We start from the raw sequence: 72,089 nt of genomic DNA on the forward strand, positions 1-72,089 counted from the left end.
TATGACCCAGCAATTTCACTGCTGGGTATATACCCAGCAGAACTGAAAACAAGGACACAAACCGATATATGCACACCAATGTTCATAGCAGCATTGTTCACTATCGCCAAAAGTTGGAATCAACCCAAATGCCCATCAACAGATGAGTGGATCAATAAAAGATGGTATATACATACAATGGAATACTACTCGGCTTTAAGAACCAATACACTACAAACACACGTGATAACATGGATGAATCTTGAGAACCTTATGTTGAGTGAAGCAACCCAGGCATTGACGGACAAATACTACATGACCTCAATGATATGAAATAAGTAAACCAAGCTGCCTCAGAGAGCTAGAGACTGGAAGATAGGCTTACAGGAAATCGGGGGTTAGAGGAAGGATATAAGCTGACATCTACATGGGTGAAATCTATGATAAGCTGGTGGTAAGTATGAACACAAAGAAGAGATAAAATCGGGGCAAGGGGTTGCCTTTGGGTGGGGCTTTGCAGGTTTGAGGGGGGCTGGGGAAGGGCAGATGGGTAATATTGCCCAAAAAATTGGGGGGAGGGAGGGGCAACATACGAACATAGGAGATTGTCAGGTGTTGGTTGAGAGTAAAATGCTGAGAAAACTGTATCAAAATATAATTAGGAGGGTTACCTATTTAGGATGCTCGGAGGGGATGGTCTGACGCGGGACCGACTCCTGGGGAATGTCTGAATGCTCATTTTGCCAGGGTGGGTTGTACCATTGGGTAGAGACCCAAGTAGTGAGAGTGGGGGTGGACCCACATCCTGGGGAGGACTAATGCCATCAAATAGAGGGAACTGTATCTCTCGAGAGAAAGGGTGGCTCCCAGGGCATTAGGGCAGTTGGGCAAGTCAGGCCCTGATCACTGTTGCAAGTATCTCTGGACATGGCTCCTTGGGAAATGGAGATTGGCTGTCGCTGTGGGCCCCAAGGGGAGGGGAAAATGGATGTTGAATGGATGGAACCAAGGTAAATGTGGGGGCAAGAGAGGAATTTCACAAGAGTACACAAGGATGGATATAAAACATGTAATATTACACCAAAAACATATAGGGGATGACAGACTAATATAAACCATAATGTAAAACATAGGATAACTAAAAAATTTAGAAAACTCTATATCCTGAAGTATGAACCACAATGTAAGCACAGATGTCACCTTGTTTGAAAGCTATTGTCTCGGAGTCTGTACATCAGTTTCAGTAAATATGATATGAATAAGTTAAAAGATTATTGCTGTGGAAGGGAAAAGGTTTTATGGTGGATGTGTGGGAGTACTGTATATTGTATATATGAATTAATGTGATCTATGGCTTTGTGAAGAGAAGCTCAATAATTAGGAAAAAAGAGAAGAAAAAGATAGGATGTAGAATTTTTCCACATCAATATGTATTCTATATCTAACCTTTAAACTCATCGCTATATTCCATTTTACTAGTAAGGGAACCTTGTATTATATTGGGCTTCACTTTTCAGGAAGTTTTGGATCACAGAGTGGTTCAACAATGGCAGCAGAAGAATACTGGTATGGGATGTTATTGACAGGTGATATATGGTTGACAGGGAGTTATACAGGGCATGTGTCCAGGGTGCATGGAAATGTTTGGATATACTCATAGTGGAAACAATTAAAAACAACAGCTGGGGGGCTACTGGGTTCCTGGCAGGGGATGGCTCTGTAGTGGTCCCTAGGGGAGCAGTGGCAGTCCCCTGGGTGCTACGGCAAGGACCAGGAAGGAATGAGGGTCCAACAGTGAGCCCTTGATACTAATGACTATGCTTGTGAGCCTATACACCTGAAATAAGTACAAGGCCTAGAGCAGCACTGTGCTTAAGAGTTCTCTCTTGACAGCCTCCGTGTTACTCAAATGTGGCCAGTCTCAAAGCCAAACTCAGCATGTAAATGCAATGCCTTCCCCCAGCATGGGACATGACACCCGGGGATGAGCCTCCCTGGCACCGAGGGATCACTACCAAGTACCAGCTGATGATGTAACTAGAAAATGACCTTGAATTAAAGGTTCAGCATGGATCAGAGAATATCCCTGTCTACATATAATAACAGGAGTTAAAAATGCTGTTTGACCTAAAGTAAGGGGGAAATGGAAAGGACAAATGGGTTTATATGGCTATGAGTCTCTAAAAAAGAGTCTGGAGGTTGTCAGAAGGATTGCCCTTATGCACACCTGAGCAGAGTCTCAGAGACAGATAAAGCAGATACTACCCCAGGTACTGGTTCTTTTGAGGGCTAAAGAGACCCACAGGTTCTATGGTCATGGCAGATGGAGTTCACTGCCATGTCATTTGGCCCTTCTTTGGAGTTGGAGTTTCTGCGTGATGGAACTGGACTCAGATGTGATCTCTTTTCACAAGCCTTTCATGCTACTTTACTGGAATTGTAGTTGGTGCTGGGGTTTAAGATTTATCTAGGGGATTTGAATCTCTGGACTGACAATATGATAGTCAAGCCCTAAGCCTCAACAGACTTCAGCTTCTACACTCTGATTTATTGGACTTACCCCACTCAGCTAACATGGAGTTGAAGAATGTCAACCACCACACCATGGAGCTAGAGTGCCTACAACTGAAAGAAGGAGGATTGCATCCAGTTCCACGTGGTATCTAAGCCCCCTCTTGACATAGATGTGGAATGGACACAACCAAGCCAAGGTCCACAGGAAGGAGGAATACAGTAAGAATTAGAGTGGACTTAATGATATTCTATGCATGAACTATTGTGGTTAATAATCGAGAAAATGTGGCATTGGTGTGGAAAAAGTGGCCATGGTGGCTGCTGGGTGTGAGGAATGGGAGGAAAAGATGAGATGTGGAGACATTTTCAGGACTTGGAGTTGTCCTGGATGGTGCTGCAGGGACAATTGCCAGACATTGTATGTCCTCCCATGACCCACTGGATGGAACGTGGGAGAGTGTGGGCTATGGTGTGGACCACTGATCATGGGGTGCTGCGATGCCCAGAGATGTACTCACTAGATGCAATGGATGTGTCATGATGATGGGGGAGAGTGTTACTGTGGGGGGAGTGGTGGGGTGGGGGCGGTGGGGGTGAATGGGGACTTCATATTTTTTGAATGTAATATTTTTTAAAAAGTGAATAAATAAAATTAAAAAAAAAAAGAAGAACAAGGATAAAAGAAAAAAAGATGCCTTGACATGAGAGGGGAAGGAAGGATCGATTTCTTCCAGCCATGTCTGGAGCTGTGAAGTTGGAGCAGGATCTGGTGCCTGCAGTGGCTCAAGCTTATCAGCTGGATGTGCCTGGGAAAGAGATGCTGGAGCCAGGGCTGGTGTTACATCCAGCTCTGTATCTAGCCCTGGCGTTGATACTTCCTCTGTCTCTGGAGCTGCCTCCAAACCCACAAGTGATGACTGAGCTGGTGCTAGAGCTGAGTTGGGGCTAGGGCTGACGATGAAGCTGACTCTGGCTCCAGAGTTAGTTCAAGAACTGGAGCTGGAGGGGGCTCTAGATCTTCAGGAGTTGCTCTCCACAGCACTTGTGCCAGAGCTGGTGATAGAGCTGGTAATGTGACTGGTGCTAGAACTGTAAGAGGCAGGTTGTTCAGCAACAGGATTGCCTTTCCAGGAGGCTTTCCAAGTCAGAAAATACCCCACTGCCCTGAGGAAGCCCAAGCCCACGAAAGCACACCAGGAAGACTTCAGAGACAGAGGGCCCCTGGAAGAGAGTCAGAGGTTCTTCTTTGCTCTTGGCACAACACCAGCCTCTATGGCTCGTCCCTGTATGCTCCCCCATGTTCTTCCCCTTGGGCTCTTAGGCACCCACCCAGGTCCTCCTCCCCTTCTGGCTTGGACTCAGTTGTCTCCAGATCCTTATCCTGGGCCCATAGAGGATGGGGCTGCTGCTGAGCTCTGAGGCAATCACCTTGACCTTGTGGGTCACTGGCAGCTGATATTCCTGCAAGTACAGGAAATGACGTTGCAACTGGCCACAGCTGGAGATTGTTGGTGAGAAGGGAGTGGGGTGGAGTCCTGGATTCCTCTGGAAGTGGGACCAGGTTCCCCTCAGGGAAGGCCTTGGGAGGGGCCTTAGGTGTGGAGAATGCTCTCTTCCCACTCTCACCTCCAGCCTGCTCTGGCCTTTGGGGTAGGTGTGGTGCACCTGCACCCTGATCAGGGATGTCCTTGACTCTGTGGTCCAGCTCCTGGCTGGTCTCCTGGGTGAAGCTCTACAATGACAGGGCCCAGCAGTCAGGCAGGGACATGGCAGAACCTGCCTGTCTGTCCCACAACTGAGGGGCATGACTCCATGTAATGATCTACTCCCAGACGAGGCACAGAACTTTTTCTGCACAGGCCCCTCACAGGAGGAAAGAGATGAAAGATCTTCGGCTCTGATCTACCTGTGGGCAGATGGGCAACACACCCAGAGTCCCCACTCATGCCTGGGAGTCATCCCCCTACCACCACCTCCTGCCCAGGACCTGTCCCTGCTCACTGCCCTCCCCTCTGAACCCATATACTAGGAGTGGAAGGTGCTCAGGCAGCCCAGGCAGGACCCCAGGTGATGGGCTGGTCTGCATTCCCTGGCCCTGGGCTTCCTGGGTTACTTTGGGTTCTTCCTGGTAAATGGCCAGAGCCTTTGAGGGTGAGGACTCAGCCAACACCTGGAGTGTTGAAAATAGCTCTCCCTGTGGGGTGTCTTGTGGTCTGAGCCTTGGTAAACAGGTAGACATAGAGAAAACATCTTGCTCTCTCGAAGGTCTCTGTCCAAGTGAGTTGTTAGGGCACTGTCGCTAGAACGTAGGTGCCTGGTTATAGGGGTTCCAAGTTCTGTTAGGTTCTATCTCAAAGGAAATGATGTCACTTCCTGGGCTCCTTTTCCCCAAACAGCCCTCTGGGCTTTGGACTGTTCAACTTCCACCATCTCCCTAACTGTACACAGTTTCACCAACACATCCCTCCACACTGCCCCAGCAACGTCATTAGACTTCGGGAACTCATTTGAGGAGATAAATCTGGGCTCACTCCTAAATCTTTTATCTATCAGTTCTCTGACTCTGGATGAGTCATTGCACTTTTCATTGTCCCCCAATTCTCTCCTCCTGCACAAACAGATCACTGTAGCATTTCCTAGGGTGATCATTAGTTGGATGTGGAATAAACCTAGAAAACTCATGGGTTGGAATCCCATGTACCTTATGCAGGCACGTAGAGAAGGACAAATCATAAGAAGGGGAGGCAAGCAGCATGGAATACAAATTAGAAGGACCAAAGACTCAGGGTGGCCTGGTCCACGGACAGGAAGGAACTCACTGAACACTGGCAAGATCCCCAAGTTGAGTGACAGTCTACTAGGGCAGAGGGTCCATTCCTGCCCTCCTCCCTCCCTCCCTCTTACCCCCTCCCCTCCCAAGCTTGCTCCAGCCACACCTTCTCCCGTTTTCACCCTCCCTCTGGCCATACTCCTTGTTCCCTCTGAGTCTCTGCACAATTGTGCCTTCTGCACTCTGTCCCTACTTGCACAGGGCTGGCTCCCTCTGGTCATTCTGCTCACACTGGGGATGTCACTTCAGTGGGGCTTTTTTGGCCCTCACACTGCATAGTCCCCCACTCTTCCTTGAAGCACCCTGCTTTGATTTCACTATAGAACCTTGCTCTTTTCTTTCATAATATTTATTTTCATGCTTTGCCCACCTCCCCTCCAGACTCTGAGCTCCTTACAGCAGGGAGCATGTTGGTAGTTTGGAGGACTTAGGACCTAACCTGGCACTTCACAGTTTGAGTCCTTAGGTCATAGATAATAAATCAGTAAATGGGACACTAATACAGTCTCCATACTCACCTCTGATCGATCAGCTCAGCTTCTGGGATGGATGCTCTTGACAGGAGGTGAAAGTATGAGGCAGGGGGATGCCCACAATGACCCTTGGGTGACTCTTCTCTGGTTCCAGTGGCTCCATGCTGTGCACTGTGGGCATGTGGCTTAGAGGCTCGAGGCCACTGCCCAAGGCAGAGCTGCCTCCAGCCCCTTCCTTTGTTCCTCCTAATTCTTACTGTGACAGATTCTACTAGCCCAGTCTCACCTCTGTTACTTGATGTGTGTGTTTCTGACTCTGTGCTCTTGTGGATGCCAAAAAGAAAACAGCCTCACATGTGCAGGGATTCCCCAGGATTTAAGGGTTCTCATTTTTAAAAAAACAAAAAAAACCATGGTAGGGAGTTGAGCCCAGGCCTAGGAAGCTGGAACCTTCCAGGTCCTCTGGACTCTGCGCATCCCGTGTGCCCTGGGACATGCCTGGCTCTCTGTGCCTCAGTTTCCCAACTGCACGTTGAGAGGTTGCATGAAGAACTGCTTAAGGGCATGCTCAGCTGAGGACAGGGTGCTGGGCTGCGGGAAGGACCGTGGATTAGGGTCCCCCGCGGGCACAATTTTCCCCAAACTAGAGAAAGCAGTGGACACCACACTGGGCAGAGGGCTTGTGCCAGCATCTGCGTGTCTGGGGTCTGCGCGGGACAGAGGACGTTGCCTGGTCGTGACTCCTCATTTCCACGTGCACGCGCACAGCTCCAACGGCTCTGCAAGGGGTCTGAGCTACCCCTCTGCATCCCCAGTCCCCGACACAGGCCCCTGAAATGTATTCTCCACTGCCCCTGGAGCCCTGGCAATAATTCCAAAAGAGCCAGGCGGATCTACCGGGATGTGGGCGTGATTCAAATGGAGAGCCTAGTGAAGCAAGAGACCCAAATGAGAGTACCCTCACCCCCTGTCCCTTCCTGCCACTTTCAGGTTGGCTCTGCAGAACTGCAGGTGGCCAGGAGTTTCAAGAAAACAGCTCAGACCAGCTGCTGTAAGCAGGGGTGGCAGGGAGCCCAGCAAGGCGGCAGATGGGGCTTGGGGGCACAATTCCTATTGTTAGGGAGGCCCTCCTAATGCAGAGAGGTCCCTCATTTTGTAAATGAGCCCCAGGCTCCAGCACACAAGGTCTGCGCCAAAAGGAGTCCCCCAGTAGGTGGACTCTGAGCCCAATCTTGAAGGTGAGAACAATTTGAATTGTGAGGGATGTTTGTGTGTTTGGGGGCAGGGAGAGGAGTGCTGCAGTTAGGAGAAATCTGAGGCGGGCACAGCTTGGGGTGTCCCATGGTGAAGGAAGCTCTAGTGAGACTGGGCCACTGGGCAGGGGATCACGTGGGGTGTGCGTCTGGACCAGATCCCATGGTGCCCTGATGCCAGGTGAAGGAGTTGGAGCAACAGTGGGTTGGAACGAGAAAGGCAACACGACTTGCACGCTGTCTTAGCAAAGAACAGCTTCCCAAAGGTGACGGGAGCTGAGGGGCCACCTTATGCCCCCACCCCCCGATCACTGGTCTCCAAGCATCAGCCAGGATGAGGGGCTATGCCCATGGGGCCACAGCATGCTTCCACCTCCTCCAGGGGTGAGCATGCTGCATAGAGGCCCATATCTGGCTATTGGTCAAAGCCATCGTTTTGCAGGGATTGGTATCCAGAGAGGAGGCACTGAGGGACCAAGGGGATGCCCCAGCCCTCTCTCACCTGGATGCACCTTTAACTGTTGCTCTGGTCCAAGCATAGGCTGAGGAGTTTGGTGCTGCAGTTGCCCTCTGCTGGTTGTAGAGTGTCAGTGAGCCGTTGTCCTTGCAGACCCCTGAGACAGAATGTGCTTGCTTCCACGTGTCAGTTACTTTGTGATGGAGACAGAGAAGCAGGAGGTACTGCTGGAGGTTGAGGTGAGCCTGACGGCTCCAGGAGGACAGGGGTGACGACTCATCAGGTCACGTTGGAACGAAATCATCAGATGTCCTGTGCCTTACTGGTAACCCATGTGTGTGATCAGGTCCAGGGGTTTCTTAAAGCTCACATACGGAGGTGGTTTTCTCAGCCCCTATTGTGAGTGCAGATGACGTACACTGGGACAGTGAAGGGAGAGAATGGGGAAGGCTGTCAGAGAGAAGCAGCAGGGCAGTCTTCTTTTCTGTCTGATCCAGGGACAATAAGCGTGTCCATCTCAATAACACCCCAATTTTCCTACCCGCATATCCTGGTAACCACTAATCTGTTTCTGTCTATATGAAGTTGTCTATTCTAGATATCTCATATAAGTGGATCATTTAATATTAGTCTTTTGCCTGGCTTATTTCACTCAGCTTCACATTTTCATGATTCATCCATGTTGTGGCATGCATGTGAACTTCATTCCTACTTAGAGTTGAGTAACATTCCATTTTATGCATGTACCACACTTTGTTGGTTCATTCATCTGTTAATGGACCACCTGGTTGCTTCCATATTTTGACTTCTGTAATGCTGCTATGAACATTGGTGTGCAAGTGTCTGAGTCTCTGTTTTCCTTACACTGGGGTATATCTAAAAGTATAATTGTTTAATGTTATGGTAATTCTCCAATGCATTTTGAAGAACATCCATCTTTGATGGTGCCTACACCGTTTTACATTCCCCATCAACTATGTACAAGCATTCTAATTTCTGTGAATCTTCACCAACATTGTGTTTTTTCTGCTTTATAATTTTTCTAAAAATATATAGCCATATTCTTGGTTGTGATGTAGTTTTGATTTGCATTTCCCTCATGGCCAATGATATTGAGCATCTTTTCATGTGCTTATTGGCCATTTGTATATCTTCTATGGAGAAATGTCTAGTCAATCATTAGTCCATTTTAAATAGAGTTGTTTATTCTTTTTTTGTTGAGTTGTAGCAGGTTTTATGTATTGTGGATAAATTAAACTCTATAGGAATATAATTTGCAACAATGATCTCCCATAATGTAGGTTGTCTTTTTGCTTTCTTATGTACATTGATATACAAAAGTTTTTAATTTTTTCATGAAGTTCATTTACAGATGAGAAAACAGGCTATAGTCACAGCCAGTTGGCCATGGCAAGAACCCAAAGCTTCTCTGGCCTCTTTTAGCCTTCCCAGAAGCTTCATTGATGAGAACAGTGATAGAATTGTTCTTTTATGAGGAGCAGTAAGCAGGACCCATGGAGGGGAGGGGTGGTAATCAAATTCCTCAATCATTCTAGGAAAATGGCAGGGATCCTCTCTTGTCTTAAATGCTCTTTCTCACCCTGCTCCCCACTAACCCAGCACTTTCCTATTGTCCCTTAAGAGTATCTGGGGATTCCCAGGGCAGTCCTGGTGACCCCTCCCTATTTGAGCAGTCAGCCCAGAGCCCTGCCTGATTCTGCCCACGTCTCCCGCACAGGTGAGCACAGTGGATAGAGAAAGAGGCTTCATGGAGGTATTGACAAGAAGCTCACCATTTTGGCATCCTTGTCATTACCTTTGTCATTCCCCAAAGTCCTGATGAAACGCTAGAGACCCCATGATTGGTAAGGTTCAAGGTGGTGGTGATTAGCAGGGTTCTGGGGCAGACAGTGGGGCGGCAGTGTTCTCACCCCATACCCTTCTATGCTCTGCAGGTACCCTGAAGGTCAAAGACTATGAAAATGTTGCCTTGCGGGATTCCATTGCCAAGGATAATACCAATATGAATGAGGACTGCCTGGACTCCCGTATCTGACTCATCAGGGCAAGAAGCAAAGTCATGCTCACTTCCCCATTTCTTTCCATCACCTTCCTCCCTACAGGCCCCTCCTTCCCTCCAAGAAAAGCCAGACTTCATTCTTAGTTCCTGCCTTGTTGGTTGTGTATGGAGACTCCAAAGCCGGACTTCCCTGAAATCAGCACAGAAACAGTGAATGGGAGCAGAAGGGATGCTCTCACAGTATCCCCCAAGATGTTGCAGGACGGATCCTTGGAGTGCCTCCCTTAGGCCTTATGGACACACCTCTGTCCCCTGAGGTCTAAATCCAGCTGGGTGATTCTCTTCTGTTTCCCTCTTCCCCAAACAACTCATAGCCCAGTCAGGAAGCTGGAGTTGATTGTGGGATACAGGTGCCCTTTGGTAGCTGTAACAAAAGAAAAAACTGTAGAAAGACAGACATACTGAGACTCAGAGAGAGCTAGTGCTAGAGCTGGTCCTGAACTAGTTCTCAGTCAGAAGCTTGTGCCAGAGATGGCTGTAGTTCTGTAGTAGGCTCTGTGGGTGCCTTCTCTATAAATCAGGCTCAAAAGTTGGCTCTGACTCTCAAGTTGGTAGTGTAGCTTCCACTGAGTATAGCTCTAGAAGCAATGTAAGAGCTAACATCTGAGCTGGCTTTATCACTTGAGTTGGTGATGCCTTCAGCTCTGGAGCTGATATCTGAGAGATTCTACCTCTGGAGTATGTGCTCAACTTGGTTCTGGCAATAGCTCTAATTCTGGAGCTGGTGATAGAGCTGTAGTTGGTTCCACATCTGAGCTTAGTGCTGACGCTGGCTCAAGATTCACTGCCTTCAGCATAGGAACTGATGCTGTATTTGGTTCTTCCTCTTAAGCGTGTGCTAGAGGTGTTACTAGACCTAGCACTAAAGTTCACATAGAAGCTTCACAACTGGTTCTACCACTGGATTTGGTGGTAGAGTTAGTATTAGAATGGCACCTATTGCCACTGAAATGTGTAATTTTAAAAGGTTATAATAGTAAATTCATTTTATGGGTATGTTAGGGCAAAAATGTAAACAAAACTACATAATAAAATATATATGTATATATAAAACCTGCCAAAAAAGAATAAAATGCCCTCATAATAAAATGCCCTCAGTGATGGTAGAGAGGCTCTTTTGCTTGAGCTATCCCTGGATGTGATCTAGGAGTTGGACCAATAGTTAGTGCCTGAGCAGGCTCTAGCATTTGAGTTGGCTGTAACTGACAGGTCGATGCTGGAGCTGTTGGTGGCATATTCTATAGATCCGTAAATGGAGGCTTGTTGATTTTGCTTTCTCTAGTTCAGGAGATGTTACTATAGCTGGTAAAGGAGCTGGCTCTAGCTCTGAGCATCACACTGTCTCCAGCTTTAGAGTTGACAGTGGAACTGTGAGAGGAAAGAATTTTGCCCACGTGACTGTCTTTCCAGGTGTCTTTCCAAGGGCAAAAGTATTAATTGCCTAAGGGAAGACCAAGCCCCAAAATCTCACCTCATGGAACTCTCCCATACAGAGGTTTTTCAGATGACTGATGTGACATTCTCTTTGTTCCTATCCCAATATTTGTGTCTTCCCCCTATGCTCCTGTCCCAGGCTCACAGGTACCCACCCTTAGTCCTCATCCTCTGGCTCTGCCTGAATTTTGTCTGCATCTCCTGCTTGGCAATGAGAATATGGGCAAGGGGCTCCAGCTCTGAACCTGGCATGGTAAACTACATGTAATCCACCTGCCTTTGAGGCAGGGAAGGTCAAGGAAGGCCAGAAGTCCTCCAACTAGCAGTCCTGCCTGATGCCCAGCATGAAGGAGATGGCACCAGGGGTAAACAAGTATGAAGCTGAATCTTAGGCCTGGCCTTTCCTCCCACTCTGCCCAATGATGGTCTCTTGCAGAGGCTGAACTCCTGGGCTACCCCTGCCCACCCGGATGCTGGACTCACCCCATGGGCTCTGCCTTGGTGAGCTCTAGGTGTTGTACTCGGGTAGAGAGAAGGCAGTGACGACTCTTTGTTTCAGAGCTGGGCATGTTGATATGCATGTAGGACAGATTCTCTCAATGGCTGCCCCGAGGTCCCCAGTCTCCCTTCTTCTCCTAGGTCACAGCTTCCTTTGACTCCTTTTCTCCTGTGGGGAAAACCCCACATAGTGTTCTGACCAGCCCCTCCCAGTCACAGCCTCCCACACTCACCATTGCTCTGGGTAGAGAGGTTCGGAAACTTATTTTTGACCCAAAGCCCACTTTTTAAGTTGATCCTGGAGGTTGCCTGAGCTGTCAGTTTGGGAGTATACACCCTTATCTAGAGGGGGCCATGAGAGAATAACATCAAATGTCCTGTGCACTCTCCCTGCTTGTGATGTCTAGTGTCACTTGTCTGAATCCCAACTAGAATGGAAGCCCACAAGGCAGGGATTTTTGTCTGATTTGTTCATGGAATTATGCTGAGTACCTGCATATAGTAGATGCTCAATATCTATATTTCCTGATTAAATGACTCCTATCAAACATGTCTTCTTATCTGAGTGTACCTGAACCCTCTCCCTGTCTCTTTTCTTGTGGCTTTTTCCTCTGGCCCTGGTAGTTTCCTTATGTACATGTACTGATCAGTACTCAGCCAAAGATACAAGGGGTCTCACATTCTCCGTTCCCATGGGATGCCTTCACTGGCCCTGAGACTCCTCACAGGTCTTCTTTCCACTCCATGAGTGGACTCTTGGATGCATCAATGTGGACCTGCAGGTTTTTTTTTAGCTTTTATTTTGAAACAATTTTAACGTAAAGGATAGTTGCAAAAGAAATACAAAAACAATACAAAGAACTCCAGAATACCCCATACACACATAACCAGATTTGCCAACTTTTGTTGTCATGTCACTTTTGTTCTATAATTCTATCTGTTCATCCATCGTCTATCTATATATCTAATTATCTACAAAGGTTTAGGAAAAATATTATGATGTTAGCTGTGGGTTTTTTATAAACAGCCTTTATTATGTTGAGAAAGTCCCTTCTACTTTTTTGAGTGTTTTTATGAAGAAGCAGGGCTGGAGCTTGTCAAATGCCTTTTCAGCATGTGTTTAGATAATCCTGTGTGTTTTTTTCCTTCATTCTATTTATGTAGTGTATTACATTGATTGGAGAGCAACAACATACATGTCATAGGTGTTTCAGAAGGAGAAGAGAAGGGAAAAGGGGCAGAAAGAATATTTGAGGAAATAATGGCTGAAAATTTCCCAACTCTTATGAAAGATATAAATATACATGCCCAAGAAGCACAACGTATTCCAAATATTGTTGTCTCATTGATATGAATTATTAGAATAAGCAAAACTCATAGAACTAGAATCTAGAATATAGGTTACCAGGGGCTGGGCTGGGGCTAGGGAATGGGGAGTTAATGCTTAAATTGTACAGAATTTCTTATTTCGGGTTGACTGTAAAGTTTTGGAAATGGATGGTAGTGATGGTAGCACATTATTGAGTGTAATTAACAGCACTAAATTATATATGTTATTAGGGTTAAAAGGTGCAATTTTAGATCATATTTATGTTACTAGAATAAAAATGAAAAGATAAAACATAACCCAAAGTATTGAGGCAGGGTGGGGAGTATTGGAGGAAAAGGTATGACATATTCATGTAGAGGAAGAAGAGAACTGACTAGAAAATTATAGGAGGGTTTCAGGTCACCCTAAAGGCTCAATTGAAGTCATGGCTAAGTTTGTGGTTTAAGAGCTTAAAGTAATACCGGTCAGCAGGTTTACGTGTTTTCCTCCATTTGGGTGCAGGCCTGGAGTAAGTGAAGGGCTGAATACAAATGGGGCTTGGGGTTTGGGTGGATGAGTTCACTAGAGGGTGTGGTAGGAAGAATTGTAAAATGGCCCTGAATCTCATCCCCTGGTGTATGCACCCTGTATAATCTTTTTCCCTTGAGAGTGGGCAGGGCCTGTGAATGATGGGATATCATGCCCATGATTGTATTACATTATATGACAAAGGTATAGGAAATTCGCAGCTGTAATTTTTTTTTCCTTTTTTAAAAAGAAAATTTTATTGAAGTATATCATTTACATGTGAACATACGTAAACAATAAATGTATAGTAAATTTTGTGAATTTACAAAACCAAGGTGCCCATACATCTCCCCACCTCCAACACCTTGCATTGTTGTGAAACATTTGTTATAAACTATGGAAGAGCATAGTCAAAATAATACTAACTATAGTCCATATCTTGCATTTGGTATATATTTTCCCAACCAGCCAATTATCAACACCCTATATTAGTATTATATATTTGTTATCATTCAGGAGAAAATGTTCTCATAGTTGTTCTGTTACCCACAGTCCATCATCCACCAATGGATTCCCTGTGTTATACAGGCCCATGTTTACTAAAAACCATGCATGGTACTCTTTAAATTGGTGAATTATATGGTTTGTGAATTCTCCATAAATTAAGCTGTGTTGTTTTAAAACGTGACCTTTGGCTTAGTTAATAAACAGCTTTCCAGCCCTGGAGCATAAACTTCCCCAGAGCCCAAAGTTCAATCTGCGGCCACCACACACACCACCATACGCCTCACCCAAAACCCCACAGCTGGTCCCAAATGGTAATCTAACCATCCTCACTCTCCTCAAACCCCCAGTACTCTTCCCTTTTCATGCACATTTGCTTTATTTTTTCCATCTCAATTGCAATTGCCTTCTCTTTTTAAAAAAATTTCTACAGATTTATTGAGGTATAATTAACATCAATAACCTTAGCATGCTTACAATGAAAAACCTAGTACATTTAAACATATGTACACACCAGTAAAATCACCACCACATGGAGGTAATGAACATATGCATCACATCCAGAAGTTTCCTCATGCCCCTTTGCAATACCTCCCTTCAATCCCTCCCGGCTCATTTTCAACTCTCATCAACTACCAGTAAGCTTTCTGTCATTACAGATTAGTTTTCCTTTTCTAGAATGCTTTATAAATGAAACTAAACTGGATGTCCCCTTTTTGAGGGGAGTGCATGTGACTTCTTTCACTAGGCATAATCATTTTAATGATCAACCATGTTATTTCTTTTATCAATGACTCATTTATTTTTATTCCTGAATAGTATTCCATCATCTTGATATAACAAAATGGATGCCTGGGTCATGTCCATATTTTTGCTACTACAATTAAGGCTTCTATAAGCATTGTGCACAACTCTTTCTAGGCACATATGTTAATAAATTTCCAAACCTTGGGAAAATTCCTAGGACTGAAATGCCTGAATCAAGTTTATGTTTATCGTTTTAAGAAACTACCAAACTTTCCCAAAGAGATTGTGTAATTTTGTGTGTATTGAAGTCCATTTCTTTTGCAAATGCATATTCATCTGTTCAAGCATTATTATTATTTTAGGAGGCGGGTTCACAACAGGAATTTATTGGCCCATAGTTTCAGAGGCTAGAAGGCTTGGTTTCTCCCGGGACTAGAATCTTCTGGCTGGCTGGCAATCTTTTTTCCTCTGTTTAAGTGTTTTATTAGAGAACTTGTGAGCTTACAAAACAGTCATGCATAATGTGCAGAATTTCCATACATCACCTCTCCACCAACAGCTGCCTTCCTGTTTTTTGTAATTAGAGAAGTTGTGAGTGTATAAAACAATAATGCATAAAATACAAGATTCCCGTACACCGACCCACCACCAACACCCTGCATTGGTGTGGGACATTTGTGTTACAATTGATGATAGCACTTATTTTACAATTGCACTATTTTTTTTTAAATTGTTACAACTGATGGAAGATTATTAAACTAGGCCTATCGTCTATCATTACATTACAGGTATTTTTTTTCTGTATTTGTGGCCACCACCCACACCATCATACACCTCACCCAAAACCCACAGCTGGTCCCAAATGATAAGCAAACCATCCCCACTGTCCTCGAACTCCCAGTGCCCCTCCTTTTTCAAGAGCATTAGGTTTAAACTAACCAATCGCTGACTCCTGTGGGAAATCTACTAACCTCCACCCAGACCACAATAAAGGCACAAGCCCTTGGGTCCTTCTTGCTGTGTGCTCCCTATCTACTGATTGAGCTGCCTGAACTGATCTTGCATCCCACTGACCCTCATAGCATCCATCTCTCTCTGGGACCTGTGATTAACATGTCATCTTTGTCCATGTCTCCCAGCCCTGGCTTCTCGTTTTGTTGCACTTGACGTCCACCTGGACTCAAATTTAAAACCCAAATTAACTAATTTGAAACATGCCTCCATTCCCCATGGAATAGAGTTTCTCCCCCTCCTAGGTGCTTTATTGGATGACTCAAAGCAGACAATCCTTTGCCCCCAGGCCATTTTGACATGCTTGTCTCTTACTCTGTTTTAGCTTCCTCTGCAAGCTGCTTCTGCTTGTAGGGCAAGTTCTAGGAGGGAGAGCCAGAGATGAGCGTCCTGGGTCAAGCTTTCAGGCTGCCACCCAATAGACTGGCACTGGCATTCAGGCAACCCAGTATGCACATAAGGGTTACTTTGCTCCATCCAGAACAGGGCCAGGGACCCATAATGCAAGTACAGGCTGGTGTTACACCACGCTAGGGAGGGGTAGGTGAAGGCCCAACAAGCTTCTCCTACTGGTTTGTTTTTTTTAGGAGGTACTGGAAATTGAACCCAGGACCTCATACATGTGAAGCAGGTGCTCAACCACTGAGCCTCATCTGCTCCCCACTCTACTACTGGTTATTTTTAAAGATTTATTTATTTATTCCCCATTATTTGTGCTCACTGTCTGCTCTGTTTGTTGTGTGCTCATCTTCACTTTAGGAGGCACCAGGAACCAAACCTGGGATCTCCTATGTGGGAGAGAGTTGCTTAGTCACTTGAGCCACCTCTGCTCCCTGCCTTGTTGTGTCTCCTTGTTGAGTCATCTCGTTGCATCATCTTGTTGAATCAGCTTGTCATGCCAGCTCGATGTCTTGCTCGTCTTCTCCAGGGGGCACCAGGAACAAAACCCAGGGCCTCCCATGTGACTTGAGCCACATCTGCTTCCCTCTCCTACCGTTTAGTTTAGTTTTGCACATTTTTTATCCCCCCCTTGCAGCTTTTTGCATGCTGTCTGCTCTGTGTCCATTCACTGTATGTTCTTCTGTGTCTGTATGTATTTATTTATTCCCCTCCCCCCTTGCGGCTTGCTTGCTGTTTGCGCTCTGTGTCTTTTCACTGCATGGTCTTATGTGATTTTGCTTGTCTCCCTTTTTGTTGTGTCACCTTGTTGAGTCAGCTCTCCATGGTGTCTGCAAGCCAGGCAGCTCTCCACAGCATGTAGGGGAGCCCGCCTTCACAAGGCGCCCCAGGGTGCCAACCGAGGGCCTCCCATATGGTAGATGGGAGCTCATCTGATTGAGCCACAGCATGTAGGCGAGCCTGCCTTCACAAGGCGCCCCAGGGTGCCAACCCAGGGCCTCCCATATGGTAGATGGGAGCTCATCTGATTGAGCCACAGCATGTAGGGGAGCCCGCCTTCACAAGGCGCCCCAGGGTGCCAACCCAGGGCCTCCCATATGGTAGATGGGAGCTCATCTGATTGAGCCACAGCATGTAGGCGAGCCTGCCTTCACAAGGCGCCCCAGGGTGCCAACCGAGGGCCTCCCATATGGTAGATAGGAGCTCATCTGATTGAGCCACAGCTGCTTCCCTCTTTCCTACTGTTTTTAAAGCTGAATTTTGTTGATTTTGTCCTTGCCCTGTTACTGCAACCCATTACCCGTTTACCAGAGTTTTGAGGAAAATGGCTTTGCCAGTTTGTACTAGTTCAAAGATTATGTGGGGAATGGCACCCTGGAGCATCTTATGCCACCACCTTTGTTGGCTGGAAGACACCACATTGTTGTTGTTTTTTAGGAGGTGCTGGGATTGAACCCAGGACCTTATACATGGGAAGCAGGTGCTCAACCACTGAGCTGCATCCACTCCCCACCACACTGTTTTGATTGATGTAGTTTGTTATAAGTCTTCAAATTTGGAAGTGTGAGTCCTCCATGTGTTTTTTTCTTTTTCAAGATTGTTTGGCCATTTGCAATCCCTTGCAATTTTCTTTTTTTTTTTTTCTTGCAATTTCATATGAATTTTATGATATGCTTTTCCATGACTACAAAAAGGTCACTGGGATTTTTATATCAATTGCATCAAATCTGTAGATCGTTTTGGGTAGTATTGCCATCCAAATAATATTAAGTCTTTGAATCCATAATTACAGAATGTCCTTCCATTTATTTAGGTCTTAATTTCTTTTAGTAATTTTTATAGTTTTCAGTGTACAAGAGTTGCACCTCTTTGGTTATGTTTGTTCATAAGTTTTTATTCTTTTTGATTCTATTATAAATTGAGTTGTTTTAATTTCCTTTTCAGATTGTTCATTGGTAGTGTATAGAAATACAACTGATTTTTGCATGTTGATCTTATTATCCTGTAACATTGCTGAATTTCTTTATTAGCTCTAATTTATTTTGGGAGGGATAACAGGATTTTGTGTATACAATGTCATGTCATCCGCAAATAGAGATAGTTTTACTTCTTTCCATTTGTATGTCTTTTTTTTTTCCTTCCCTGATTGCTTTGGCTAGAATTTCCAGTACAATATTGAATAGCAGTGGTAAAAGTCAGTATCTTTGTTTTGGTCCTGATGTTAAAGTGAGAGCTTTCAGTCTTTCACTGTTAAGTATGATGTAGCTGTGGACTTTTTATAAATGCTTTTCATCATGTTGAAAAAGTTCCCTTCTGATCCTAGTTGGTTGAATATTTTCATCATGAAAGGATGATGGATTTTGTCAAATGCTTTTTCTGTATTGAGATGACCTTTTTTCCCCCCTTCTTGTTATTAAGGTGGTGTAATACACTGGTTGATTCAAACTTGTAGTCCTGGGATAAATCCCACTTGGCCATTGTGTATAATCCCTTAATATGCTCCTATATTTATGTTAGCTTGGCTAGGAGTTGGACAATGCACAATATTTGCTATAACCAGTCACCAGTATCCTTGTTTGTATCTCCCTTCTTGATTTGGGCTCCCTAAGGACTCCTTCTTAAAGAGTTTGTGTCTTTCAGTGCTTTAACCTATAATCCAGTGTTATTATACTGGAACCCCGTTGTAGTGTTAAGCTGTGTGGTGAAGGTGGATTCTATAATCTTCCCATTAAATCTCAGTCACAGTGGGCCTACACCTAATGGCTGAGACCTTCCTGACTGTTTCTCCAGGGATACAGCTTTTTACCCTCTTTCCCTATACTCCCTCCCCAGATTGCATCATTCTCAATATATTTTCTTGGAGACCTGACCCCTATTGACTATGTTTTCTCCCCCATGGTTGAGACAGGAAGTAAGAGAGGGCTAGAGTAGGAGGAAGGTCCTTGCCCAGAAAGGATAAGACTCTTGACAAACCCTGTTCCTCTGGAGACCCAACTTTTTTTTTAATGGGTGTATTTCATGACAATTACTCTTTCCCTCTCTCTACCAGGGCTGAGAGGATACTTCTCAGAGCTTCACTGTGTGAATCCGGAGTTCCTGGAGCTAATGGCATTGGAAGTGTGGGACCCCTAAGATTGCAGCCTGAAGTGTTTCTCTCTCTCAACATAGTCCACCCACAACCTGCAGCAATTCGTTAAAATTACCATTTAAATGTTCCCACCAGTTTATGGCTCCAATATCTCTTGCTCCAGGTAAGCAGATCTCTGCTGAGTCCTTCTGGATTTGCTTCTCTCCAGATTTTGTGGTTGTAAAGTGCACAGTGACCTTGGTTCTCTGGAGGTAAAACAAAAGCCATTGATTTTCAGTTTGCCTATCTTTTTCCTTTTGTAAAGATAGTGTAGCAGTTTGATATTGCTTATGAATTCCAAAAATAGATATTGGATTTTGTTTGTAAACTGGTCTGAGATTTTGCTTTTATTTGATTAAATTATGATTAGGGCTTTGATTGGGCCATGTCAGCAGGGTGTTGAGTCCGTGCCCCTTGGTGTGTGGGGACTCACAGAGAAAATACATGGCAAAGGACAGAGTTGGGAGTTTATTTGAGCTGGAGCCCGGGAAGTGAACACACAGGAGAAGAACATGGAAGAATAGCTCCTTACACACAGCAGAAGCCCCGGGGAGAGAGACAGAGATGTTCACCTGATAGTTTATAGCTGGCCTTGGGAAGAAAGCACAGCAGCTGAGCCCAGAGAGAAACAGAGCCCTGGGGAAGAGAGGAACCCAGGAAGCCTGAACTCTTGGCAGACATTGGCAGCCATCTTGCTCCAATATGGGGCAACTGACTTTGGTGAAGGAAGTAATTTATGCATTCTGGCCTGGTAACTGAAAGCTCCTACCCCAAATAAATACCCTTTATAAAAGCCAACAGATTCCTGGTATTTTGCATCAGCACCACTTTGGATGACTAATACAGATAGAAATGATGACTTCCACACTGTTTATTTGTTGGCACTGAAACTGGAAGACCCAGCGAGTTTTGTGTTTTTTTTTAAATTTTAAAACAACTTTAATTAATCATTGTTCTTTCAGGACTTGAGCAAAGAATAATCTCCTGGGGCTTCTGTAGACAGACCTTCACCAGTAACCTTCCAGAAGGAACGCTATGAATGCTAGGGAACTGAAGAATACTGAATTGCAACAAAATTCTAAAAATCCTTTAACTTCTTAGTTCAAACAGTTTAAATGCTGAAGAGAACAATTTCATCATAGTTATTTCTGTGTTAACAAAGAATATCAGATGCTATCTGTGCAGCATTATTTAATACACGAACACCTTTCTTAGAACACTTCATGCTTTGCTTCAACTTTGAATAAAAATTGTTTGCACTTTTACACAAACACCGAAATTTGCATTTGCATTATCTTCACCAAAAGCAGTTAAAACCATCCTCATCAACTCTTAACTTAGTGTCTACAAAAATTTATATTGCTTCTGAAGATGCTTTTGGAAGGATTTCACTCACAATGGCCTTATAAGTCAGTCTTTTATATGAGATAAACACTGCACAAGCAAAAGAAAAATTTCCTTCTTCATTGTGATTACTTGTATCTGGGTTATCTTGTAAAAATTGGAGGCATTTTAGATCTTTGACAATTCCTGTAATAGTAAATGGAGCTGTTACATGTTTTATAACAGATTTCATCCTGGCCCTTGAAATTCTTTCACAATTTTAGAATCAGAAAATACTTCTAGTGGGAAGCAGACGTGGCTCAACTGACAGAGTGTCCGTCTACCATATGGAGGGCCCAGGGTTCAATCCCCAGGGCCTCCTGATCCATGTGGCAAGCTGACCCATGTGCAGTGCTGCTGTGAGCAAGGAGTGCCGTGCCACGCAGGGGTGCCCCCGCATAGGGGAGCCCCACACACGAGTGTACCCTGCAAGGAGAGCCCCCCATGTGAAAAAAGCACAACCTGCCCAGGAGTGGCACCACACACATGGAGAGGTGACACAGCAAGATGACACAACAGAAAGAGATGCAGTTTCCCAGTGCTGCCTGACAATGTAAGCGGGTGCAGAAGAACACACAGTGAATGGACACAGAGCGCAGACAATGGGGGATAGGGGAGAGAAATAAAATAAATCTTAAAAAAAAAAATTCCTTCTAGTAGTAATACATTCAATGCATTTTAGATCTTTGATAATTTCTGTAGTAGCAAATGGAGCTATTACATTTTTAATAACATTTCATCCTGGCCCTTGAAATTTCTTTTGCAATTTTAGAATCAGAAAATATTTCTAGTAATAAAACATTTAATGAGTCATTTGAGGTGAAAACTTGATGATGTACAGTTTACTAGAACTTCTGCTCTGATTGTTCTCTTCATCTGAATTTCTCTTTATCACAGTATTATCTCTTTAATAATACTTGACATATACTTACCTCCAGCTTATCATAGATTTCACCCATGTAGGTGTCAGCTTACATCCTTCCTCTACCCCCGATTTCCTGTAAGCCTATCATCCAGTCTCCACAGGATGGAGGAATAGCATATGGATTAGAGTGGACTTACTGATATTCTATTCATGAACTATTGTGATTAGTAACTGAAGAAAATGTGGCATTGGTGTGGAGAAAGTGGCCATGGTGGCTGCTGGGTGCGGGGACTGGGAGGAAGAGATGAGATGTGGAGGCGTATTTGGGGCTTGGAATTGTCCTGGGTGGTGCTGCAGGGACAATTACCGGACATTGTATGTCCTCCCATGGCCCACTGGATGGAACTTGGGAGAGTGTGGGCTATGATGTGGACCATTGACCATGAGGTGCAGCGATGCTCAGAGATGGATTCACCAAATGCAATGAATGTGCCATGATGATGGAGGAGAATTTTGCTATGGGGGGAGGAGTGGGGCGAGGGGGGTGGAGGGTATATGGGGACCTCATATTTTTTTAATGTAATATTAAATAAATAAAGACAAAAAAAAATACTTGAGGAAATTTTGTCTCTTATTCTTACCTGTTAATATATGCTGATTTATATCTGACTTTCCATCTTTTTTTTTTAATATTAAATGAATACTTACATACTGTGGAAAGTGTTTCAAAAGTACTTTTCCCTTATTCTGATGAATTCCGAAAATTCATCACAAAATTTATGCTTGCCTTTTGGGATTCAAATATACATAGAAGAAATAAATGATAGCAATGAAATAGACCGAATTTGGTAATCTCATTGCCTCATCAGTTCATTTGTGACTCACAAAGCTGAAGTCCTAATCACCTGTAAATAGGGAATGAACTGTTGAAATGGTTGCAAACATGTGAACTAATTATAAATTGTACTTGATATGTAATGCAGAAAGGTGAACTTAATGTGTGCCTGCAAGGGAGAGCTAAATTTACAAGGGACAGTCTCCGTGTACAAAGCCAGAGCTGATCTTATTTAAGGTTTTAGGAAGCTTGGTGTCCGGGAATGCGTAGATTTTCAACAGTAGGAATGTTTAGGGTTTGGCAGACTTTTAACTATGCTAGTGTGGTCACTGGAATAAGTTTGCTCTATATTGCTGTACTTTCAGAAGTACTGTCACTGGAGTAAGGCTGTTGCTGATTTACTGACTTTCAGAGCCTGTGTACTGATCCAAAATTATCTCTATTTAACAATGATTAATTTATTCATGACTTAGAACTTTGGTCAAAAGAACAGTCTTTTTCTTTAATATAGGCACTTTCAATTCTCCCCATTTTGGTCTTCCTTCAGTCAAACACACAGAAGAGACCAGAAGGGATTGTACAGATCTTTATTTGTGTAGTATGGTTTTCACCTAGTACTGCCTTTAAGTGATTTAAACAACTACAGTAGCAGAAAAATAGCTCTAATTAACAATTTTTTTGTGTGATTTATTGTAGAAAACTGAATATGTCCTGGCAAAGTCGATACAGGATGCAGGACAAAATCATTAAATACAGGATAGGTCGTGTACATAAGGACACCTGGCAACCCTACCTACGAGTCAGATTGGCTTTCTTCTCACTCATCACCCTTCCATAACTGCCTGTAAAAAAAAACATTTATTTATTTGAATACACAAATACCTGCCGTAGTCTCCATCCATGTTTTCCCTGTTTGAATTTGTACCTTCATTCACCTATCACTTCAATTACTACAATAGTCCAGATTTCTAGGTGCCAGTCTGTGGAGTTCTCTTTAACTCTTTACATTCATCGTTCCACTGTTGCTAAAGCAGTAGTAACTTCAGTATAAAACCCAAACTCCTGAGCATGGCAAATAAGGCCTTTTGTTGTCTGACCTCAGCTTTTATTCAAGCTTTAATATCTGCCATCCTTCTGCTCATTATTGTAAATTTGAGGTTCTGTAAACAAGTCATGCTATTACCCACTTCTAAGTTCACATATGCAATTTCCTCTTATTTGGAATAGTCACCTCACCCTCTGGAGAATTCCTATTATTCCTCCAAAAGTTGGCTCAATCATCGTGTCCTCTAGAAAGCTTTCTTTGATCTCTCCAGGTTCCCTTGGGCAGGTTCCATTCCTTTTCTTCATCTTGTGCAAATCTCTATAATATTCTTGTACTATAACATAATATTGTCATAACTTATTTAGCTGTGACTACAACCACATTTACAAATTGTGGGAAATTATATTTGCTTACTCATTTGCTATTCCAACTCTATCCCCTTTCCCCCAATTTGTGGCCTCATGAAACATAAGGCCTCTGCCTTTTCTTAATGATTACAATATGTAGTACAGCATATGCTCCAAAGCTGGAGTTAAGTTTTTTTTTAGTATTGTTCCCCTTTAGTTTCAAATTGACACTAGAGAATATCAATAAAAGAAAATATACTTTATTTCATGAGATTGATGTCTTTTTTCAAGATTTTGCCACAGGTATTAGATTCATTAAACTACTTCTGATCTTTTTGTTGACAAAAGAAATATTTAGATATATATACCTAATAATATATAGCAGATACACTTGCATAATTAAATGACTTCAGTGCAGTAAAAAAAAAACCTGGAAAAACAAAGAAATTGGGTAGGAGATCCCTAATTCACAGTAATTACTAGAACAAAGGAAGAAGAGAGAACTTTTTTTTTTTTAATGAAATCCATGCATAAAGTTTGACACATCAGGTAAGGAAAAGGACAAACCCCAGAGTCTGAGAGGTAGATAACAATTCATTTTTTATCTTTTATTTGGCCCTTTTCTCTAAAAATGTATGGTTTCTTTAAACAATCCTTTTGTATGCTAATAAAATGTTATAAAAAATATATTACTAGTCTATACAGTTTTGAAGTTTTTCTAGTGAGAAATCCAGCACACCTCCCTACCTACCCAGATGTTTATGATGATCACGTGACATCTAGGATATACTGCTGTAGAAAGGCAGGGAAGAAAAACCTTTTATTTTACAAACACCCAAAGTCAATGTCTCCTATTGTGAATGCTTCATCTCAGGTTATTTTTAAAAGTGTCTGGCAGACATGAATGCTTTCCTCATATCTACTACATAGTTAAGGTTCATCCTTGGAATTTAACATCTGATGAGGACTAATTTCCTATATAATAGTTTTCTCAGATCCTTTACGTTTATTACATCACTCACAAGTACGTATTCTCTGACAAGCTTTGGTTTAAGGCTTTTGCATATAGACATCTACTTTCTAGGGGTTCCCCTCAATATGAATTTTATAATGATTAGTAAGGGATGACCTATGGTTGAAAAGTTTCCCACATGTATTACACTCATAGGGTTTCTCTCCAGTATGAATTCTTTGATGTGCAATACGTGATGAGCTTTGTCTAAAAGTTTTCCCACATGTATTACATTTAAAGGGTTTCTCTCCTGTATGAATTCTGCGATGTTGAATAAGAGCTGAACTTTGGCCAAAAGACATCCCACATTCTTCACATCGATATGGTTTCTCTCCGGTATGAATTCTCTGATGATTACTAAGGGATGAGTTACACCTGAATGTCTTCCCACACTCATTACATTTATAGGGTCTTTCTCCAGTATGCATTCTCTGATGTTGAATAAGAGCTGAGCTTTGTCTGAAGGCTTTTCCACACACTTTACATTTACATGGTTTCTCTCCAGTATGAATTCTCTCATGAATAATAAGTGTTGAGTGGGAACTTAAGGCTTTACCACATTCATTACAATTATAAAACTTCTCACCAGTATGAATTATTCGGTGTCTATTAAGTCGTGAAATAGAAGTGAAGCCTTTTCCACATTCATTACATCTATAGGGCTTTTCTCCAGTGTGAATTCTTTCATGTTGAATAAGAGATGCGCTCTGACTGAAGGCTCTCCCACATTCACTACATTTAAAAGGTTTCTCTCCAGTGTGAATTCTCTGATGATAACGAAGGGAGGAGCTAGACTTAAAGGTGTTGCCGCACTCATTACATAAATAGGACTTCTTTCTGGAATGAATTCTTTGACATCCAGGAAGGGATGTGCTGCAACCAGATGACTTCCTACCTGGGTTATATTTATAGGGGTTTTCTCCAGCATGTATTTTTTGATGTATAAAAAGACCTGACCTTCGGCTGAAGGATTTGCCACATTCTTTACATCTGTAGGATTTCTCCACAGTATGGGTTCTTAGATGTTTATAAAGAGATGTACTAAGAGTGAAAGCTTTCCCACATTCTTTACATACATAGGGTTTCTCTCCAGTATGAGTTATTTGATGCTGAATCAGAGCTGAACTTTGGTTGAAGGCTTTAAAACATTCTTTGCATTTAAATAATTTCTCTCCACTATGATTTTTTTCATGTTTACGAAGAGATGAAGTGTTAATGAAGGTTTTCTCACACATACTACATTTATAGCGTTTGTCTGCTGTGTTGATTTTTGGTTGGTTAAGTAAATTTGACTTCTGTTTGAGGCTCTTTCCTTGTATTTCACATTTTAGTAGTGCCTTTTCTCTAGGAACTTTCTGTTCTTTATCAAGGACAGGCTTTCGGCTAAAGTTTTGGCTAGCTTCAGTATTTCTATGGCTTTTTTCTATGATGAGATTTTTTTCCTTTTTATCCTGCTGTTTTTCTAATCTATTTTCATACAGGCAGGGACGTTCTGATTTAAAGCCCCAAGGTCCACTCCTTTTGGATCTTGTCTTTACCAGTCTCTGAAATGATGGCTCTTGTGTTTGAGTTGACTTTGTGGTTTTATTACTGTTCTTCCATTCTAGAAAAAAGAAAAAGAAAAAAAGAAATTGAAGATGTTTCATGTATAATAGCATTTGGCTAGTGAGACAAAATGTGTAGAATGAATAAATATTGATGATATTTAAACAAGGTCTTGATGTCTGGCCAAAAAATAGCAAGAGGTAAAAATAGTAGTGTTAAGTAGTATAAAAAGTAATAGATGGGAGCTGAAGTCTTGGGTATAAAAGAAAAGAAAGAATAAAAAAAACCCATTTCAACAGGGTGAGATGTAAGAGTAATGAGAACTGGTTAATAGAGAATGAAGAAAAAGGATTAAAAGGGGAGCATGAATTGGGAAAGGAAACTTGGCAAGAGTCCAAAGCCCATGACAGATTCCTAAATTATCTTCATGACATTTCTCCTTTATGTGTAGTCACTCCTAATTTGAAACCCTTTTTCCCTTATGCCAAGTTCCTTTGCCTCCTCAGACTTGGTTCAAAAGGTATTATAATTCTTTTGAGTCATTTATTGACTCTGAGTTTCCAGTCCTTTCCCTTTATTACACCACTTAACACACAGAGAATTAAGTATCTATATCATATAAACATATTATTACACATCATTTTCTACCATGAGTGCTGTTCACAAGCAGCCTATCAAGCCCTATTGACTTATTATAAAAGGAACACGTTTGTTTTATTAACCTTCCTTAAATACAATCTCCATTTGAGCAATGTCAAATATTCTTAATTACTTACATATTCATTTCTTATTTGTATGGAAGTTTCAAACCCTTAAAGAAGAAGTTGCCTTCTAGGACAATACATGGGTAAAAGGGAGGTTTCAGGGCCAGTTCAAACAGGTTGGTATTACTGAATTAATCTACAGAGGGACCACAAGATAGGGAATGAAGCCAGAAGGTGCCAGCTAGGAAGGGAACCCACTTACATACCAAGTAAGAGAGGAGAGGAAGGCAGAACGGACAAGAGCCAAAGATGAACAATAAGAGAGGCATGGATGGAAAAAGGTCATAAAGAACTGAATTCAATAAATATTAAAAGCAGGTAAGGACACAATTTGGTATTAAATTTTGGCAGGGAAATCGCTGTCCATGTAGTTTGACATTTTCTCCTGGGCAATTTAAAGGGATACTGTGGATCTCATAGTACCTATTTTACATTTGTTTTCTTACCTCTGTACATATTACCTCTGCTTAGAGTGCCCTTGTGGACATAAAATATCTGCTTTTCTATTTTCTTCTTCTAGTTTTAAATTCTCAATTTCTTTCATAGATTGCTCTTCTTCTGTGCCCTCTTTAAAAACTGGATTTCCCCCCCCCCCCGCCCCCACTCTACACAACCTCCTTTACTAATTTTATATGCACCTATATCTTTAACTACTATTGTAAGGGGAAGTTTTTTACTCCCTCTCCAACTAGGCCTTGCTAAATTAAACAGTCAAAATTCAATACATTATTGGGGCCAAACTTACATATATTGTAGGGAGGGGCCACAAAAATGGAGCACTTTCCCTGTATATGCCAGTCATTGTTTCTAGGTTTAGTACATGTGGCTGAGAAGAAGTTAGCAAGATTCTGAAATGCGTTTAGCTTATACAGTAAAGCTAGGGACCCTGCCTTAGGCCTTAGTGTAAAGGCTACAGCTCTGTGACCAACACAACTGTATTAGAGCCCTGAAGTTTGGGCTCAGGTATCTAAATGGTATTTTGTTTCCCATTTATTATTGTTCCTCCCATAATCTCCTAACTAGTCTCTCTGAGAGCCTTGTCCTTTGCCAATTCAGTCTCCAAACTACCAGAGTAATCTTTCTAAAATCCTTATTGTGCTACAAACTTCCTTAAGACCATCCAACTAATCTTCAATGATTTGTATATAAGGTCCACAGTCCTTAATGTAGTGAACAAGGCACTTTATGATGTGAACTTTGTCCATCCCTTCCTCATCTCCCACCCTGGCTTCTTGCCAGGTATGTTGACTGCATGTAATTTCTGGAGATCTCCAAGCTTTTTCTCGGTTCTTTGTCTTTGCATATGCTGGGAATACCATTTCCATTCACAAATACTCATTAACTGTCTTCTATGGGCCAGATAATGTTCTAGAGAACATGGACAGGGTGTTGAATATGACAGTTTCAGCCTTCAAGGAGTTTATGCTTTGGTGTAGCATTCATTTGGTGGGGAATGAAGTGACAGATAATAAATACACAGATAGTAAGTAAACAAATAAATCATAAACAAATGCTCTAAAGGAAACTAGAACAGAATAAGTGCATACAGCAACAGGGGATAAGAGAGTTATTTCTGATAGAGTGATCATTTGAAGGTTACTTCTGAGTGAAGACCTAAATGAAGATAAGAAACAAGCCATATGGACATCTGAAGAAAGAGCTTTCCAGGCAAAAGAAATAGCAAATACAGAAGTGTGGCTTGTTTTATTTGAGCAACAACAAAGAGGATGGTGTGGCTGGAGTGCAGTGAGCAAGAAGAGAATGGTAAATAAGACTGGAGCAAGACATGGCGGGGGGGGCAGGGGGAATTGTTCAGATTTGATTTTAAGCATGATGGGAAGGTACAGGGGAATTACATGCTCTTTCAAGTTGGCTACTGTGTACAGAACTTTGGAGGGGGCATAAGTGGAAGGAGGAAAGGGAGAGACCACTTAGAAGGCTAGTACAGTTATATCTAGGTGCAAAGAGGGGTGGAGGTGCAGGTGATTGCAACCGAGTGTATTATGAAGCAGCAGCTAACAAGCTTGGCCTTACTGACGGACTGCATGTGGCTCCTAAGCTTCCCCACTCCATTTTTGCATATAAGGTCCACGGTCCTAATGTGGTGAACAAGGCACATCATGATACTCCTGAAAATGATGAATGCTGGTACTGGTCACCGAGAAGGGGATGGCTAAGAGAAAGGCAAGTTTGAGGTCTTTTGTTTCAAGTAAGCCTTCTATGGTAGAGATGCCTTAATAAACACTGAAGGAAGATACTGAAATAGTTGGATGTATTATTCTGGAGATTGGGAAAAAGTTAAGAGCTATGGATAGGTATTTGGGAGTCACCAGCATATAAGTTTCAATTAAAACCAAAGAACTGAAAGGAATCACTTGAGGACTACAACATTTAGAGATCAAGAGGAAGAAAATCAGGAGAACACGGCGTTCCCGAAGTACTTCAGGAAGGAGTGGGTGATCAACTGTGGCAAATAATTTGAGAACTAAAAACAAAACCCTGAATATGGACAGACAGGGGTTGTCTGGGACTTAATAACAGTGCTTTTAGTGGAACAGTAAGGAAGAAATTCTAAACTAGAGTACACAGAGGAAACAATAAGGGGTGAGAAAGTAGAAACATCAAGTATAGAAACCCTTCTGAAAGGTTTTGTTTAAGAGGGAGTAGAGAAATGGGGCCTAAAGAGTTTATTTTTTTAAATCAAAGTGATTACAGCTACAAGGGTTCTTATCAATTCTGGGAAACTCAACCCAATTCTACTGTATAGAGCCAACACCTTACTCTTGGACTGACGTTTCTCTCTGAAGTGGACATGAATCTTGGATTGTGGACCTCCCAACTGTTCTAAGCTGGAGTCTTCTATAGGTCTACACATCTGCCTCCTGAAATGCAGTTCAATCTCTGCTCCCTCCTAGAATCGAGCCTGGATCTGGACTACCTCATAAAAAAGGTTAAGACATCTGACATGTAGACACCAGATTGATCTTGCAATTGACCACCACCCTGACTAGTTCCTGTCATTAGGTGTCAATTCTCCTCCTTGGCTCTTCCAATACTTTGAATGTCTCGATTTTCTACTCTCCCCAATGAGTTCATTCATTCTCACCCATCTTATGTGAATGACACTCCTGACTCATCTCAAAATACCCTGCAGAGATATTTATAACTATCTCCTGGAATTTCCATTTGAGTATCTTTCATATAGTTCAAATTCAGCCTGTCCAACTCTGAACCTAGCATACTCCTTTTCAAACCATTTTTGCTGTTTCCCAATTTAGAATTATATCATAAACTTTTCAGTTATTCTGTCATAAATTCTTAGTTTCAACTCAGAATCTTTTCTCCCCTGCGTTTCAAATGCTCTTAAATCCTATTCCTAAAATGTCTCTAACAGCCATCACTAATATGTGCAAGTTTAGGGTCTCCTTACTCTATAGTAACTACTGTTACTGAGCCTCAATTTGTTCCTTTGACCCACGATTCTCACCTTCCGCAGTAATATTTCTCACCAGATTTATCCCTCTTAATGTAAAGCATCAATTGCTCCTTATTATATTCAGTCTTCAAATATTTACCAAGCACCTATTATGTGCTAGGCTCTATCCTAGTCATTGGTGATCAACAATACTCTAAAGATCCAGTAATAATAAAAGAAATAGTTCATTTCCTCAAGGAGCTTAAGTTTGGCATTAGAGACAAAGACGTGAACAGACAATGCAATGTGAATGTGGTAAGGGCAGACTTCCTGGAGTGCAGCAGTCCCCTGGCATAAGACCATGTATCACTACTCCCAGGACTCTGACTTGACTTTCATCTTTGAGGAAAGAAAGGAGGGTCATCCTAGTAGGAGAAAGACATCCAAGTCAGTTCTGATGTCCCTCGTATCCTTCAGACTTCTGCTCATGGTTTTCCTACAAGGATGTCTTCCCAAATCTGACGGGATTCAGGACTCTGAGTCTTCAGGTGGCCCCAGGGTCTCTCTGGACAGCTCCGAACTCCTGTCATAATTCTACTCAGTTCAATGCAGTTTATACTCAATTCACTCGGGAAGGGAAACTCAATTGATCTGGTGCTCTTGAGGCAAGGGGAAAGAAAGAAACCTTTCTTCTTTTCCTCTGGTAATTATTTCATACCAAACTCAGTCCATCCCTAGTAGCTAGACTGACATCTCTTCTATCACTCAACTGGTTCACTGATGCCTGCATTCTTTACTTTGTGGTGGCCTTCCATAATTCCCACAAAATTAGTGTATTCCTCCCAAATGAGAATTAAAAAGAATAGATACTGGTGGTTAGCATACTATAAGTAAAACAACAAACATCTCAATTTATAGTGGGGAGAAAGCTCCTTCCTGGCACGAGAGATTTCAGGACAGAGACATGCTGCCCTGCAGTTCTTCTGCAGGGCTCGAAACACGCTTATGCACCTGGACCTGCTAGTAGCCTCTGACAAGTCCCCCCACTTTTACTCCACCATTCATGCTTTCCGTGAAGCTGCAATAGGATCTTTTCAGACTGGAAACACAAGCATGTAGCCAGCTACAAAGTAGCTTTGTAAGGCTCCCAAGTATAGACAAATCCTCTGCAGGGTCCATGGCTCAGCGTGACCTGGTCCTTGCTTTTCTCTTCTGCTGAAACTTATTCTGCTTCCCTCACTCTCTGTCTCGGCATGCTGGCTTCCTTCTCAGGACTTCACACATGCCATTTCCTGTGCCTGGAAACAGTTCTCCACATCTGCAGACCCTACAGCACTCTCACAGCAAAGTCCTTGATGATGCCGGAATTCCCTCCTGGTGTATGTTCACATGGTGCTTTGTATTTTCCCTTCACGGTAACTTTACAGTGTTGTGTGCAAACTTGATTCTCCAACTCGAGGCTGAGCCTCACCTTGTAAACTGCTCTTATTCCCCAACTTCCATGACAACTCCCTCTGTTTCTCTTCTCTGAACTTCTCAGGTTCAGTCACAGATTCCTTTTATAACACACCTGGTAATGTTTCCTGGGGTTCTGTCCTCCGTTCTCTTCCCTCACCTGGGCAACTCAAGGCTTCAAATACCCCCTTTGTACTGATGATTCCCTAGCCTCTTTTGAATTCTAACCCCATCTGTGCTATACAATTGCCCACCAGCAGGTGAGTATCACTTGTAACTCAAATGACACCTATCTCACACTGAACTCATCCCATACTTTTAACAAACCAGCTCTTCCTCCTTCCTCATGAATCCAATCACAAGTGCCTTTGTTCAGGCCATAATAACTTTTGTCTAGATTTATTGCAACAATCTCTGTTAAGGTTTCCCACCTCTAGTTTTGCCTCACTTTAAATCTATGTCCCACAGTGCATCCAAAGTGATTATTCTTATTAAGTTCAAATTGCCTAAGGACTTCATGAATATATTCTTTGTGAACAACTAAAACATTTAAATTATTACATTTCAACCCAAATGTAACTACTATTACCAGTTAAAGTGCATCCTCCCAACCTCTCCATATTTACATGAATATTATACATATAAACAATGTAATTTTCTTAAAATATAAATAATATCATAGCATAATACTGCTCTGTAATTTGTTTTTGTCCTTAGCCATGGAGCTCTATCTACACCAGTATACTCCTTCTTTGAACTGTGGCAGTATGTGCCAGAGTAATGACATGCGATAGGTTCTTCAGCTATTCCTGTATTGAAGGACACTTAAATGTCTTGCAATTTGTATTAAATCACTTTATCATAAGGCCCTTATCTAGTTTTCCAATATCACTTCCTTCCTTATCTCCTTTTTTCATGCACATACCCTGAACTTCAGCCAGAATAAATTATTTGCAGTTCCTTAAATATAAACTGTGGAGTGAGTACATGAAATATATGTTTCCTCTAAAACAGCAAGAAAGAACACAGAAAAGAGGTACTGAATAGATGGAACCAATGTAACTGTGTGGGCAATAGAAGTGTTTCACAAGAGTACACAAGGATGGATAGAAGACATGTAAAATTACACCAAAAATATATAGGGGCTGATAAGCTAAAATGTAAATCATAATGTAAAACATAACTAAAAATTTAGAAAATTGTATAGTCTAAAATATAAACCACAATGTAAACACAAATGTTACCTTGTTTGAAAGCTATTGTCTCAATATCTGTACATCAGTTTCAGTAAATATAGTATGAATATGTAAAAAGATTATCGCTGTGGAAGGGAAAAGGTTTTATGTTGGATATGTGGGAGTACTGTATATTGTATATATGAATTACTGTGATCTAAAACTCTTGTGAAGATATGCTTAATAATTAGAAAAAAGAAAAGAAAAAGATAGGACGTAGACACTGAGGAAAAGACGGAAGTAGCTGCCTTGCCAAGTTGCATGCAGGGCAGCACTTATTGCAGTGATGGAAGGCAAAACATCAAAAACAAAGCTTTTGCATTTTTAAATTTTTTGATACCCCAATTTATTTTTACCATAATTTTTCCAAGTTAATATATATTCTATATCTAACCTCTAAACTCATCACTATATTTCATTTTACTAATAAGGGAACCTGGCAATATATTGGGCTTCACTTTTCAGGAAGTTTTGGATCAAAGAGAGGTTCAACAATGGCAGCGGAGGAATACTGGTGTGGGATGTTATTGACAGGGGACACATGGTTGGCAGGGAGTTCTATAGGGCATATATCCAGGGTACATAAAAATGTTTGGACATTTTCATAGTGGTTACAATTAAAAACAACAACTGAGGGAGTGCTGAGTTCCTAGCCAGGGGAGCTCTATCACAGTTCCTAAAGGAACAGCAACAATCCCCCAAGTGCAACGGCAAAGACTAAAAAAGAAGGAAGGTCCAACAATGAGCCCTTGATACTAATGACTATGCTTGTGAGACTGTGCACCTGAAATAAGAACAAGGCCTAGAGCTGCAGAGTGCCTAAGAGTTACCTCCTGAGAGCCTCTGTGTTGCTCAAATGTGGCCAGTCTCGAAGCCAAACTCAGCATGTAAATGCATTGCCTTCCCCCAGCGTGGGACATGACTCCCAGGGATGAGCTTCCCTGGCGCCGAGGGATTACTACCAAGTACCAGCTGATGATGTAACTAGAAAATGACCTTGAATAATAGGGTCAACTTGGACCAGCAGAATATTTCAGTCTACATATAATACCAGGAGTTAAAAATGCCTTTTGACCTGAATCAAGGTGGAAATGGAAAGGACAAATGAGTTTATATGGCTATGAGTCTCCAAAAAAGAGCTGGGACGTTATCAGAGGGGTCGCCCTTATGCACATCTCAGCAGAGTCCCAGAGACAGATAAAGTAGATACAACCCTGGGTATTGGTTCTTCTGAGAGCTACAGAGACCCATAGGTTCTATGATCATGGCAGATGGAGTTCAGTGCCATGTCAGTTGGCCCTTCTCTGGAGTTTGTGTTTCTGTGTGATGGAGCTAGACTCAGATGTGATCTTTTTTTACAAGCCTCTCCTGTTATGTTTACCAGAACTGTAGTTGGTGCTGGGGTTTAATACATACCCAGAGGATCTGAATTTCTGGACTGACCATATGATAGCCAGGCCCTGAGCCTCGACAGACTTCAGCTCCTACACTCTGGTTTATTGGACTTACCCCACTCAGCCAACATGGAGTTGAAGAAGGTCAACCACCACACCATGGAGCCAAGAGTGCCTACAACTGAAAGCAGGAGGATTGCATGCAGCATCCATGTGGAATCTAAGCCCCCTCTTGATATAGATGTGGAGTGGACACAACCAATCCAAGGTCCACAGGATGGAGGAATAGAATATGGATTAGAGTGGACTTACTGATATTCTATTCATGAACTATTGTGATTAGTAACTGAAGAAAATGTGGCATTGGTGTGGAGAAAGTGGCCATGGTGGCTGCTGGGTGTGGGGAATGGGAGGAAGAGATGAGATGTGGGGGCGTTTTCGGGACTTGGAGTTGTCCTGGGTGGTGCTGCAGGGACAATTACCAGACATTGTATGTCCTCCCATGGCCCACTGGACGGAACATGGGAGAGTGTGGGCTATGATGTGGACCATTGACCATGAGGTGCAGCAGTGCTCAGAGATGTATTCACCAAATGCAATGAATGTGTCATGATGATGGAGGAGACTGTTGTTATGGGGGAGGAGTGCGGTGAGGGGGGTGTGGGGTATATGGGGACCTCATATTTTCCGAATGTAATAAAAAAAAAAAAAAAGAACACAGAAAGAGATCCTGAGAGATTCATTTGCTACAAGAGTAAGACAAAGCTTATATCTGGGGGTCTTCGGTTCTCTCCCCTTCTCCACCACTTCTTGAAGAAAGTTTCCCAACCAACATCTCCAAAGTGCATCCTCCTCTTAAAACCAGGCTGTTGCCTGCAGTGATTTCCCAGGCCCCTCAGTGCCCCACTCACCTAGACTGGAGACTCCAGGGCTTTCTTTCTCTACCTTCCACGGTTCTTCTCCTTGCTGCAACAGGGAGATCACTTTTGGTTTGGAAAATGGAACTCCTGCTCAAAGACAAAAAATTAAAAAAATAAGAGAGATTAATTTGGTTTTGTTTTGATACAAAGACATATGGCAATATTTAGTTATAGACCCTTGAACAAGAGAAACAAAATTTGAGCGGAAAACTCAAGAGGATGGTACTAAGAACTTCTATAGGCTGCTTGAGATTGTGTCCCCATACTGTGTGAGGGGATGTGTTAGGGGAAAGGCAAGTGACTTGTAAGACATGGCTATGTTGTAGTTAACTGTATGTTAGAGAAATATATTAATGACGCAGCCTTGCTTAATAGGGTGCCATTAGCTTTCCATAGAAGAGGGAATATGTTAGATGTACAGATAGATAATTAAAATTTGTAATCAGCTATCTATAGAAAGAATTATGTACCAAGCATCTTGTTTAAGATGAGAAAATACAATCTGAATCCTTTTCAAAGATGGCAGTAGTCAGCAAACTATGGGTCATGGTCAAAGCCAGGCCATCTCCTGTTTATGTATGGCCCTCAAGAAAAGAGTGGTTGGGGACAGTAAAAAAGAGAAGAGCAATATGTTACAGACACCATATGTGGCATACAAAGCATAAAATGTTTACTCTTTGGCCCTTTGCAAAAAAAATATGCTGACCCCTGGATTATATAATGTTCAACTAGCTGGAAAAGAGAAGTGGGAAAGGCAAGTTGGATAAAGCCCTCTGTTGAGAGATGAGCAAACCAACCAACCACAGACCAATGGTTACAGGGAAATGATGCCTGGCCTGAACCATGAAGAAATTTCTAGTGTGCAGCTGTGTAGGGGGAAGGGGATGATTATCAAGACTGCCCCTTCCACTCCCATACATAGGACAAATCCATGCCTAGAAGGGGATTGTGCAGTTTTAATATTTATTTGTAGAGATCCTATAAGGACAACTTCACTGCAAAACTCAGCTAAAATTTTCTGATGGCTTTTATCCAGGGAAGCACATGCTGAGTTATTCCAATTCCTACTTCCTGAATCTACAGGGACAGTTTTCCTTACCCACTGAGATCAGGTTCCTATAGTTCTCCAGCATCACATCCCGGTACAAGTTTCTCTGAGAAAGGTCCAGCTTTCTCCACTCATCCCGAGTAAAGAGCACAGCCACATCCTTGAAGGTCACGGACACCTGTAATGACAAGTCATTCAAGCTCAACCTGGATCAGCCATCACAGAGTGAAGGTGGTAACAGTGGGGGGAGGCAGGCAGGCTACCCATGAGATGCTTCTGATATTATTCAAGGTTCCAAGGGTTCCAGGTCATTTATTTAATGAACAATCAACCACTGACAAATATATACTGCATAGCATAAAATATGACCCAGGGCCTATGTTAACCACCATGTGAGATGTGTAGAGGTAATAAGACCATTATGGAGCATTAATTGGAATAATATTTCTGATGGTGACTCGACAGTATATTTAAATGTTTTAAGATGTACCTATTCTTTAATCCACTCATGACAATATTTGTGTTTCTATGAACAGTGCACAAAAATGCAAGCACAAGGTTATTTATCATGGTTTATGTAATAGGCAAAAAAATGGGGAAAAAAAATGGAGGCTAGGGTAAACATGTGGCACCATCTATGTGCTTACTCAAGGCTTGAGGACAGTAATAATGATAGTTGAGATAGCTCTCATTTACTGAATGCTTTCTATGAGTCAGCCACTGTTTTTAGAATGTTATATTAATATTTAGTGTATAATCTTTGTTTAATCTCTACAACAACCTCATGAAATCGACACTATTGTTGTCCCATTTTACACAGGAACAAAGAGGTTAAGAAATTTAAAGTCACACAGCTGGTCAGTGGTGGAGGCGAAATCCAATTCCAGTGGATGCCTAAGGCTTCATTCACAACCAAAATGTAAAACTGCCTCTTCATGCTTACTCTCAGGGTTAAGACATAAGTGAGATAATCTATACACTGCACTCAAAATTGTATCTGGCACATATTAAAAGTTCAAATATTAGTAACCAGATCCATATGACTGAATAGTAAGTAATCATTATAACAGATGGTGTAAGTCTGTATTTGTTGATATAAAAAGACATTCACAACACTAAGTACGAAAAACAGGGTATATCACTCTGTGTAACTTACTCCCATCCGTGCTAAATAAATTACAAGTACGCATAGAAAATGGTCCTGGGGGATGCACACCACAGGGTGGATAGCGATTATCTCTAGATGGTGAGGTTGTGAGGGACTTCACTTTCCTCTTTATATGTGCATAAATTTTATTCTCTGAAATTTTTACCGTGAGCATGTAATACAATCATGATAAGATAATTAATTTATTGGCATATGGGGGGAATATAAGAAATGACCCTGGCCCTCAAAGAATTTACAATCCAACCGGTCGAGATTGAAAAAAAATGCATGAAGTGATTTAATTCCAATAATATAAGTAAAATATTTAGCCGGCCAGGACCATAGGCCATGTCCTAGCTCTATCCAGGACAGTCGAGGCCCCAGGTCACAGACTTTACTAGTGGCAGAGGCAGGACCAAAACTAGTCTTCTACCTTCTAGCCCAGAACTCTCTTTGGTTTCTCTCTGGCCTTAAACTTCTCCACACTGAGTCTGACATAGAAGAATGGCTGGATGATTATGGGCACAAACTTAAAAGCCCAGGCACATGTGGGTTTGAATTCAGGCTACTTCACTTCTTTGAGCCTCGGTTTCCTCAGATGCAAAATGGGGGCAATGGCTGTTCTGTTGTCACAGATAGAAATACGTATAAATATACTCGGCATATTCCCCAGCATGCAGACAGTCAATAAACAAAAACTATTACTGTTAGTTGAAGACAGAGTAAAGAAAAGACAAGTATTCTCTAGGTCTTAGAAACACTGTGTAGCAATATCTAGCCATCAATATTAATATTATTGCTAATTTAATGACATTCTTTACCTATCACCACCACATAAGGAGTAAGCTACTGTGTGCCTGGCCCTGATCTAAACACTTGCCATGCACTAACTCACATGATTCTCTCACTTACTCTATGAGGTAGACACGGTTATTATTCTCATTTTACAGGTGAGGAAACTGAGGCACAAAGAGATAGAATTATTTACCCAAGGATCACAAGTGGCAACAGAAGAGATGGACTAAAACCCTGGCCTTTTTAAGGACTAGGAGCAAAGAAAGAATTGGCTCTGGAACTTTTGAGATGATTCCTAACATATTGTACTACTTGACTTTACGATGTGCTGACAGAAACTGACGATTCAAGTGTAGTATGAGGTGCTTTCTGCCAAGTAGTAATTCATCTTGGTTTGCTGTTAAAACTGTAAATACAACAGAACATTAACAAATATTCTGGTGTGTTCTTTTTTTTGAAGGTACAAGGGGGCTGGGGATTGAACCTGGGACCTTGCATATGGGAAGCTGGTGCGCAGCCACTGAACCACAGCTTGAGTTGTTTTTTTCATTTGTTTTGCTTGTTGTTTGTTTTTGTTGTTGTTAGGAGGCACCAGGAACTGAAATGTACCCGGGACCTCACATGTGGGAAGCAGGCACTCAACTACTTGAGCCATATCCGCTCCCGTTGTGGTCTTGTGCGGCAAACAAAACAGGAGGGTGGGTATAGCTCAGTGGTTGAGTGTCTGCTTCCCATATACAGGCTCAATCCGCATTACCTCCTGGGAAAAAACAACAACAAACAAAAACAGCAGCAACAATAACCTAGGCTTTCTCCTTGGAATGTTATTCCTGATAGAAGCATCTTTGTTTTCCTGGGGGTTTTGGGTCATACTGGATAGTCCAATGTGAGATTTAGGGCAGGGGTTGATTAAATCCATATAGTTTCAGAGTGGGGGCTGGCTGTGCCAGAGAAACCAGGAATTGCCTTAGGGTGAGGGCTTTGAGTTCAACCACGTGCGTAATCAATCAATCATGCCAATGTAATGAATTCCCAATAAAATTTCTGGATACTAAAGTTCAGGTGCACTTCCATGGTTGGCAATACTCCCTGCATAGTGTCACACACTGATGTCAGGAGAATGACACATCCTGAGTCCACCATGAAAGGACAATGGAAACTCTGCATTTGAACTCTTCTGGATTTTGCCCTTTGCGCATCTTCCCTTGGCTGATTATATTACTGCTAATAGACTGTAGCTATCAGTATAATAATAAAAATTTAAAAACTGGCTCAAGAGCCCCATTTCCTAACTACACTGTACAATGCCTCTTGACTACCTGTATCCCATAAAACCCTCCCTGCCCCTTCCTGAGGAGTCTTGCATCGCCTTATTGTTGACAGACCTCTACAAATCAGGATCTCCCTAACACGGCTATACTTTGTTTCTGCACTGGCTAACATGAACAGGGTCCCTCCTTTTTGCCACAATATAAAGATGAATATGGTGGGTCAAGATCCATTTTCAAGGCAGTGGTAGAAGGCATATGTGGTAGTTTGGTATTATTTATGAATTCCAAAATAGAGATATAGATGATGTAAACTGGTCTGTTCCTCTGGGTTTGATACAATATAAATTGTAAACTGGTCTGTTCCTCTGGGTTTGATACCCTTTGATTGTATTAGAGTCAGCTGAGATGACTTTGATTAAATTATTTAGGATTAGAGCTTTGATTTGGCTGACATCATTAGGGTGACTCAGTTTGAGTCCCTGCCCACCTTCCCTCCCCTTGGTGGGCTGATAAAACAGACTCTCACAAGGAAGTAGACACACAAAGAAGAACACAGAGGAATAGATAGGCGTGGCAGAGGTCCCAGGAAGAGACATGAGCCTGATAGTCTACAGTTGACCTTGTGAAGAGCAGAGCAGCTGAACCCAGAAAAAAATGAGCCCCGGGGAGAGAGACTAGGCTTATGCCAGACTGTAGCTGAGATCTGAAGAAGCTGGGACCATGGAGCCTTAAGAGGGAAGAAGGAAGGCTGAACCCTTGCAGACATCACACACCATCTTGCTTCAACATTGGCAAATGACTTTGGGTGACAAAGTACCCCTTATGGTACCTTGAATTGGTCTCTTTAGGTGTAAGTGTAAGCTTCCACCCAAATAAATACTCTTTATAAAAGCCAACAGAATTCTGGTACTTTGCATCAGCATGCCTTTGGCTAACTAATACAACATATAATACATAAAGTTAAGAGGAAGAAAACACTAAAAACTATGAGTTGGAAAAGTATGGAGAACATTTATCATCAGGATTCTCAGAGCTGGAAAGAAAAAAGTAAAGTAAAGCATTCTTGCCAAGGTTAGTGAGGTAGACTTGGGTAAGTGAAGATGGTGCCAGAGGGAACCTGACCAAGTGTGTGTGCTTGCTTTGTCCCCAGCGATGTAAGACTCATGGCACCATACCTATCAAATTAGTAGTCACAAAATGGATGGAGATTAATGGATAAAAGGGTATGTACTAAGAAAAGAGAAACATAAGCATGAGACATGGGTGGGGAGCGGGAGATAAGCATGCTCTGCAGAGTCCACGACATACCAGGGTGGACAGACCAACTCCACCACGTAAAAGACCTTGGGCTCCAGATCCTGGAAAAGATTGTGTTGGGTGGAGAACTTTAGAAAGAGGGTAAGGAAAACATCCATGCAGTAAGAGCTGAGACGGCAATGAACTCACCTGAGATCTTGCTTCCCTCTGTTCAGCAGCCATGTCCTCTTTCTGGGCTCTTCCTCTGAGGATGGGCCGTGTCTCCAGAAGATGGATCTGAGAGAAGGAAATGAGAGCCAGAAGGAAGCCCCTTCCCCATTCCACGCCTGAGTATCAGCAGGTCTGAAATCTTTACATCAACTGAGAATGACCAGGTGCCCTCACGGAGAGAGGTCAGAAGGAGGCAGGAGCAGACAGTATGAGAGAGAAGGCCGGTGGCCATCCCCATCCAGACCCAACTCTTCCCCTGGCACTCAGACTTCTCAGAGAGCAAGACTCAGAAAAGGGCAGTCTGTCAGCGGCGGTGGCGGCCACTCGCTCAGTCTTACCACCTGCCAGGCCCCGCTTTACCTCTAGTCCCACAGCACCGGTAGGCATTAGATGTTTGGGGAAACCGAGGACATTATATAGACGAGAAACAGATGACCGTGTGAGCGTGAGCAGCTTGCCTGAGTTCACACAGCCTTTAAGGACGGCCCCCAGACTGCAAGCTCCTGCTCTAATCGCCTGACCTCGGGGCCATCTAACATTTCTCCACCTTAAGATTTTCCCACCCAGTTCTCCCCTTTCCTATCAATGAATCAATTTCCAGAGTTTTATAGAGAAAACTGTTGCAGAGGAGGAAAACTGGCTTTCCTATCGCAGGAAGGGAGCGGCTGTCTTGAGCAAAGGGCACAGAAACCAAGGGTCTGGGTTCTAGTCTCGCCGCTGCCGTTGCAGGAGTCCGAGCAACCTAATTCTTCCATCAAACAGTCCGGTCCTATAAGGGGAGGAAATGCATTTTCTCACGCGTTATTTGAGCGCCGGTAGCAAATTCAAACACCCGCGGGGACCGAGCACGGCGAGCAGGACCGGAGGAAGCAGAGGCGCGGCTGGGCACCGGGGCGAGGGGGAGCCAGTGCGCGCCCGACGCGCTCGGGGGCCGAGGCTGCGGGACGCCGGCTGGGGCGGGCGGGCAGACCCGGGGCAGCGCGGGCCGCCCGCCCGCGGCGACCACAAAGGCCCCTCGGAGCCCCGGAGGCCCCGCCCTCGCCCCCCGCGCCCGGGCCCCGCACCGCGGGGCTGTCCCGGGCGCGCCCCCGCATCTCCCGGGGCCGCGTCCGCCGCCCGCATCTCGCCGCCCCCAGCAGCTCACCTCGCCCCAGGCCTCCGGGGAGTCCCGAGAGCCGCGCCTCGCCCGCGGCCGCGCGCCGCGGCGGGGAGGCTCCGGGACCGCCGCGGTCGCCACAAGAGCGCTGGGTCGGGGCTCCCGTCCGAGGGTGACTGCTGGGCCGACCTCGGGCCCGGAGCCGCTCACCCTGGAGGCAAACGCCCCGAGCCCCCAGCCGGGCCAGAGGGGCGGGGCAGGGGACGGGGTAGGTGCGGCCGCTCGTGCTTCTGGGAAATGGAGTCCACGGGAGGGCCCGGGCATTCTGGGAAGTGTAGTTCCCCGCGCTGGCCGGCGGAGGCGGGGCCCTGGCTGCGCCCTGTCACGTGGGCAGGCCCGCGGGCGGGCTCGCCGGGAGCTCTCCTGGGCTCGCCGGGCCCCGCCCTCTAAGGGTCGGGGTGAGGGTCCCTGCGAGTTGGGACCCTGCGACTCTGCTTCTGCGGGAGTGACGGCAAGAGCCTGTTACCCCTTCCGTTATTCAACAGAAATGTACTGAGCACCTACTATGTGCCAGCCATTGTAGGCGGTTGCGTCGGTGCACAACACAAAGATTAGCGCCTTCCAGAACTTTGCTGAGGGTGGAAGTGGTTACCATGCACATAATTATATCACCTTTTAGAAGATGGTAAGTGATGGGAAAAAGCGGAAGGAGAGCAGGGTCGGGGGATCCGGGGCGGGTGAGGGAGGTGAAGACTGAGCGAAGATTCAAAGGCAGCGCAGGAAGTTGAGGGGGAAGGTGCGGGGTGAGAAGCCAACACTTAGTTTTAATAAGTATTATCAAGTATAAAAGGAACACGTGTTAAATTTAGAAGGTTTGGAAAAGTAAAAGAATGAAAGAAAATTGCCTTTAATGCCAGCGCACAGAAATAACTGGTTAACGTTTTGGTGAACGTCATTTTCAGCATCTCCATATTAATTTCTCAATCGCTGTCGCTCTCGTTTTAAAAATACGAAACATTGCAGGTGCCACTTGTAACCTGTTGTTCTTCCCGCCACTTGAGAAAATGCCTTGAACATTTGAATTTGCCAATAAATATTCTCCAGCGGTAGTGTTTTATACCTTCCTTGCATGTAATTGACTTTTAAAATATCTAACTAAATTAAGCTTATGTATTTAAATATATTTAAATAAACCCCTGTTACTATTTTTATTTCCAGTTTTTTCCTCCATTAATATCCTTGTAGCTGTAATTCTGAAGATTATTTTCTTAGCTTAGATTCCTTGAAGTTGAATTGTTGGATAAAGGACTGGTAGAATTCTAAGATACTTGAGCACTTTGCCTAGTAGTCTTTCAGGAAGAGTTTACAGTTTATATTTCCATAAGCAATTCGTGAGACTATGTACCACTCTAGATTAAAACCAAAAGAATGCCCTTTTGTTAATGTGGAAAATGTTATCATATTTTCACTTGTAATTTTGATTAATCTGGAAATGAAATATGAGGAAAATGTTATCTTGATTTTACATGTAATTTTAATTACTTGCAAAATTAAATTAAATGTTTCATATTTATTGACCACTTATACATATTTTTCTGATGTTAATTGCCTGCATAGGTACTTTGGCCATTTTCCTATTGAAATGTTCAAATTCTTGTATCATTTTGAAATACTATGTATGTATGTAAACTTTTTTAAAAGAGGAAAGTGCTTTGTTGTTTAACCTATGAAAGTAATGCATGAAGAAATTAATCCAGCAGAAACACTGATTACACCTTTCATATGTGCTCTTTTGTGTTTGTATACACATTTGTGCATAGGAAGCAAAATGGAATCACACTTCTCAGACTTTTAAAATATGTTAAATATCCATGCAGAAAGCCAATTAGAATTGTAGTCCAGCTCATCGCATATAAAGAACATCCCTGTAAATCCCCCTCCCCAATTGAGAAGTACCTCTCTGCTAACACTCAGTACCCCCTTCCTAATCCCAGCCATTATCGTGATGGTTAGGATACTTTTTTTTTTTTTTTTGCTATTCTTTATAATATTTATTTCCTTGGCTGCTTAGGCAAATATCATGCAACAGTGGAAATTTATTAGCTCATGGTATTAAGCCCAAGGGAAAATCCAAATCAAGGCATCATAAAAACGATACTTTCTTCCCAAAGACTGGGGTTCTGGGGCTGGCTGCCAGGGATCCTTGGTCCTCGGCCCCTGCCGCATGGCAGCCTCTCCTGGCCTCTCAGGCTCCTTTGGGTTCTGTGGCTTTTTCTCTCTGTATGAATATGGTTCTGCTTATATTATATATCTGCTTGTGTTATAATCCAGTAATAGAATTAGGACCTATCCTGATTGGGCTGAATCATACCTTAACTGAAGTTACTTCATCAGACAGTTCTCCTTAAAATGGGTTCATACCCACAGGAATGGGTTAAGTTTAAGAACAAGTTTTTCTGGATTACGTACAGCTCCAAACCACCACGCCCTCCATCTGTGCATCCTTATACAATATTCTTGTCTGTTTTTCACTTTATACAATAGAATCACATACATTCCTTTCTTGTGTCTGTTTTGTTCCAGATGTTTTGATAGTCATATTCACCTTCATTATTGCATTTAGCTTTACCTATTGTACTCTAGATGGACATTTCTGTTGTTTCCAGTTTTTACGCTATTAAGGACCATGCTAAAACAAACACAGTAATGTTAATGGTAACTCTGTGTGGTGGTGTAGGGGTGTTAACTGTAAAATTCTTTGGACTTTTCTTTGTATTTGGAAATTTTTGTAATGAAATGCTGGGGCAAAATCTTGCCAAGATGGAGTAGCCCCATTCCTTCCAGGTCCTCCCTTTTCCATGGATGCCAAAAGGAAGTAGCACAACATTTCTCAAGTACTGAAAAAAAAAGAACTATCAACCGCAAATTCTGCTTCCAAAATATCATTCAGGAGTGAAAGAGAAATAAAGACATTTTCAGACAAAGCGCTACTGAGATTATTTGTTGTTGGCAGACCTACCCATAAAGAATGACTAAAGCAGGAGTTCTTAACAAGGGGTCTGTGAGCTTGAATTGAAATTCAAAAAAACATTATTCTTGTGGGGATATGTTGCTGTGGTATGATATATTTGTTAAATAATACACGTTGACATTGTTTTTCTCGTGGGTGACATTGCAGTGACAGATTCAGGCTGTTGTGTATTTTGTCATAATTTACAAAATTGTACGGGACAAAGTGTAAACTATAATGTAAACTCTAGTCCATGGTTAGTACCAGTGCTTCAATACGGGTTCATCAGTTATAACAAATGCCGCACACTAATGAAGGATTTTGTTAATGTGGGAAAGTGGGGGGGGGAGGGATTGGGGCATATGGGAATCCCCTATATTTTTTTATGTAACATTTATATAATCTAAAGTTTCTTTAAAAATAAAAAAATTATAAAAAATAATAATAAAAAAAATACACAATATAGTGTGGACTTAGTAAGCGGTCCATGGTTTTCACCTGACTGGCAAAGGAGTCTGTGGAACAGAAAAAGATTAAGAACCCCTGGACTAAAGGAAGTAAATATTTAAAGTACACAATAACAGAAGATAACTTGGAAATTAAGAAAGGAAAGAAGAACATTGGAATGGGTAAAATAGGGGTAAATATAATAAACTGTTCTAATTATCATGAGTTTCTGGAATCATACTTGATGGTTTAAACAAAAATTATATCATTGCCTGATGGTGCTCAGTGTATATAGAGGAAATATTTAAGACAACTACATTTTTTAAATGGGGAGGCAAGGGGATCTAATTGGAAGTAAGGTTTCTGCATGTCACTTCAGTTTGTAAAATGTTGATACCCATTGACTAATAAATTATGTATGTAGATTGTTTTTACCTTGAGTAACCGCTTAGAAAATGTATGTAGTGATACACTAAAAAACTCCTATAAATAAATCAAGATGGAATCCTAAACAATGTTCACGTAGACCACAGAAAGGTAAGAGGGACAACAGAAGACTGAGATAGAGAAGAAACAAAACAAGCAAACAAAAATTCTGTATCTGCCATTAATCAAATGGCTTATAATAGATAAGACACTAACACTATCTCAAGACCTTTTTTTTTCTTTTCCAGATATAAGAGTAAGTGTAATAGCTGTAAAAACATGCTGCGATAGAACATTCAGTATGTGCTGCATACCTTTTCATGAGTTTCTTTAGGGTTTTCATATGATTGGAGATACATGAAGACCTTCCTATGGGTACATAGTTTTTGATAATTTTAAGGGAATAATCTTTTCAAAAATGGTGGCCAGTCTAGTAGTGATGAAGTGGTATCTCATTGCAGTTTTAAAGTTTTAATAAACTTCCTTAATAGTTAGTGATGTAGGGCATCTTTTCATGTGCTTTTTGGCCATTTCTATTTCTTTGGAAAATTTTCTGTTCAAGTCTTTTGCCCATTTTTGAAATAGGTTGCTTGTCTTTTTATCTTTGAGTTGTGTAGGCTCTTTATTTAATATGGAGATGAAACCCTTTTCAGATATATGATTTCCAAATATTTTCTCCCAATGAGTAAGCTCCCTTTTTACCTTCTTAACAAAGTCACTTGAAGCACAAAAGTGTTTAATTTTGAGGAGGTCCCATTAATCTATTTTTCTTTCATTACTCGTGCTTTTGGTGTAAGGTTTAAGACACTGCCACCTACCACAAGATCTTGAAGATGTTTCCCTACATTTTCTTCTAGGAATTTTATGGTTGTCATTTTTATATTTAGGTCGTTGATCCATCTTGAGTTAAATTTTGTAGAAGGTGTGAGATAGGGGTCCTGTTTCTTCTTTTTAGCTATGGATATTGAGTTCTCCCAGCACCATTTGAGGAATAGACTGTTCTGATCCAGTCTGGTGCATCTGATAGCCTGGTCAAATATCATTTGACTGAGATGTAAGGGTTTATGTATTAGGCAAAAGGGTTGCTGATGCAATGTATCATAAATCTGTTGGCTTTTATAAAGGGTATTTATTTTGGGTAAAAGCTTACAGTCACAAGGCCCTAAAGAATCCAACTCAAGGTACCATAAGGGTACTTTCTCACCCAAAGTCACTTGCCATTTATTTTGAATCAAGATGGTGGGTGATGTTTACGAGGGTTCAGCCGCCTTCCTTCTTAAGGCTCCATGGTCCCAGCTTCTTCCAGTCTCAGCTACAGGCTGGCATAAGGCTTATCTCCCCAGGACTGGTTTCTTTCTGGGTTCACTACTCTGCTCTCTTCACAAGGTCAGCTGTAGATCATCAGGCTCATCTGTCTTCCCGGGGCCTCTGGCATGTCTGTGGAGCTGTCTCTCTTCCTCTCTGGTCTTCTCTGTGTATCTACTTCTGTGTTCTTGATTGAGTGTCTGTTTATGTAGCCCACCAAGAGGGTGGGAACTGAATCCTGCATGCCCTAATGACTTGGTGGAATCAAAGCCCTAATCTTGGCTTAATAAAGTAAAAGTGAAACCTCTGAACTTAATACAATCAAAGAGGTATCACACCCAGGGAAATAGGCCAATTTACAAACATAATATCTGTTTTTGGAATTGATAATATTAAACTGCCACGGTCTATTTCTGGATTCTTGATTTAATTCCTTTGGCCAATAGGGCTATCATTATGCCAGTACCATACTGGTTTTACATGCTATCGCTATATTATATGTTTTAAAACCAGGAGATGAGAGTCCTCCAACTTTGTTCTTCTTTTTTAAAGGCACTTTTGGCTATTTGAGACCCCTTAGTCTTCCAAATATATTTGATAATTGACTTTTCCATTTCTGTAAAAAAGGCTGTTGGGATTTTTTTGGGGGGGACTTCATCTAATCTGTAAATCAGTTTAGGTAGAGTTGGCATCTTAACAATATTTAGTTTTTCAATCTGTGAACATGGAATGTATTTTCCTTTAAGTCTTCCTTGGTTTCTTTTAGCACTATCTTCTTTGATTTCCTTAAACAGTGTTGTATAATTTCCTAGGTATAAGTTGTTTACATCTTTAGTTAAATTTATTCCTAGGTATTTGATTTCTTATTTACAATTTGAATGCTATTTTTTTCTTGATTTCCTCCTCAGAGTGCTCATTATTGGTGTACAGAAATGCTACTGATTTTTGTGCGTTGATCTTATAACCTGAGACTTTACTGTACTCATTTCTAAGTTCTGGAAGCTTTGTTGTAGATTTCTCAGGGCTTTTTATGTATAGGATCATGTCGTCAGCAAATGGTGAAATTTTGACTTCTTCCTTTCCAATTTGGATGCCTTTTATATCTTTTGCCTCAGTGCTTGAGCAAGTACTTCTAACACAATATTAAATAGGAGTGATGATAGTGTGCATCCTAGTTTTGTTCCCAATCTTAGAGGAAAAGCTTTTAGGATTTCACAATTGCATGTGATGTTAGCTGTGGGTTTTTCATATATACGCTTGGTCATGTTCAGAAAGTTTCCTCCTTTTCCTATCTTTTGCAGGGTTTTTATCAGGAAAGGGTGCTGTATTTTGTCTAATGCTTTTTCTGCATCTATAGAATGATCACGTGATGTTTTTCTTTAGATCTGTTTATGTGATGTGTTACATTATTGATTTTCTTATTTTGAAAAATCCTTGCATACCTGGGATGAAACCCACTTGGTCATGGTGTATAATTCATTTCATGTGTTTTTAAATACGATTAGCAAGGATTTTGTTGAGGATTTTAGCAGCTAGTTCATTAGAGGGATTGGTCTGTAGTTTTCCTTTCTTGTGGTATCTTTGTTTGGCTTTGGTATTAGGGTTATGTTGACATCATAGAATGATAATTCTATTTTTTGGAAGAGTTAAAGTAGGATTGGTGTTAGTTCTTTCTGGAATGTTTGGTAGAATTCACTGTGAAGCCATCTTGTCCAGGCTCTTCTTAGTTGGGAGTTTTAGAAGACTAATTCTGTCTTTTTACTTATGATTTGTCAGTTGAATTCATCAATTTCTTCTTTCTTCAATGAAGACTGCTTTTAAGTTTCTAGGAATTTGTCAGTTTCCTCTAAATTACCCTTCTTGTAGGCATATAATTTTTCAAAGTATCCTCTCTCTCTTGTTATTTTTCAAATAACCAACTTTTGGTTTTGTTGTTGTTCTCAGTTTCATTCATTTCTGCTGTGATCTTTGTTATTTCATTCCTTCTGCTTGCTTTGGGAAGAGTTTACTCTTCTTTTTCTAGTTCCTCCAGCTACATAGTTAGAGCATTGATTTTTAGCTCTTTTTTTTTTTTCTTTTTCCTTTTGGCTCCTTTGTTGTGCTTGTTATTTGTTTGTTCGTTGTCTGCTTGTTGTCTTCTTGTTGTTTTTGCTTATTGTCTGTTTTTTCTTTAGGAGGCACTGGGAACCAAACCCCAGGCCTCCCATGTGTAAGGCAGGTGCTCAACTGCTTGAGCCACATCCACTCTCATCTTAACTTGTTTTTTAATATAAGCTTTGAGGACTGTGAATTCCCTCTCAGCACTGCCTTTGTTGCATCCCACGGGTTCTGATATTTTGTGTTCTCATTTTCATCTGTCTTGAGATATTTATTGGTTTCTCTAGTAATTTCTTCTTTGACACACTGATTATTTAAGAGTGTGTTGTTTAATCTCTATATATTTGTGAATTTTCCCTTTTTTCACTTGTGGTTAATTTCCAGCCTTACTCCTTATGATCAGAGAAAGTGCTTTGTATAATTTCAATCTTGTTGGATTTATTGAGCACTGCTTTGTGACCCCAGATATGGTCTATCCTGGAGAAAGATCCATGAGCACTTGGAAAAAAATGTATATACTGCTGTTTTGGGGTGCATTTTTTCTGTGTATGTCTGTTAGGTTTAGTTCATTTATCATATTATTCAAGCTCTCTGTGATCCTCTGCCGAGAAGTTCTGTCCAATACTGAGAGTGGTATATTGAAGTTTCCAGCTATTATTTTAGAGATATCTATTTCTTCCTTCAGTTTTGCCAGTGTTTGCCTCATGCAGTTTAGGACATCCTGGTTAAGTGCATATACATTTTTGATTGTTATTTCTTACTGGTGAATTGTCCCTTTTATTACTATATGTGTTCTTCTTTGTCTCTAATAACAGTTTTGCTTTTAAAGTCTATTTCATCTGATAAAAGTATAGTTACTCCAGCTTTTTTTTGGTTAATGCGTGCATGAAATATCTTTTTTCAGCCTTTGACTTTCAGTCTGTTGGCATCCTTGGGTCTAAGGTGAGTTTCTTGTAACAGCATATAGATGGCTCATATTTTCTTATACATTCCTCCAGTTTAATCTATTAACAGTCCATGTTATTACTGTAATAGCAGTTCTTACTTCACCCATTTTGACCTTTGGGTTTTCTGTCATATTTTATTCTAAACTCTCTTCCAAGCTTCTCTCTCCTGTATTTTCTTTTCAAGATGTAGCACTCCCATTATTATTTCCTGCAGAGCTGGTCTCTTGGTTACAAGCTTTCTCAGTTTCTGTTTATCCATGAATATTCTAAACTCACCCTCAGTTTTTAAAAAGATTTATTTTATTTATTTATTCCCTTCCCACCCTGCTTGCACTCGCTGGCTGCGCTCTGTGTCCATTTGCTTTGCATTCTTCTGTGTCTGCTTGTCTTCTCTTCAGGAGGCACTGGGAACTGATCCCAGGACCTTCAGACATGGGAGAGAGGCACTCAATTGCTTGAGCCACCTCAGCTCTCTAGTTTGTTGTGTCTCTCACTGTTTCTCCTCTGTGTCTCTCTTTTCTTGCATCATCCTGTTGCACCAGCTCTCCATGCCACATGGGCCAACTTGCTTTCACCAGGAGGGTCTCGGGAACTGAACCTGGGACCCTCCATATGGTAGACGGGAGCTCAATTACTTGAGCTACATCCTCTTCTCCTCGCTCTCATTTTTGAAAGGCAGTCTTGCCAGATATAAGATTCTTGGCTGGTAGTTTTTTCTTATAGTATCTTAAATATATCATAACATTGCCACCATGGTTTCTGATAAGAAATCAGAACTTAATCTTATTGGGTATTCCTTATATATGATGCATCATTTTTCTCTTGCTGCTGTCAGAATTCTGTCTTTGTCTTTGGTATTTGACATTCTGATTAGTATGTCTTTGGAGTAGGTCTTTTTGGAATTATTTGGATGGGAATATGTTGTGTTTCTTGGACATGGATATCTATGTCCTTCAAAAGGATTGGGAAATTTTCTACCATTATTTCTTCAAGTATTATTCTTTTCCCTTCTCCTTCTGGTATCTATGAAGCTCTTATATCTCTTCAGTGTGTCTCCTTGAGTGAGTGTCTGTTTATATAGCCTGTCAAGGGGTGGGGACTTAAACTGAGTTAAACCCTACTGATGTGGTCGAATCTTAAGTTCTAATCTTAACATAATTTAATCAAAGTAAGCACAACTGAATCTTAATACAGTCAAAGGCGATCACATTCAGAGGAGCAGATCAGTCTACAAACATAATCTTTCTTTTTGGAATTCATAAATAACCTCAAACTGCCACAACATCTGCTTATCTTAACAGGCTTATTCAGTTGGTTAGTTTCTCTTTCCAGTGTATGGGTTTATTTTTGTTTGGTTTTGTGTTAAGGGTCATCTTTGACACTTGGTTCCAGTTACTCTATTATTTTGTAGTTGCCTATGATCAAATGAAAAAATATTAGGTCCACAAAAAAAAAAAAAAAAAAAAAAGAAGAGAAATAAGAAAAAGTTTTTAAAAAGAAGGAAAAGGAACAAAAAGAGAAAGGAAAATAATTTAGAGTGAAAGATAAAAAATAGTAAGGAATAAAAATAAAAGAGGTGGGGGGAAAAAAGAAATTGGAAAAAAATAAAGTGAAAGTCCAGAAAAATGAGAAGAGACAAATGAAAAGGAAACAAAACAGGACAAGGTAGAAAGAAAGGGGGGGGGGGGGGGGGGGGGAAGGAAGAGGGGAAAAATGAAAAATAAAAGAAAACCAAGGTGAAAAAAAAAAGCAAAGCAAAACAAAACACAGGCCTCATTCTCAGGACACCAGCAGCCATCTCACCACCATGGCCTGCCTCTTCACAGGTACCTGGATGTAGAGAAAATAAAACAAACTTTTGGCTAGGCTCCTCTCCCAGGGAACCACTTGGGTACCTGTCAGCCTTCCCAGTCATTCCCCCATATCCTTTTCCCCAGCGCTGGCTCAGTACTTCAGCCTGCCTGATCAACTCTGCCCTACCCTCTCTGTGGAGCTCCTTAGACACTGGCCTATGGCTCTCCTCTTCCCTGGAACCAGCTTAGAGCTGGGCCTTCCACCCTCTCCACCCCTACCCCTGCTTCCCTCTCCCCCTGTGCTGGCTTGGTGCCAGACAACACTCCTGGTTACCTCATGGTTCTCCCCTTGAAAGCTGGCTCAATGCCAGCAGCACACCCAGTTGCCTGAAGACTCTCATCTCCCTCAGGCTGGCTGGATGCTATTCTGTCCACCTAATCACCCTCTACCCTGCTCCCCTCTCCCCCGATCCAGCTGGGTGCTGGTCCCCACACCTGATTGCCCCTCAGCTCCTCTCCCCTCAGGTACCTCTTGGGCACCGGTACAAACACCCGGTTCCTGGCATCTTTTCTCACTCTCAGCTGGTGGGGCATCAGTCTGCCAGCCAGAACACCTCCCTGGCTTCCTTCTTTCTCAGAACCAGCTGGGTGCCAGTTTGCCCATGGCTTCCCTCTTCCCTGGAGCCAACTGGTCTCCCCTCTCCAGCTGCTTTCTTCAATAGCCCCCACAGCTTCCCTAATGCCAGGCAAGCCTGCCTACCTTCCTGCAGTTTCTGGAGAAGGTTTGCAAGCTTGCTGTTCCCTATCCCACCTTCTTGGATCTTCCCCAGTGTCTTCTTAATATCCTTTATCTTTTCCTTTTTCTCCTTGAATTGATTTAGGAGATATGTTTGAACATCTTTGATTAGTTGTTCCAAATTCTATGTTTTTCTTGTCTTTTAAAATTTATTCATTTGAATGAGTCATATTTTTGTGTTTCTTAGTGTATTTTGTAACTTTTTGTTGATATCTAAGCATATAATAATCTTGAGTTTAATGGTCAGTTGCCTAGGGTTTAATTGCTGATTTACTTTGTGTTAAGGCTCTTCTTTGACACTTGATTCAACTTATTCTAAATCTTTAGAATTGCCTTTTTTAACTCATCAAAACTGGGTCAGGGGGAAGCGGTTTTGGCCTAGTGGTTAGGGTGTCTGTCTACCACATGGGAGGTCTGTGGTTCAAACCCCGGGCCTCCTTGACCTGTGTGGAGCTGGCCCACGCGCAGTGCTGATGCGCGCGAGGAGTGCCCTGCCACGCAGGGGTGTCCCCCGCATAGGAGAGCCCCATGCGTAAGGAGCGTGCCCCTTATGGAGAGCCGCCCAGCGCGAAAGAAAGTGCAGCCTGCCCAGGAATGGCACCGCACACACGGAGAGCTGACACAGCAAGATGACGCAACAAAAAGAAACACAGATTCCCGTGCCGCTGACAACAGAAGCGGACAAAAAGAAGAACACATAGCAAATAGACACAGAGAACAGACAACTGGGGCGGGTGGTGGGAGGGAAGGGGAGAGAAACAAATAAAAATAAATCTTTAAAACAAACAAACAAACAAACAAAAAAACTGGGCCAGGGACCTATGAAGTGGACGCAGACTAGTTCTAAAGGACCCTTGAATAAAGGTCAGGAAAGACTCTTAGGAAGCTTTTTTTTTTTTGGTCTTGGTACCCAGAATACACGCTTTCCTGGCTTGCCCAGCAGAATGTGCTCTTTTGTCAAGTGTCACTGCAGCCCTAGGGAGGGAACTGTTCTATTTCCCCCTCCACATGCTCCACCCCTGTTAGGGGTGGTGTTGAGACAATGGCAGGGGACAGCCCTGACCTGGCTGTGTGGAACCACTATTCAGCTGAGACCCAGCAATCCGCATTTTCTCATCAGGAGCCTTACTTGGCCCTTGGCCTTACTCACCCCATTCCCACTCCTCTCTATCCGCAGCCAGCCAGCCATAGTTGTGCCCAAGGCTGCTTGCCTCCAGGGTTGGGGGATGGCACTGCCGCTGAGCAATTGACTCGCAGGTCCTCTGTTGCGCCCTCTCAGTCTCCCCGTTCTCCTCCTTCTTGGATGTTGTACTCTGGTCTCTTGGCCTCAGGAATCCGAGCTTCTGTCTCAGTGTCTGCCTGTCTTCTCGCCATTTGTGGAGGAGTGTGTCCTGCTGCTCCCTATTCTGCCTTATTGGATCTCTTGTCATTTGCATCCTGTCAGTTTGCATATGTTTTGTCCTTGTTTCATTCATCTTGAGATATTTACTTATTTCTCCTACACTTTCTTCTTTGACTTTCTCTTATCTGACTATGTGTTAAATCTGTATATATTTGTGAGTTTTCCAGTTCTCTGTCTTGTCTTGATTTCCAGCTTCATTCCTTTATGGTCAAAGAAAGTACTGTGTATAATTTCAGTCTTTTTAAATTTATTCAGACTTGTTTTGTGACCCAACATGTCTGTCCTGGAGAATGAGCCATGTGCATTTGATAAGAATGATATTCTGCTGCTTTGGGGTGTGGTGTTCTATATATATCTGTTAGGTCTTGTTCATTTATATTATTTAACTTCTGTTTCCTTATTGATCCTCTGTCTAGATGTTCTGTATGTTGATGAGAGTGGTGTATTGAAATTTCCAACTATTATTTTAGAAACATCTATTTACCCTTCAGTTTTGACAGTGTTTGCCTCATGTTTTGAGGCACCCAAGCTAGGGAACCCCTTTTAACCTTCATGAGGCCACTGTTTGAATGTGTACCCTCCTTTCCTGATTGAATAGGGAGTAGTGGTCTCCCTGTACGGGGCACTCAGTTTGGCCTGGGGAATGCTCAGTTCTAGACAGGGCAGTTCTCACTCAGATACGTCCCTGCAGGGCTGGACAAACTACATAACCTTAGAGGATTTTCATATATACATTCTTTCTTCTCCACTTCTGAGTTATCAAATAGGAACACTGTTATGCCTTCTGACCGAGATGACCCTCAAAGTTTGGAGCATATCACCTCTATCTTTGCTACTCATAATCCCCATGGGGAGATATTTAGGCCCTCTGGAATGTAAGAACATAGGACAGTTTTTGGAAAGGCCTGCCAGGAAGCTGATAGACTGTATGAATTGCAGCCTAACAATTAAGTTCATACAACCACAGCAGTAGCTATTCCAAGGGCAGAACCAGGATGGGACCCAAACGACCCTGGGGACTGAGCCAGACTAAATCATTATAAAGAGTCCATCGTTGTTGGAATGCAGAAAGGAGTCCCAAGGAGTTTAAGAAGGAGTCTAAGAAAGGAGTCTAAGAAGTTTAAGAAGGGTGCAGTAAGTACAACAAGGGCCAAATGAAAACCTGTCCGCCTTTCTTGAAGGAGTATTGGCGGTGTACTGGCAGTATGCCGCCCTGGACCTGGAACATTTGGATAATATGAGGCTAGGCAATGTGGCCTTTAATAATCAAAATACCTCAGACATGAGAAAGAAAATACACAAATTAGAAGGGGGACTAGGAATGCCTGTGTCCCAACTGGTTGAGATTGCTTTCAATGTTTCTGATAAGCAAGACCAGATCTAGGAAATGCGTATGAGATGCCAAGCTTCATTGGGGGCTGCAGCCATAAATTACAACTTGTCAGGAGCAAGAAAACCTTTGACAGTGCAAGGCAGTAAGCAAGAAAACCATTGTCAGTGGGTAAGACCCCTGGGGCCCTTGTATCACTAACCAGAAAGGCCATCAACTAGGGCCGCGGTAATGGGCCTACTGCGAAAAGTAAGGACACTGGAAATGGGAGTGTCTAAACCCCCCCAAAATAGCTCATCAAATGCCCACCTCAATGAGAGTGAGAGTGACCAGGACCGAAGGGGGCTAGGGGCATCTTTTGACCTGACCTCTCCTATCACTATTCCCAGAGTCCCAGGTGTCTGTAATGGTGGGAAAGAGACTTGTTGACTTTCTGGCAGACACTAGAGCCACCTGCACTGTTCTAAATAAGAAACAAGGCTCTCCCTCTCCTAAAACTGTAGCTATCACAGAGGTTCCTGGGCCATGCTCCATACGCCCTTCCTACAACCTCTCAAATGTCACCTGGGGGACACTAACTTGAAACAGCATTATTTATACATAGTGCTGTGTATAAATAGGGCCTCATTTTATGCAAACTGAACACTATGAATTCAAGTATATGTGACTGGAAGTCAAAAAAAAGGTAGAAAAGCAGAAAGAATTAAAATATTTTAAAATTATTTCTGTGATTAACTTTGCTTACTTGTTACTAGAGTGTTTATTTGCCTTATTTATTAAAAATGTGTGATAGAGGAGTGGACGTGACTTGAACAGTTGAGTGCCTGCCTCCCATTGGGAGATCCTGGGTTTGGTTCCTGGTGCCTCCTGGTGCCTGCTAATTGGCAAACAACTACCAGACAATTAGCATCCACCGAGCAAAAACAGTGAACAGACAACAAGCAGAAAACAACGAGCAAACAGATGAGGGAGCCATCTCAGCGGGAAAAATGCGTGATGGGTATGTTCACCTAAGAAATATTTATTAAATACTGGGGTTTGCCATCATGCACAATTTTCAGTTTACATGAAGGGTCTTGGAATATGTTGGTTGTGTAAAATAAAGTCCTACTGTTTGCCTCACTGTCCTATGTCATGGCCGGGATGTATTTATTGGCCAAGCTAAATGCTCAGGTGACTTTCTCCTCAGAAAGACTAAGTATCAAAGTTCCTCCCAATCACACATGTGCACTTCAAGCTGCCTTATTTGCAGTTGGAAGGAGAAAACCAATTTGAGGTCCCTAAGGATATTCCCCTGAAAGTGGAACCAGAGGTATGGGCAGATGGAACGCCAGGAAGATCCAAACTACTGAGCCAGTCAAGGTAAAAATTCACCCTAATATGAACATCCCCCACTTAAAACAATCTCTTAAGGAGGGAGGCCAAAGAAGATACAGCACCACTGATGTCTTTTTCCTGACGCCGGTGGATTCAGCTTGCTGACCTCCATGCAATACTCCTATAACACAGGAGGTCACGCCCCGGGAGGCTGACCGTATGTCTTGATGTTCCAGAGAAGCCACATGGGAGGCCAGCAGCGGCCATGCCATTTATGACCTGCAGAGCCCAATGGCAGCAGGGTAGGAGAAGTGCTGCACACCACCCGTTGGATACAACAATACTCTATACCATTAAGCAGCAGCAGGGTAGTGAGCCGTACAGGCAACAGCAAGGAAAATCAACCTCCTAGTTACTGATTACTAGACCTTATGATTATGATCTCAGCAAGAACTTCCTATGTTTATTGCGCCTTGTTCTCCCTGTTATGTAGGTAGGCTACTGGCCAGTTCAGCCCTACTGCCTTCCGTGCCTTAAGGGTTGTGGAAAGGGCGCTCCTGCCTCCACTTGCCCTACACTCCACCCCAATGCTCTTTCTGCCTTACAATGTCCCGTTAGATCTTCCTCGATATCTGGGTGGTCAGAACATTGGCGCGATGTGCACAGAGGCTGCAGCCACAGAAGAGAGCACAGCAACTTGCTAGAATAGTTATGGCGGTACAGATAGGATTTATAAAAATGTTTTGCCAAGTTTCCCCTAGAGAAGTAAACCATTGTGAAAAAGGATTGGAGGTACACTTACCGATGTTATGAATTTCTATTTGTAAATCAGCTAGGGCAATAGAAATGTTATGGGAATAATCAGTAATACATATACAGCATTCACTTCCTAACATAGCCCACACTCCTCTTTGTGCCGCAGTGAGCATATCTATTCCGCAGCACTACCTTATGCGTTTGGGTGGTTTCCTCATTTAATAGTTGGATTGATTATGTAATATCACTTAGAGCCTTAGCAGTGTGATTGGCTAGTGCTATGATTGCCTTCTTTGTTAATTCTTCGTCCATAATTACCCTTGCAGAAGGGCTCATGATAGATACAGGAATAAACCAAGATTCCAGAGCTCTCTGCTCAACCTTATGGCAGGCTTTAACTGAAAGCCAGTTATGGAGCAGCTGTGGGAAACAGGTTAATACTCATCCTGGAATATATGGCTTACCCCGTTGGCACCGTCCAGTCCAGTTGTAGGGAAGGTAGGACCATCCATGGGCCCTGCAGGTCAAAGGGAGCCCCATGGCAGAATGTAAGCTTCTAGAGTGGAAGAGGCATTCTGATAGCTCCAGGCAGTATTCATGGAGTTCCAAGCTCCGTTATGTAAATGCTGCATAGTAATGTTGGCAGGGGGATTGTCCACCCTATGTTATGAGTACCATTGCCTATGGGTTCCTGTCTTTCTATACAGGGCCCTCTAGTCTTTACTTCAGTTTGTATAGTAGGTACCCACCTGACTCCATCCCAAATGGAATATGCTAGGAAAGGTTTAGGGCACTTATATCGTTGTTTGACCTGCTTGTATATTTTTTGTTTGTATCATTAAAGGACAGGCTTGTAGTATTATTTAACCATAGGATTAGTTGATTCCATTCATCTTGCATAGCAAGTTGTATGGTCCACGCAAGTACCATAGAGGCAGCAACTGGGATCTCTGTGCAGATCCAGCAGTTTCTGTGATTGTGTACAGCAGCCAGTTGTCCTGCCCATTCTACAAAGGTATTGGAAACAGCTACAGTATGGAAGAACAGAGAGATGTTTAATAGGTACTATACTAAAATAGGTAAATCTTGTTTATCAGGTAAAACATGGGAGTAGTTCTATCTTTAATCAACACTGTTATTACAATAGGTTCTTTCTTGGGGTGGTAATACCATGCCTGCTCTCCATCCACTGTACTGGGCTTCATATTTAGTAGCTGAATTGGTGGTGTCCTAATTTGCCATACAGATATGATTTAAGTCCCTTTAGGGATACACCTGATAAAATATATACAATTTGTAGTGGCCATGTAGCTATAATGGGGAATTTGTGGACATATTTACCTCTAGACCTTTTCCCCAAGGTCTGAGAAGAGCACACCATTGTGCCTCTGTTTTTATCTCCCAAGGCCACTGTAACATACCTGACCCCAGGGTTAGAGTATGGGGCACTGGCAACAGCACATTATTAGAGGGGCCAATTCCGGGTTTGACTTTGAGAAAGCAAAGTCTTAAAAGTTGCTGGGGACGGAAGTGAGCGGCAGGCCGACTGACACTATCAGGGCTGAGAGGCGGTGCGGACAGCGGGCTGCAGATGCATGCCAGAGGGCTTGGATATCAGCTAAAGGACAGCATTCTAGTTACTGAACTTGCAGCAAGTGTCCCTTTTGAAAGTCAAGATCTTCGGAAAGGTTTTTGTTGTGTGAAAAATGAACTTTTGCTCACTCACCTTCTTGAATTATCTGAAAAGAATTTCCAGCTCAACCAAGGTAAAATAAATTTTTCCACACTGAGAAACACCCAGGGACTGTTTGCTCCACTAAAATTACAGATAGGATTTGGCTCAACTGATAGAGCATCTGCCTACCACATGGGAGGTCCAGGGTTCAAACCCAGGGCCTCCTGACCTGTGTGGTGAGCTGGCCCACATGCAGTGCTGATGTGCACAAGGAGTGCTGTGCCACGCACGGGTGTCCCCTGTGTAGGGGAGTCCCACGCTCAAGGAGTGTGCCCCACAGGGAGAGCCACCCCATGTGAAAAAAGTGCAGCCTGCCCGCCCAGGAGTGGTGCCGCACACATGGAGAGCTGATGTAGCAAGATGATGCAACAAAAAGAGACACAGATTCCCGGTGCCACTGACAAGAATGCAGGTGGACACAGAAGAACACACAGTGAATGAACATAGAGAGCAGATTACGGGGGTGGTGGGGGTGGTGGTGGAGAAATAAATAAAAAATAAATAAATCTTTAAAAAGAGCTTACAGATGGTCTTCAAGGCAGTGCAGCAGGCTCAGTGGCTTCCATTTCTTCCACACACAAACTTTTCACTGGATATTTTGAGGGGTAGTGATGAGACTATTGGATTTGATATTCCTAATGATCCATCACAAAGTGAAACAATGGGGGAACCACACTTGATGGTTGAATATAAACTTGGTTTACTGTAGCTCTTGTGCTGTTAATGAAAATAGTGACTGCATCTTGTTTATAGTTGTCTTCTTACTATAATTTGATGTACACAACATTAAAAGTACTGACACAATTTTTGTCTAAATTGTATCAGTGATCATTTTAAATTATTTGGTTCTTTTGTTTTATAGCAATGTGACAATTGAAAACACTAAAGGGAGATAATTTTAAAACTAATATATGTTATCGCCAAATTTTATCATTGCTTTTGTTCCTCAGTTCACACAGACTTCAGAATGAAGAAATGTGACCTCAATGCAGCAACCAGACATTTATTTAATTACAATTCAGTGTCACAGCTCACGTGACCAGGGTGCAGTTGGAAATGCACAGGCTTTGGGGCTGTGCTAGATATAGGGTCACTGTGCAGCCGCCCTGGGGGTGGAGCCTTAAGTTGAGATGCGCTCATTGGTTTGTCATTGGGTTCCACATGGGAGCATTGGCTAGAGTTTGGAAGCTTGATTAGCATTTTATGTTAATAGGGTATGCTATCTGGGAGGCATCAGATTGGCTGATTATTAATTAGGGCAAGGGCTTGAAAATCTCTTACCCTATTGGTTGACTCTTCCTTCCTCTGCCTTGGGGTCACAGTTAGGTCACCAGCCCGCTTTCTCATTCCCTGCTTTTTCTCTTATGGGAGATGGGACAAAGAGGAGAAAGAGCAGGATGATTATTAGGGGAGTCATAAGTGGGGAGAAGATAGGTAGGATCCATTCCTGGAGAAGAGGTTTGAAATTGTCCTCTCGCTTCCACTTTTCAGCGTTTTGCTTTGCTTCTTGGATTCTGTTCTGGATTTTTCCTGAACTATTAATATTAAATAGTATTTCTCTCCTACAATGCACAAAGAGAAATGGGAGAAAATAACAGACTATGGGTCCCAGGTAGAGAGGAGGGGGCTGAAAAGAGATAAAGAGGGCTGATTCACAGATTACAATTACAAATGCCCAGGTTTACTTGCGTGCTGCTCCAGGCAGGGGGAGAAAAGGCAAGAACAGGTCATTTGGATTTTGTGCTTGTTTTTTTTTTTTTACAACAAAGGTGGTTTATTTTAAAGATTTATTTATTTATTTCTCTCCCCTTCACCCCCCTCCCCACCCCGGTTGTCTCTTCTCTGTGTCTATTTGCTGTATCTTCTTTGTTCACTTCTGTTGTTGTCAGCAGCAGGGAATCTGTGTTTCTTTTTTTTGTTGCGTCATCTTGTGTCAGCTCTCCGTGTGTGCGGCGCCATTCCTGGGTAGGCTGCACTTTCTTTCGCACTGGGCGGCTCTCCTTACGGGGCGCACTCCTTGCGCGTGGGGCTCCCCTATGCGGGGGACACCCCTGCGTGGCATGGCACTCCTTGCACGCATCAGCACTGCGCATGGGCCAGCTCCACACGGGTCAAGGAGGCCCGGGGTTTGAACCGCAGACCTCCCATGTGGTAGACAGACGCCCTAACCACTGGGCCAAGTCCGCCGCCGTGCTTGTTTTTGAAACCATTATTCTGCCTTTTGCTAATGTTGGGGGAGGAGTCCCAGTTGTTGCTGTTTTAATTGGTTATCCCACCCATCATTCCCCTCCTCCTGGGTGGCCCAATGATAAGGCCCCTGGAGGATATTCAGGGCTTCTCTTGACTGTTGGAGGAAATCGTAGTCTGAACAGGGATTCTCAAGGTTCTCCTGGCAGAAATCTTGCTGGGAATCTGCATGTTTAATGGCAGCAGGTTTTTTTGCCAGGTTCCAGATCCATCTATTGATTCCTAATCTAGTCTGCCTCAACTCCCCTCTAAGAAAGTTTATTCCTTTATTCTTAAAGGGGTGCTGAAGGATGATGGTCATTCTTCTGTAAGTACTTTATGCTGGTTAGGGACCATAGGCCCTACCTGACAAGGTGTAAAAATCCTCTTGTTATTCTATTGCAGTTGGAAGAAGATGAATCTGGCATCCTGGGTGAAGCTGGATGAAATCCCCGTATGGCGAAGAAGATGGTGATTCTGAAAGAAATAAACTTAATTAGAATTTTAAGGATATAGGGTTTCACTAAAGGATACTAGAACGCAAGAGTAGAAGAGGCCAGGTGCCTATAAAGGCTGTATCTTCCTGAAGTTGGTGGGCTTTCTTTTGCAGATTTTGAATGCTATTTCAGACTATTTTAGGGTGATTTACATAGGGAGAAAATAGGAAATGAAAGCAGACAGGTTTCTTAAGAGGTGTCTGGTTTACCCTCCCCATAGCAGTAGGCATTTGGGTTAGAGTTAGAGGGAACAGCTGGCTTTGACATAGACTTTGTTTCTTGAAGAGGTATTTCAGGCACTTGGGTGTCTCGTCAGGGCTTTTGGTGAGCTGGCACTTCTTTGGACAGCTGGCTTCACTCAGGATTAGTGCACCCTGCTGGCAGTCCCTTTAACTTTGATAGCTATGGGATTGATCGGAACTACAGAGTGAGGTTCCTTCCATTTTGGCTGTAATTGAGAGGGAAGCTCGTTTTTATGCCAGGTTTTTTTCAGAACCTGGTTCCCAGGTCCTGGGTAAGGATAGGTTATCCATGGACCATCTCAAAGGGGCTGAGCTGAAGTGGGTCCTAGCTGCTTCATTTGCTGTTTCCTTCCTGGTGGGAGAAGGCTTAGACCTGGTAGGATGACATGTGGACTTACCAGTTCTCCCCAGGGTAGGAGTGGGACAGGTTCTGGAATAAGGGCTAGGAGGGGGACATGGGTTAAGCATGCCTTTCATTAACTACTTAGAAAATGAAGTTTACCAATACCTTTTAACATGTTCAGTGTCCCTCTGCATATGATCTAGAATAGAAAAGATATCACTGTTATCATCAGGCATGTATCTAGAATAGGAGAAATACAGGTACAGTACTTAAGACTAATCAATGCACTGATTAATGCATTTTTTTTTAATTGCATGTAATAGATCTGAACTCGAGGTTTGCATTACCATACATGTTATCTTCTCCATGGGAGCAGGTCATAATGCCAATTGTGTTTAAGTTCTACTTAACATTATTTTGGTAATCACTGCTCCTCTTGGTATGCCCTTCACACAGTGAGCATGCTGCAGCCCTGTTGACCCTAAAGAGAAGCTAAGCTAGGAAGGTAGTTTCCAGTATTCCACCAGCTTGGTGCATAGTGCCCTTTGGCACCTTGAAACAGTGCCAGTCTGGAGGCGATATCCATTGTATATCTGACCATTTTGAGCCATCACTGGCCGCTGCAAGAGGCCAAAACTGCAGCATAGTCTTCATCCACTTCAGGAGCACAAACAGAGATGCAGTAGATACCTTTATTGTTTTAGGGGTTGGCGACCAACCTAGCCAGTAACTCAAATGGAGAAGCAAAATGCAGTGTATTGAAGGTCTGGTACAAGAGGGTTTGACAGTGCTAAAGTCCATCTCTTTGGATTTTGATACATTTTTTTTTTTTTAACACTTCCAGTGCAATGTGTAACATATTAAATGAACTTAACTTTTCAGTGCTTTGATTTTACATCTATATCTTTACCGTGACGATGTTACTGGCATCAGTTCAGTTTCTGTTTAATAATGACTTCCTGGGGTTAGCCATTTAAATGTTTCAGTTTAAACAACACTTCTACAAACTTCTTATAACTATCCATAACTACATAGACTATAGTTCATTTCAATTTAGGCAAAAACAATTTTTTTAAATGAAGAGGTTTGTAGTAATTTCATTAGTCAAAACTTATAATTTCTTTTCATCATTTAAAATATATCCATACTGACTTACCAATAAATAAGTGCTTATTTAATTTTTGGTCATTTGAAGAGCTCTTTTAAGAATTTTCATTTGTCAATTTAATATCAAAATATACACTGACACTGAACAAACAGAGACAAACACAAAAAGTGTTAAGGCACACCAACAGAAGCATGAAACTGGGGAGGGATCCCTTTTTCTTTGGGGGGGGAGGGTGGTTCATGGATATCCTGCTTAGGAGGCCCTGCATCCCTCTCTTCTTGGGGTCCTGGGAAAGTAGCATAAAAGGTGATATAGGGGATCTCTGTCCACTTCCCCTCTCTTTTGCAAAAAGGATTGAGCTGTAAAATGGTGTTACAGTTGAAAGTCCCATTAACCAGCCATTGTTCTTCGAATTCTAGTTTGTATTGAGGCCATTTGACATTACACAAGAATATTATCCATTTGTGTTTCAAGTCAGACAAGTTAAAGTTTTTCAGTGTATGAGAATGCAACTGACGGGGATTCCAGGGGATGGACTCTCCTTGTCCCATCCAGATGACCTAGGAGTCTAACGACCTTAGAGGCCAAAGACCTTGGAAGCCAAAAACTTAGAACACCAAGTGTAGGTTGCCAGGTGGGCGTCCCTGCCCAGAACCGAAGGTGCTTTAGGAAAACACAACGTAGAGAGGTGTGCACTTCTCTACCCCCACTGACCCACCACTTCTGAGCTGGCAGAAGGAAGGGTGCACCTGAGATGTGAGGACAAGGAGTGGACTCACCTGACCAGGATCTTGTGGTGTTGCAGGGATTAGTTGTGCTGATATTGGTCATGTAGATCCTAGTCACGGCACCAAAAGTAATCGCCAAATTTTACCACTGCTTTTGTTCCTCAGTTCAGACAGACTTCAAAATGAAGAAATGAAACCTCAATGCAGCACCCAGACAATTATTTAATTGCTTTTCAGTGTCACAGCTCAGGAGGCCAGGGCTCAGATGGAAGCACCCTCAGTGTTATAGCTCATGCCTGGCCAGGGTGACAGAAGCGCACCACAGCTCAGGGTTACAGCTTGGGTGACCAGGGCGAAGATGGAAGTGCACCGAGGGCTTTGGGCTGTGCTAGATATAGGGTCACTGTGCAGCCACCTGGAGATGGAGCCTTAAGTTGCGATGCTCTAATTGGTTTGTCATTGGGTTCCGCGTGGGAGCATTGGCTAAGGTTTGGAAGCTAGATTAGCGTTTTATGTTAATAGGGTATGGTAACTAGGAGGTGTTGGATTGGCTGATTATTGAAGCTAGATTAGCATTTTATGTTAATAAGGTATGCTAACTGGGAGACTTCAGATTGGCTGGGTTTTTTTTTTTTTTAAGATTTACTTATTTTTATGTATTTGTTTCTGCCCCCCTCATTGTTTGCACTCGCTGTCTGCTCATCTTTTTTTTTTAGGAGGTACTGGAAACCAAACAAGGGGCCTCCCATCTGGGAGGGATGCGCCTGATCTCTTGAGCCACCTGTACTCCTTGGCTGATTATTAATTAGAGCAATGGCTTGAAAATCTCTTATCCTATTGGTTAGCTTGTCCTCCCTCTGCCTAGGGGTCACAGTTCTGTCACCAGCCCACTCCCTCAATGCATATTAAAACAGTGGCCTTCTAAGACTTTTAAAAATCATTGTTGGACGGCAGACTTGGCCCAGTGGTTAGGGGATCCCTCTACCACATGGGAGGTCCGTGGTTCAAACCCTGGGTCTCCTTGACCCATGTGGAGCTGGCCCATGCGCAGTGCTGATGCACGCAAGGAGTGCCCTGCCAAGCAGGGGTGTCCCCCTGCGTAGGGGAGCCCCACACTCAAGGAGTGCGCCCCGTAAGGAGAGCGCCCAGCGCGAAAGGAAGTGCAACCTGCCCAGGAATGACGCGGCACACACGGAGAGCTGACACAGCAAGATGACGCAACAAAAAGAAACACAGATTCCCATGCCGCTGACAACAACAGAAGCGGACAAAGAAGAAGCAGCAAATAGACACAGAGAACAGACAACCAGGGTGGGGGGCGGAGGAAGGGGAGAGGGGAAAAAAAATAGACTTTGTCAAGAAAGTAAAAAGGAAACCTACTTAATAAAAAAAAATCATTGTTAGTGAATATGATAAATCTGCCTGCAGGTTCCAATTAAACCCATTTTCTAGATAGTCCAAAAACTTAATTTTAAAGAGTTGTTATCAATATTTGAGTGTACAGCCTTCATAGTAGCATCTTTCCAAATAAATATTTGTAATTCATTTCACTGGCAACTTCAAATTAAGAACAAAAGATGTTTATGCTTTATTCTGTTTCAGTATCATCCATTAATACTCATAAGAATATTTGCTTTATTGATACTATTTTAAACTACAACCATTTTTTATTCTTTCAGGTTGAAAACGTAAGTTCAGAGGTTTTGATTTTGGTCTTGCCTTTAAGGTGAAAATATTAAATAAAATGACCAGCAAATGTGAAAAAAAAAAAAAAAAGGCACTAGGTTGTGTTTTCTAAAGTGAGAAAACTTTTTTTTCTATAGCTAAGGATAAAACAAAGATATCAAGGAGCTATTTTGATAAAACAGACTTTCTACTTTATATGCTGATTAGTCAGGAGAAAATTTGTTATAACCTTCCACTAAAATCAATGAATGATTTAAGAAACTTTGTTACTTTAACAGAGAGAAAGAACCAAATTTTGGTTTTGTAGCAATACACTATTTGATACTAAGGCTTTTAAAACTTTATAGATAGACCTATTAAATTTTACCCAACTTTGACCACAAAGATTTCTTTTCTGCAATCTTACTGTGTTCATTCAGGTTTCATTCTACATTCTTATTTTTTCTTAATAACCAGTTTTATTTTAGGACAAAATTACTTTTGTTTTTCTAAATAAAAAAGAAACAACATTTATGTACCTTGTATACTCAAGTTACCAAAATGGTTTTGGAAACTGGCCTCCAAGCAAACTTCTTACAACATATAATTACTAGCAAAATTAAACAAATCTGCCAGAGTAAGGACTTAATTTGATTACCTGCAAACATAACTTTACTTCATCTTAAATACTTGCTAGCATGCAATACCAGAATATTGATAGCTCATAAGAAATAGTTTTCAGAAATATATGCTTTCCTTAGTTTACTATTTTATCAGTACTTCAGTGAGGTATATTATAAAAATTCCAAAATTGTGAATAACTTCAAAAGTATACTGATTGCCAGGTTCTGAAACACACTATAATTATTTAATTTGTTTTAATCATAATTTAGAAAATAGTTTCAGAGCTTTTAAAGACTTTTTACTGAAATTTGACGATTGGATTATTCTCTTACTTTAAGCCTGTTAAAAGGTTTAAATTAGGAAATAACAGGACAGGCTATGACTCTTAAATTTCTGGTCTAGTAGATAAGATTTTTAAGCTAAACTTGCATCTTCTTATCTTGTTACACCCAGCTCAGCTAAACCTGCATTAGGAAAAACTTTCTTCTCTTCCCAATAGTTTTGTTTCTTTTTATTTGTTTGTTTTTTTCCCATCAGTTCCCCTGAATTGGTTTTTTCCTTTTTGTTTGCTTGTTTTTGTTTTTAGGAGGCACAGGAACCAAACCTGGGATGTGTGGGAAGCAGACGCTCAGAGCTCAACAGCCTGATCCACATCTGCTCTCCCCAGTAGTTGTTTTTTTTTTTTAAGATTTATTTATTTATTTCTCTCCCCTCCCCCCACCCCCCCACCCGGGTTGTCTGTTCTCTGTGTCTATTTGCTGCGTCTTCTTTGTCAAGGAGGCCTGGGGTTTGAACCACAGACCTCCCATGTGGTAGACGGACACCCTAACCACTGGGCCAAGTCCGCCGCCCCCAGTAGTTTTTATATTCAGGTTTCTATATAAACTTTCTGTCCTGCTTAGCTTTTCTGATTTGGGCTTCAGAAATATTCATATACATATAAGCACTTACATTACTTTTAGCAATTTGAATAGAGCTCTTTTAAGGATTTTTGTTATTTTGATAATGCCATACTGAGATGTGAAAATATACACTGAGCAAATAAGCAGACAAAAATACAGAGTTAGACACAGAAACACACAACTCACTAATGTTACCCATAGTTCTCATTCTTGTACAAGGAAAGTTTAAACTGTAAATTAGCATTATATGTAAAAGATCTCTTTGAAGGGTATTTTTTATTATTTTAACCTGTACTGTGGGGTCCCTCTGGGCTCTTTCCCTGAGTAGGTAAATTAGAGTTCACACTGAGATAGTTATTAAGTGTTAATAGCGTTATTAACACCAGTGGAGGGTTGACAGACAGGAGTGTCTTAACTGAACCATGGGGGAATGGAAGTTTCTATGGATTCAAACAGGGAAGAATAGTTACCATTACAAAGGTGCAGCCAGTTCTGAAACACCCACAAGTAAAGGCAAACTCAGTTTAGAGTTGCCATCATAATAGCAAGCCTAGGCTAAATAACAATTTCAAATGTTTTTCTTTTGCTCTTTTATGGCATGAAGTCCTCTATATAATAGTTACGTCTTGTCTCTTGGTTACAGTTCTTATTTTATTTTTGCTTAAAAGCAAACTAGGAATTCCCTAGTTCTGAAGGCATAATTAAACATGCATTAGTGCCCACTGCAACCCTGTCACATAAAAATATGCAAGTGTTAAAAAACATAGACACATACACAAACTGGGAACTTTCATTAGCTAAGCAATTAAAACTTTTATTAGTAACAGTAATGCTGTTGAGTTTTCCCACTTTTCCAACAGTTGAACTAATTCCATGTGTTTTCTTTTATCCCTTAAATCCAATTGCCAGATAGAATTGAAATTTAAAGTTTTTAGTTTACTTTTCACTGTTATCTAATTTTATCAGGTGAACCCCATAGCCAGTTTACCAGCTCTTAGACATGAACAGACTGACAAAATTAAAGTCAGCATGATTAGAACAAAAGAAAGAATTTTACACACTTAGTTATCATGGAGAAAGACCCAATTTTAGAACCACCTTCTTACTAAGCTCCAGTGTTCGCCCATGGCAGAGACCTCGTCCTGAAACTCCCAGCTTTGCTCCTCCGGGAAAATCTCTGGGCAGCTGCTAGGCAGGGACCTGGCAGGCTCAGGGAAGCCTCACCCCCGACGAGACAGGAATTGGGGCTGCATTTTCATTAGCTTCCTCTCTTCGTAAGGGTTAGAATCCTCAGGGGAGGGGGCTGTAACAGCTTCTTCCCTGAGGTAACCCTGTAACTGGCCTAGATCTAGATTCCCATTTAGTCCCTGCATCAGGCAGGACTGAGATGAGAGGGGTTTGGAGTGGCAGGTCAGCACTGGGCAAGTGACTTCTATGCCAGTTAAGAAACTACTGCTCTTCCCTGCCACCTCAAGGGCTGAGGCTCCTCCAGGCTGATGGCTTGCCGTTGTCCAGGGAGCCCTGACGGACCCAGGCCCCTGCTCTCCCGCCCTGGGGCAAGGCAGCCTGGGTTGGGGGCCTGCCTCTTGAAGCAGATTGCTGCTGAAATGGAAGCCAGAATTGGGGTGGTCTTAAAGGGACAGGGTGCCTTTCAGGGCAACTGCTAAAAGGTGAGTTTATCCCTGGGCCTTTTGCCTGCCCCTCCTACCCGCTTTTTCTTGGTGGTACAGTTTTGATTGTTGAAAACTGGAGGCTGTCTTTTAAAGGGAGTTAATGGAAGTTTGGGGACACAGGAAAAGTTTTTGTAGCTTTTTACAAATATCTCAGGCAGGCTGGCTAATAAAATGAGTTTCTAGGAGGATCTGTCCTTTTCTAGAGTCAGGATTTTTTGTTCTGCCTCTAAGTAATTTCCCTGAGCTTATTATAATTGGCCGGTTTGGTCGTGCATTTCCTCATCCCTTTTAGGAGACATGTAACCCTGTGGTCTCTAGCCCTTAGCTCTGCATGTCCCCTCCTTCCCTTTTACACAGGTTTCATTGGAATTCAGGGTCCCATACAGAGGTTACTATGAGCTGTCATCAATTTGTACTTTGGCTGCATGGTGTGGCAGGATTGCATCCTAGGAGGCTTGGAAAAGGCTTCCTTGAAAGCTGTAAACTTTGACAAACTAAAAGAAGTTTTCCAAGACCCTACTGAAATCCCAGCCCAGTTCAAGGCTAGGCTTACAGAAACTCTCCTGGCCCATACTCATTTAACACCCAAAAGCCCAGAAGGGCAACTTTAGTTAAACTCAGTCCTTCCCAGACATCCGAGAAACTCAAACAATTTCACGAAGGGCCCCTCACACCCCAACAAGACCTAATGACAGCAGCATTCAAAATATTCTGAACCCAGCTGAAGTGGAAAGGGAGAAGCATGCTAGAGACCAGGCCGAATATCCAATGCTAGCTGCCGCTCTCTCTGGCCCCACGTTAAAACCGGACACCCGATCCCACTTTCCCCTGGGACCTTGTTTCTACTGCAGTGGTACTGGCCATTGGGCCAAACAATGCCCCAGTCCTCAACCCCTGAGCAGGCCACGGCCCCTTTGCAACCAACCAGGCCATTGGAAGAAGGGCTGTCCCTGAGCCTCTCCAGGCTTGCCGATACCCTCCCAGGCCTCCTGGGCGGCCGAGCTCCTCAGGCTGGTTGACGAGGCATTCATCGGCCCCTACCATCTGTGGACAAGAGCCTCAGGGAACACTGTTGTGGGTAAATTCTTATCTCTCCTGTTGGACACTGGGGCCACCTACTCCACCCTCACTGCCTTCGCTGGGCCCACTTACACAAGCACCATACAGGTCATGGGGGTAGAGGGTTCCTTCTTCACCCCCAGACAAACCCCCACTCTCAGGCCTCTTTGAAAACTACACCTCATCCGCCCCATCCACCTCCTGGGCCAGGACATCCTACCCTCCCTCCACGCCTCTATCTCTTCACCCCTCATGCACACTGCCACCTGCCAGCACCCTTCTCCCTCTACTCCACCCCTTACAACCCGCCCCTGAGGAACCAGACCCGAGCTTTCAAGTTAACCCTCTGTTTGGGACACAGACCACCCCTCAATAGCCCGGCATCATATCCCTGTGCCTATAAGAGTCAAAACCTCATCCTCCTTTGTTGCCATACCCCAATCCCCGTCTCCCCCACCCATTTACACAGCTTGAAACCCATCACTGGAAAGCTCTTATCCCAAAACCTCCAGAAAAGAACTCATTCCTCATACAACACACCCAATCTACTTGTTAAGAAATCAAATGGTACCTACCGCCTACTTCAAGACCCCAGGGAAATAAATGCTGCAACCATTCCTGTTCACCCAGTAGCATCCAAACCTTATACCCGCCTTTCCCTCATTCCCCCAGACACCACCCATTTCTCAGTCCTAGACCTCAAGAACTCTTTCTTTACCATCCCATTACATCCCAGATCCCAAGAACTTTTTGCATTCTCCTGGACTGATCCAGACACTAACCATTCAGCACAGCTTACCTGGACAGTCCTCCCTCTGGGCTTTAGAAAATCTCCCACCTCTTTGGTCAAGCTCTAGCCCAAGAACTGCAAAACTTTTCAGCCCAACCCAACACCATCCTTCAGTACACCGATGACCTCCTCTTACGTAGTCCGTCAGAAAGAGTGTTGCTGGGAACATACTTGTCTTATCTTCTACCCTCCCTCCTGCTCCTGCCCGCCAGTGTGGGAAAATAGCTTGAATTTGAATGTGGGAACCTGGCTTGAAGTTGAAATGTTTCCATAATACAGATAACAAGCGTGGGCTTAGGAACACCAGCCTTGACTAGACAGAACGCTGTCTGGTCAGCATGAAAACTGTTTGCATGTGGAGACATTTGAACTTTGTCATGGCCTGCTCCCTAGCATGGCTGGTGCTACAGCTTTAATAACAAGCAGCCTTGAAAATAAACATTAATAACTACTGCTTTGTAATTTCTCATAAATACGATGTGGAAACTAGGGTCGAGGCTCTCAGTTCCAGAAACTGTTGAGTCCCCTGGTCCCATCTTTATTTTCTCTCTTCTGTCTTTCTTTCTGTCCTTCTATTCCTTCAGTTCTGTGTCGCCTTCACTTCGTGCAAACCGATTGCTGAGCTGGTCCCAGCAGCTGGCACCCGAAGAACAGGGACTCGAGGGGAAGAAGAATCGCTTCGAGTGAAA

General features: G+C 42.6%; 1 protein-coding gene and 1 long non-coding RNA gene across 5 annotated transcripts; both read right to left on the reverse strand.

Annotated features, from left to right (window-relative positions):
* Positions 1-23,858: 23,858 nt before the first annotated feature.
* ZNF354A (zinc finger protein 354A) lies at positions 23,859-42,452 on the reverse strand. 4 transcript variants are annotated; one of them, XM_058283185.1, is made up of 6 exons: positions 42,231-42,424; positions 41,066-41,855; positions 36,458-36,584; positions 35,350-35,445; positions 34,554-34,619; positions 23,859-26,233 (listed from the first exon to the last, which is right to left on the reverse strand). In XM_058283185.1, the coding sequence occupies exons 2-6, from the start codon at positions 41,096-41,098 to the stop codon at positions 24,699-24,701; spliced, it is 1,857 nt and encodes a 618-aa protein (XP_058139168.1). In that variant the 5' UTR covers positions 41,099-41,855; positions 42,231-42,424; the 3' UTR covers positions 23,859-24,698. The 4 variants fall into 4 exon arrangements, with proteins under 4 accessions (XP_058139168.1, XP_058139169.1, XP_058139173.1 ...); XM_058283186.1 differs by lacking the exon at positions 34,554-34,619 and having other exon boundaries at positions 42,231-42,452; XM_058283190.1 differs by lacking the exon at positions 34,554-34,619 and having other exon boundaries at positions 41,066-41,152; positions 42,231-42,441.
* A 19,277-nt stretch (positions 42,453-61,729) lies between these two features.
* On the reverse strand, positions 61,730-71,488 carry LOC111764094 (uncharacterized). The gene is made up of 4 exons (XR_002796788.3): positions 71,410-71,488; positions 64,739-64,862; positions 63,017-63,050; positions 61,730-62,246 (listed from the first exon to the last, which is right to left on the reverse strand). It is a non-coding gene; the product is annotated as an uncharacterized lncRNA (long non-coding RNA).
* Positions 71,489-72,089: the final 601 nt, after the last annotated feature.

The sequence above is a fragment of the Dasypus novemcinctus genome, chromosome 2 (assembly GCF_030445035.2).
Source record: "Dasypus novemcinctus isolate mDasNov1 chromosome 2, mDasNov1.1.hap2, whole genome shotgun sequence".
In the NCBI taxonomy this organism is placed as follows: domain Eukaryota; kingdom Metazoa; phylum Chordata; class Mammalia; order Cingulata; family Dasypodidae; genus Dasypus; species Dasypus novemcinctus.

Coding starts and splice junctions, on each gene's coding strand:
- ZNF354A (XM_058283185.1), bottom strand. CDS start 41,098: ATGGCTGCTGAACAGAGGGAAGCAAGATCTCAG. Junction 35,446..36,457: donor TAGGAACCTGATCTCAGTGG/GTAAGGAAAACT, acceptor GTCTTTGAGCAG/GAGTTCCATTTTCCAAACCA. Junction 34,620..35,349: donor CCCTGGAGTCTCCAGTCTAG/GTGAGTGGGGCA, acceptor TCCTGCTTTCAG/TTGTAGGCACTCTTGGCTCC.